Source organism: Oxyura jamaicensis, chromosome 1, assembly GCF_011077185.1.
Source record: "Oxyura jamaicensis isolate SHBP4307 breed ruddy duck chromosome 1, BPBGC_Ojam_1.0, whole genome shotgun sequence".
NCBI lineage: Eukaryota > Metazoa > Chordata > Aves > Anseriformes > Anatidae > Oxyura > Oxyura jamaicensis.
In genome coordinates this window covers 97276095-97348183 of record NC_048893.1, presented here as the reverse complement: position 1 = coordinate 97348183, position 72089 = coordinate 97276095, and the positions used below count along the sequence as shown (strand labels likewise).

The 72089-nt window shown below is 37.0% G+C and overlaps 1 long non-coding RNA gene across 1 annotated transcript; it reads right to left on the bottom strand.

The window, feature by feature from the left end:
* Nucleotides 1–13231: 13231 nt before the first annotated feature.
* LOC118179229 lies at nt 13232–50926 on the bottom strand. The gene is made up of 2 exons (XR_004756404.1): nt 50631–50926; nt 13232–13861 (listed from the first exon to the last, which is right to left on the bottom strand). It is a non-coding gene; the product is annotated as an uncharacterized LOC118179229 (long non-coding RNA).
* Nucleotides 50927–72089: the final 21163 nt, after the last annotated feature.

The window sequence follows — 72089 nt, the reverse complement described above, 5'->3', positions numbered from 1 at the left end:
GTATATTTTTGTTTTCATTCTCTTGTTTAAACTTAAAAGCCAGTAGGATTTATTTCCTCCATGGTTACAATTATTTTTTAATGCCACAGGTATGAACAACTCTGATCACGCCTTCCAGTTAGCATTTCCTTACATCTGTTAGGAACAAATTACATTACCCGTCCCACTGCCTATTCATCTAACCTTGTTATTTACTTCAGAATGTTTTCAGGCTTCATTATACTTGACTAGCCTCAATAATTTAGTGTCAACTATACATTTTACTTCTCTGAAGTCCTTTCTTCCATTTTTACATGCCATATAATTATCTGTAGAAAATCTGACACGGAAAATATCACAACAACTGTTAGCCTTTGGACAAACGAAAGATTTGATTTACACTCACATTGTCTGGCTTCTGCTTCTCATTCCTAATTTTTAATCATTACCATTAATTTACTTCTCACTCTTTGACAATCTTTCCCGAATAGTCTCATGTAAAATATTAACTCTGAAACAGTTTGAAAAACCAAATGAATTCTATTCTAAGACAAACACATGATTATACCAATAGATTTTAAAGAGTGTATCTATATCTAAAACACAAATAAAAGAGATTTTTGTTTTACTTTAATAAAAGCTACAGTCATCTCTTCAGAGCAGCTGCCTGTTCATGTATGTATGCTAGCGTATGCAATACACACAAACATTCAACTCTATACACTTAAGATCTCAAGATCACGTAGTATTCTTGTGCCTGGAAGATGAGGCATACAAGTCCCATCCCTTCCCCAACTTTTGGTTAAAGATGAACCAAATTCATAGAGACTACTTGACGAGAACACTTGACCATCCCCAAACTAATGTCATGTTTTACTTATCCATTACTTTATTACTTTATTCATATTGATGAAAATATGCCTGACCAGCAATAAACAAGACAGCTTTAATTACTATATGCATACGTTAGAGGGGAATGCATAAAATATGGATCTATACTACTCTCTACTATTCTATAATGTCCATATCTTCATCAAGAGAGATTATCAGCTCAGAATTGCATTGACCAGGAAGGAGTAAGAGGCCTCTCCTGTTTCTCTCAAAACTGGCTCTTGGCAAAAGAGAAAAGAACATGCCTTTTTACATGCCACACATAGATTACTAATAGTCCAGTTAATGTTTTAACAGTTTAAGAGTCTTAATAGTTCTAATTAATACAGGAGAGTGTCATTGATATGACAGGCAGAATTGCTGTATGAAAACTTAATAGTATCCACCCCTTTTCTCTGGTGTTAGGCTCACCCATCCCATGTGCTTCTAGCTCCTAAGAAAGCTTTCTTGATAAGACTGTGGGAGCTTGGAGAGCACACTAAGGCAGCAGCTACCATAGCACTCTGCCAGGAGGAGGAGGTGTGTACAGTGCCTCATTCTTCCTTATTTGATGTCAGTATGCTTAAGTCTATTTGGTAATAGGGTGCCTTCCCACCCCAGCCCGCTCCTTCCGCACTGCTCCGGGTCATGCCTGAAAGCTGTCCTGCACCCACTTTTTGTGTTCATGGGCAGATGTTTGTCACACAAGAGCTGCCTGGGGTTGTCAGGCACTTTCCCACAGTGGCACTCAGACACAGCCTCACACAGTCTGGACATAATCACTCAATTCCTAACAGCTGTTAAAACATGCTAAAAACAGCAGAGGTCACAGCAAGCCTGGGCGAGGCCTGAGATCCTGTGCTGTCAGGTCAGTACAAAGCTTACAGCCAGGTACCACTAAGTGGAAAAACCTCATTTGCTGGGCTATGTTCAAATAAGTTTGAATTAACCAATTCAAACCTTTGTAAATAAATCCTTATAACAGAGAAATCTAAAGGACATTTGCATCTGCTTACCTATTTGAAATATAAGGGATACATTTGATTAGAAGGAGTTCCAGATCTGAAGCAGAAGATACCTTTATCATACAAAGAAGAGTGGTTAGCCCTAGGAGATGCTCCTATCACCATGTTCCCATCACCAACAGCTGTACTTGAACCATGAATTTGTGACTGGTTTGCAGATGTAAAATAACGTGTTTAGCCTGCATATACCTTCTGACGCAACATCTGCACCTGCCACATATGTTCTCTTCCATTGGGTATCATAAATACCTATCTCAAAATGGCTGCTGTTACTTTCACCCACGGGGAAAGATACAACTCAGGCTGATTAATTAACTTCATTAGCAAGTGGGATTGATCTGTAAAAAGTACTTTTAGACAACGGAGAAAATGTCAAATGAACCAACGATGTTCCATCCAAGTCGCTTGTGACATCTGATTATTCTCTTGTAGATCCAGCCATTTAGTAATGACCCTTGGAAGTTCTGTAATCACCAAGACATTCAATCACATGCTGAGGCAAGGAAGGTAATTGAACTAGTCCTTTAGATGAATTATAACTAGTGTGGACTTTTCTGAAGATTCTTGCTGTCATGCAGAACCAAATGAAAGGGCCTTATATCAGAAGATCCTGAGCCAGTTCAAAATGAAAATATTTATTGTCTGAAAATTCGAATGAGAAACTGAAGTAAACATTTTCAGGATGACAGGAATTTGTTAGGGAGATGGGTGTTCAGTCCATTTCCTACAGGTGTTCTATGCCCGGTACTGGAAGAGTACCCCAAATCCTTCTGGCTGCAGGAGTTAGTCAGAAGAGCAGGATCCCTGCCTCATAGCGCTGCAGTGAGCAGGCTGCTTGGCATGCACCCCTGAAGTCACTCTTTACCACATGATTTAGTACCACTTCTATTCCTGTTTTCCTGTCCCAAGGCCTTTCTCTGTGGCACTCTCACCCCTCCAAACAAACTCACAACCCCAGCACTCTTCCCCTTGGCTTTTGCTGGCCAATCAAATCCCCTTGATTTTGCTGGCTTATTTGGTATTTGCAAAAAGGTTACCTCAGTAACTTATGCCATAGTTAGTAATTCTGTCAAGCTACTGCCCCCTTTTGCTATATATGTAATTTCCCATTTCTGCCATTTCTCATGCTCCTATCTCATCTTACCACCTGAGAGGTATCTCTTCCTTATCTTATGCAGTTGAGAATACTGATTCCAATATGTCAGCTAAGTTTACCCTTCTTAACAGTTTCATTTACTTTGGTCTAGTCTGTTTCAGTAATTATTATTTTTTCTTCATCCAGTGTGCCATAGCATGCCAAAATGTATTTTATGTGTCTCAGTATTTCCTATTCAAGTGTTCTTATAATGGAACTACAGTTTTTACTCAACACTTTAGTAGGTATTACTTATACAATGCTTCTGAAGAACTTATCTTTGGCAACTTGTCATTTTACCACTTTATATATATATTTATTCTTTATGCATTTTTGAACAAATCTTTATGCCTTCTCTGACAGATATGATAGGCTAACCCTTCCCAAATCTAAGGGTTTGTGGCTTTACACTTTTTATTGTGAAACCTATTTATTAGGGCTCTGTTGAAGGTTTTTAAGGTTAGAAATATTTACTTATTTTTCTTCTTGAACATCCAGTGTCACATTGCTAGGTTAGTTTTGCACACACACACACAAAAACACACACACAAAATATCCCCCAGGATGTTGAACTTAATTATATTGTGTCAGCCTCAACTGCCACAGGCTAGTGTTATGGGAACTTTCATCAGTATTTCTTTACAATATTTTATAATTTAGGTGGTTGTTTTCTTCCTGCATCACTTGATAAGAAAACATTAGACAATTTTCCTTTAATCTGGGCTTCCTATGAATGATAATGAAGTGACATTAGAAGTGTTTTTAAATATTTTTGCAAGTTCTGTTTTCATATCAGCCTGCATTTCTGATATACAAAGCTAGTAGCTCTAATTATCTTCAGTGTGGGATTTCTATACAGAGTTAAAGTTTATGATCTTCCTTCTTCTTTTGCTTTTTCCACTCAAATTGCTATACCTTGGGATCAAGAAAGCAGGATCCTATAGGGATACCTGGGACTCTACAAATTACAAATATAAGATCATTCTAGGAGGCAAACCTGTACATGCTGTTCATGAGAAGGAGAACTGCCTTTGGTCTGCTTCTTCCCCGGATTTCCTAGATCTGAATCCAGAATTCAGTGCAAGCAACGTGGAGCAAGCAGCCACCCAGACAGGATCCTCCTACTGCTTTCAAAACACTGAAAGGTACTGGATACACAGTATGCTGAAGGAAATGTTTGAGAGACAAAATTTCATAGAATCATAGAATATCCTGAGTTGGAAGGGACCCACAAGGATAATTGAGTCCAACTCCTGGTTCCACACGTCTACCCAAAAATTCAGACCATATGACTAAGAGCACAGTCCAAAAGCTTTATTTGACACACAGTGCTTTAGATCCAGGGGCTTTTTGTACATGTTCCAGAGTAGAATGGAAAAAACAAAACTCAAAACACCTATGTTTGTCTATACCCATTGTACATTGGCTAACAGGATGGCAAGCTTTTTTATCTGCATTTTCAATCATCTCAGGCCCAGAAGGGGGAAAAGTTGACTACTTTGACCAAATACATAGTATGGTCAAATTAGATTTGTTATTTGAATGTGAAGAGTAATGCAAGCCACCCTATACTTAGATCTTGACAAAAATGACTACACAGTTTCAGACATATAAAATTAAACTCTGATGGCTCTCTGAGGTCATCCAACAAAATATATACACAGAATTATATATACAGTTACAGTGTAAAATTTTTCACACAAAAAACATCTGTAGTATTTTTTTTCCATTACAAAAGGAAGTTCTTTGGACTGTTTTACTATGGCTGCATTAAGGGAGTGCTTCAGAGCCAATTTGAAAATAGCAGGGGTCACACTACATTAACAAAGATCAGCCCCATGAGGTTATTATATTTTTTGCACTGCAGCCTAACAAGACATGCATGAAGCTTAGATACTATTTCATAATGAAATAACAAGGTTGTGTTATTGCTTCTCAAAGGGAGCACTTTAAATGTGACCAAACTGCTAATTCTACTATAACTGTCCAAAGTGCCTTAAGGGCCATTTATTAAAAATAAAAAAATAAATTGCTTCTGCCACTGTATAAATCCCTAAATATACAAGGTCTTGAGGGCAGCATTTTGAAGGAGAAATATTTAAATATGTTAGAAGCAAAATTTGCTTAGTAGGAGACTTTGGTTTTTCATTTAGTTACAACAGAGCTACATGTGCCTGTCTCAAATTATGATAATATGCAGTTGAAGTCAAAACTGAATATCATAAAAGATAATGCCTAAACTACATCAAAACACAGTACATAGACACACTCCATTTGGAAATCACTTTATTTATTACAGTTAGCGATAATCCAAATTGCCAAAGGAGAAGAGAGGACGTTTTTTATGGAAAATTTTCAACCTTTTAGTTCCACACTGCATCTAAATCATCAGATAATAAGAATAATTCCTTGGAAGTCTAAACTATAAATTAAAGTTTGGTTTCTGTTGTTGTTTTTTAAATTGAAAGCTGAATACCTGCAAGGCCTGCTGGTGGCCATTCTACTGCTGTCAGCTGACTTTTTTATTATTATTATTGGTTACAGGCAACTGAGTGCAACAGCTTTGTGGGACAGATTCTGCTTTGATTTAAAGTGAATAATATATAATTATATAATGATATAATATATGATTTCAAGCACTTCCATTTAAAGTATTTAGCATGTGTAATTTTTGTGCTAAAAATGCAGAATTTGGCCTTTTAAATTAATTCTTGTCCTGCTTTAAAGTTAATGTCTATAAAGCATGCAGCATTTAAATAGTAAAAAGACAACCTGCTGGCAAACATCTTACAAGTGTCTTTAAAAAAGGCAGTAAATAAGAGGAACATTTTAAGTTTAGAACAGTTAATACTATTCAGATCTGAGTGCATATGAGTGTTCAGCCCTGTTTTTTAGCAGTGTCATACTTACCATAGGTTAGTATAATATTATAGTAGCACTTACTGTCAATTTCTGATGAAGGAGGCCCATTGTACTGTGTGCTGTAAATACACATATGGAGACAGCACCCACTCCAAAGCAATCTCATGTATTAATAGACAAAGTTGAAAAAATATTATCCACTGATCCCAAGTTCCAATCCACTACTTCAGCCAAAATATTTTCATTTGTATTTATTTGAGACTATTGTAATTAAGAAGATATTACTCTCAAATATGTTCTTTTATCAAACAAAAAGAAATGTGATTGCTACTGAAAAAAAAAAAAAAAAAGGTAGAAAGGAAAATAGTAGCAGATTAAAGCCTCTTTTTGCTGTGGCATGCCTAGAGTCTGTACACTGTATACTGAAGATTTCATAATTCAAAGAAAATGAAGCAATATCTTTTTATTTATCAGAGATTTCTATAACCAACCATACTTGGCTGTCTCTCAGCACCTTTCCCTTTACTGCTTCATCCTACAGCAGAAACATTATGCAGGATTTGTGACATAATTTTCATGACTGCAATGCCACACTTAGGATTATGACTTAACCAAAGGATCAAGCAGAAAATAAGCTGTGAGGATAGGCTGTAAGCTTTGCTGCTGGATTAAAGCATAAATCTTCAGCAGTAGCAAACAGAACATAGACATTGCTAACCAAGGACATTTCTTTTACTATAAATGTTCTCACATAGACTTGCTCCACTATGACAACTCATTTGATCATCATGACAGGCAAGCACACAAAGCCCAAAACACTGCAGACAGCCTGACTACACCAATAGGTAACATGGATCTTTTCTTGCTACAGTTTTTTGGCTGTTTTGTTTTATTGGCCCACGGGACAAAGGAAAGCGTTTCTTGCTTTACAGAAGAGGGAGAAGTGTTCACTCACTAGCAGTGCTTATTTTACCGTGATATTAACATTTAAGCTTTCCTTGTACTTCATCGCAGATTAAAATCTGGTCTTTAGCATTTGATAACTCATAAAGTATTCTTAATAAATCGCCTGGCTCTTTGCGTCATTTGTCAAACAGTCCCAGAAAGTTTATTATTCACCTCCAAGTTTTTCTCCAAGTTGTTTATTTATTTATTTATTTTAAAGAGAAAGTAAAGCTTTCAGTTGATGGTAAAAGCAAGAATACTGTGTTCACAAGAATGTTCTTGGCTATGTTTTGAATACCTACGCAAGTGGATAGATGGACTTTCCACACTTGTTATGCTCTTTCACAGGATCAAGAATCGAGGAGCTGTGGATCATTAACAATTTCCCAGGCTGCTACAAGCGAGAGCAGACGCTGATGTGCAAAAATGGTGCTTTACAAAGCACGGCACTCAGGTTTAGTGTGAGTTCCCGTAACCTAAGTTTTTAGAGACTTGAAAATTAAAAAATAATAATAAATAAATAAATAAAAAGACAGCACAATTTGACTTCTATTGGTATGATCCTTATATGCAAATGGTTAATTTCATATTAGGCTAAAGTCTGTGTACTCAACACACAAGAGGAGGTTCTCAGTGACACGCCAAGCATTTTTTGCCAAGTAGGATGCAGTGGGAGAGAGATAGGAAGCTGAACACGGTGACAAAAACAACAAAACAAAACAAAACAAAAACACAGAGAGAACAATTGAGGCAAAAGACATTGTTAGGCTTCATAACACATATCCTGGAGGTTCCACTGGATCCAGAACATTTCTGCAGAGTCAAATCAAGAACTGGAAAATATTTTTTTTTTCCATTAAATATAGAAGGGAATAATAAGGTCTAAGGTAATTGCATGAGCAACTCAGGTATGATCATCAGAATATGGCACAAAACTCTGTCTGATTTTCAGAGAACAGTGGTTAACTAGTGGAGAGGTTAATTTTGGCCAAAGCCACCATCACCATGCCTGACTTAAATACTATAAATTGACTGTATTGTCAGTTTTACATTTGGGATAAATTCAGATTTTAAGGTCACAATGACAGTTGGAGCTCAGTAAACTCTCTGAAACACTTTGAGGAAGAAAAGGGAGAGTATTTTTTACCCTTCAGCTAATATCAAAGAAAGTAAGATCCCCAAACAGATGTTCAGAAATCAGTGCTGTGAAATCAATCTCAATTTCGAGGAGGAAAGCCATTATCAGAGCTATTGTGGTTGCTCTGAGAAGCTTGGACTTGAAACTTGCCGCCAGTTCTGAAGGAGCTACTGGTAGAAACACTAGCCTGTACGTGGATAAACAGGCCTTGCTGAGGTCCTTAGCAAGGACCAGTCCCCTTCCCTGGGGACTGCTTGTAAGCTGAGGCTGTCAGGACTGACTCCAGACGAGCCACATTGCAGCTGTGTTGCAGCTTTGCTGTACCCACCATGTTGCCCCACCATGTCCCTGTTGATCTTGACTGTGCTCTGATCCTTGTTGGAGTCTCCAAAGCAATAGTCACTGCAGCATAGCTTCCCAGCTCTGCCAAGCCAGGTGTTCATTCCACTGGCTTCCACATTTCCCCTTCTCACCTCTAGCTCTCCCACACCAGTACCCTCCTCTGCAGGACTGCCTAGATGGAGTCAAGGACTTGGCCTTCTGCTTATGCGCAAATACTTGCATATTTGGAATTACGTATCTCAAGTAAAACCTTCCCTTCTCTACATGCTTTTTCAAGCCACATGAAATCTTGTCATGGAGCATTGTGCTCATCTCCTATTACATTGTTAGTCTGAAACTGCACCGAAATGGCATTGTGGAAATTGAAAAGAAGATTCTTGCAAAGACTTGAGATTTATTCCGTAGCATGGGGAAAGGTCTAATGTCCTAAAAGATTTGTCCCTGAAATCCCAATAGAAACATATCTGCCTCATTCAGCAGCTGGACTCCCAGGAAACCATTTTTCCAGATTCTTCAGCACAGAGAGAACACCACTGTCATAAAACTGTGATAAATCAGGATATTGGCCCTTTTTATACTGAGCCTAAATTGCAGACCTAATAAAAGCCACACAGATGTACCTGACAGGATGATAGTGAGTTAGTGCACCATTCTTCCACCTCCGGAAATTTCAGGGAATGGCACAGGTTTGAGCTGCAATTTAAATGAGGACAGTGGATTCATCCTCGTCAGATCTTACTCACAGGATGCATTTCTCTTTGTACAACCAGTTGAACTCATGTATCTCCATTGACTTCAATATATTTCCTGCAGAATCACAGTGAGGTAAGGATATCTAGCATGTAGAAGTTAATAGAAATGTCAATAGAAGTAGTTATAGTAGCTTGTATATTATGAAAAAGTTCCCAAGGACAGTCTTCAAAAGTGGGATGAAGTGGATGAATTCATTGTGGTGTAAGCGAGAGGTCATCCAACTAGCATAAGGGTTGACTTTGACTATAAGATTTAGAACCTCAATGAAAGAAGGAAGACATGCATTTGCTGAAAGGCATTGCTTATCCATCCTGAGAAACTAATGAGTTGTTATGAGCTTACTACAATTTAGCTGAGAGCAGAATTTGATCTGTAATTTTAATAGGTAATAATACTTATATGACAAACAACACCAGTGGTCATTATACAGCAATGTTTGTTTCCATCACTTGAATGCAACAATTCATTAAAGCCCATCAAATTAAAATAAGCAAATAAATGAATAACATCCAGGAGATCATCCCTTAACTCTAAAGCACTTAGCTTTAAATAGATTTGCAATTACATACAATAGGAGACAATGTAGACAGATTTCATGTGTTACTTTAAGATAACTCCACACAGAAGATCTTTCAGTCATGATAATGTACAATCTAAAAAACATTTTCTATAAGCTATAGTAAGGTGGGGTTGTGAAGCGTAGCATAGACATTTTTCTCCCAATTAACCTTTAATGTAGGTATTTAGTTGCAAAGCTGAATATATTAAATGAGGTTCTTGTCGGCAACAGATAAAATAAAATGGCAGCAACATATATTTATATTGTTAGAAATCAGTTAGAGTGAATTCTATGTCAAATCAGTTGAGGAAAGCGCTGCAATGCTTTTAGGGCTAATAAGATCGATTCAGGGGAATCATGTCTTGTGTTTCATTGTAGAATGAGTTGTTGTTCCATGCTGAATCGTGTGCTGTGTGAGGGATGCTGACACGATCGATAACCTGTTCCCTACAAAAAATATTTCAAAGATTCTATGCAAATTACATTATCCTATTTTCTCAAAATCCTTTCCAGCATCAAGTAGTATGACCACAGAAAGGGATTCCAGCTGATTTTTAACATAAAAAAAGATGATAAAGGTTCAGCAGACCAGCAGGAAGTAAAGAAATTATGCACTCTTTCCTGAAACTAACTTGATTAAAGTCAATGATCTCAGATAAAATTAAGATAACTAAACCTTAACTTATTAGCAATAATTCTTGTAGAGATCTTTTCCTCTAAAAGACCGAGTAACTGTTGTCACAACAGCTAAAATAAGGGGGAAGGTAGACTGTTTCTTTTTCCTGCTTTTATTATGTGTTGCTTTTTTTTTTCCGATAAAATAAATCTTTCTTTTGTTAGAGTTTTATTTCAGTTTTGCATGTTTTCTTATTTTTTAATTGTCGTACAGTGACTTTTGATTCTGAGGTTAAATGGTGCTTGCTGTAATATCCATGTGTAAATGTACATGGGCTTATTTTGCAAATATAAGTCAATATTTAGTCTAAGTCTTGATTTATGTTTCCTTTTGTGAATGTCTTTGCCATATTCATTACTAAAACTTAGTATATTTTTTCTCATGTTTTTTTTTATTTTCTCCTTCAAAAAGTGCATAAAGAATCATCCATAACAAGATTCTAAGTTACAGAAAATAAAGTTATTTTAGCGTAAAATCGGAAAGAAGGAAGAAGAATGAAATTTCTTCTTAAGAAATATTTTACACCTTTATTTTGAAATTAAAGGGTTCTTTTGGCCCCAAAATAAATTTTTAATTTCTTCAGTTCAGCAGGAACATAAAAACAGGCATAGAAATTATTTTTTTATATGTAGAGCTTCTAAATTCACACAGTGATGAGCATCAGTAACAAATGACAATTATGCATACAGCTCAAACAATTTCAATGTGCATGTGATGGACGGTATTTGGAAATTTCATTTTGTTCATAGCTACTCCTCATTATTTTTATGTGTTTCTAAATTGGTGACAAGACATCCTGGAGAGAGATGTCCACGGAGAGAAGATTTCAGAGAGTAAATGGTAAAGTAAGCAAGAGGGTCACATCAGGATGCTTATACCACCAAGGCCTTGAAGAGGATGTGAAGAGCTTCATAGGAATCAAAGGGAACTGGGAACAGTTTGCTGGAGCTTAAAAAGTCATTGATTTCCTGGAAGCAAGGATTAGTTGAGCAGGCAAAAGCTCAGTGATATCCATTATTACTCCTAATAAATGGGTGTTCTTTTTTAAAAAAGGTTAAATAGTCTGCCTAATTTTCTACCACATTTAAAAAAAAAAAAATATGTAGCAATCCTTTGATCTTCAGTAATTCATTTTGTAGTGAAATGTGGACAGAACTAGACACGTCTATCTCAAAGCTTTGGGCAAATTAGATTAAGTGATAATGGGAGTTGTTAACCGCTTAAAACAAAGAAAAACCTTATGAATGTTGCAGTATTCTCTTCAACCACATTGCAGGATCTACGAATGGATGCTTCCTGAGTGGATGAGATGTACTAGCACTAACATTTAAAAAGAAAAAAGAAACAGAACTAACACTACTTTCCATACCCAAGCTATAAAAGCTGTGTCACTTCACTTTCAGAAACAAAATTACACAAGACAGCTTGAGCCAATCTAACACCTTGTCACTGCTCCCTACTGCATGCTGTCTCTGTTTACCTTGCATTATCTGTAACATACATCAGGTCTCTCCATGAGGCAGTTTTAGATAGTTTTCTGCTGGGTTAGCGCAATCAATCTTTTTGGTGATGATCTTGAGTACAGCCTAAAAAGGGGCAGAACTACACCACAGGAGGGAGGAGCTGCTGCCATTGCTGCTGCTGTTACTGCCACTGCTGCTGCCTAAGAGGAAACCTCCCCACTTGGCAGTGGTCCCATAATTACACCCAGAGAGAGATCAGGTGATAATAAAGTTGACAAATTTAGTGCTTAGGATTTAACAAGCTTAACGGGGACTTAAATAGATTAATGGCAATTCTGAAGACTAAATATGTATAGGATATATCATTTTACAAGTTGGTCATTATGTAGAGAAAGACTGCAAGATAGATGTGTGGTTTGTTCTTAAAGTTCCAGGAACACACAAAGACTTCTGTTGGTTAGAAGTAATGTCACACTGCTGATAAAGCATGTCACGTCTATGATCTCAGAAGTATGAAAAGCTAATTGTTATGAGCCTGGCAAAAATGCATTGGCCACTCCATCTGCAACTCCTCAATGGCAAGAACCTCCTACATCTGGTGGACATAGCACTTTGTATTGGGTTCTTGCATTACTACAATGGACAACCTCTGTTGTCTCTGGCCTTATAAAGAGACCCAGTGGACATGGAACCACTGGAGAAATGAAAGGAAAAGCTGTATTAGCAGAAGTTAAATAAAATAAAATAAAATAAAATAAAATAAAGTAAAATAAAATAAAGATGTCAGGACCTACTAGCTGTGTAATTATGTCTAGATATGCTTTTATTTGTTAAACTGCCAACATTATTGTTGAAGATTATCTAGACTTTTTTAAAGTGAAAAATATAATAATTTTATAAAATGTTATTGAAATATTTTGATTATTATTAATGATGCTACAGTGTTACTAAAATTCTACTGGTACAAGAAAGGTGAGCCCACTAAATTAGTATGTCGTTATTTAAAAGGTCTTAAAAGATGCATGAAGTATTTCACAGTAATATACCTTAAGAATTTTAAAATACTCTTACAGTACAGAAAATCTGCAACAAACACGGATAGAAGATTATACCAAAATGGCTTTAATCAAAGAGATTAAATCGCAGCTTCCTATATTAATGTATTTATCTCATATCAGCAAAGTTAAGAATAAATATACCTCTTTAGATTATGTCAGGTCTCGAGTAAATACTGTCTCATAGTCCTCTGATCTAGTCCAGAGGACTAATGCAAAGTAGTCTTTGCAAAAGTGGTAAGCAAATGAATGCAAATATGTGTGGCCATAGAGTGGGATAAAGAAGGCCAGTAAGTGATGATGGGAAAAGTAATTGTAACTATGTTTTTGTTTTTTGTTTTGTTTTGTTTTGTTTTTCATTGCTGATGATTCCCTATTATCATGTTTGCATACATACAGGGAAGAAATAAGAATAAAGGTTGTCACTTCGAAAGAAATTCCATTTCTTTAATATGTCCTGGTTTTCTGTATTCCATTTTTACTGGGGAAAAAAAAAAAATAATAATCTAACCAGAAAACTGAAATCCCCAGCACTGAAATTTTGGAACAAGTTGTCATTTTCTCTGTGCACGATGGTCGTCTGAACTCATATGAACCAAACAGCAGTCCTAGGCATATGATGCAGAAAAATTTCAGAAGGAAGGTCACCTTTCGTGTGCAACTGTTAGGAATACACAAAAAAGAAGAATGGAGAAATCTTAGGATTCACTGTTTAATCATCTGTTCTTCTTTTATCTCCACAGGAATAATCATGTCCTAAAATCACCAGGTCTGTTTCAATCATCAGGTGGATGAAGCGGTTGCCAAAGGGAGAGTCAGTCAATCCCCTTTCCTTCCATTGAACTCCATAGCGTGCAGCACAGACTCCTGGCAAAATGCTGAAGAACATTCTGACATAGACATATTTGTAAAATGAAGCAAACACCACTCTCCAGCTGGGAAAAACAAATTCAACATTTTCAGAATTCTAAGAAGGCTTATTTTCTCATTTAAAGCTGTAAATAGCTAAGTACATATGCATCTTGGCAAGTGGAGGGGTTTGCATTTTTTTAACAACACCTGCAAAAAGAAAGAGAAGAATGACAAACTAAAGTATGTGTGGGATGATCACATATTAGAGGAATGGTTTTACATCCACTATATGATTTGTAAGAAATGAATTCATTTTGATTTAAAGTGATAAACACTTTTTTCAAAGAAAACTGTACAAAAAATCATTTTTTATTTTTCCTGTTCTAAAGCCATTTTAATACTGAACCCCTTCTGTGCAAAGTTACTGCACACAGCATTTTACAGCAACCTGAATAAAAATATTTATTATATGCAAGTGATAGTTTGTGACCTATTTCTATATAGGTCTTCACTTTGTTCACCTATCACTCTAAGCTCTATCAAGAAGCTCTTCCTTTTATCTTTTACGGAACATGCCATAAACCAAAAAGCACTTATATAAATCAGAATGATCAAGAATCATGTTTGAAGTTCAACATCTTTAGCATCTCCGGCATAGTTTATCCGTATTAATATTAAAATGAAATAATCTCAAAGACCTACGGTACAATTTATGGAATAATTTAACTCCATAAATATTTTAGCAAAAGCATTATTAGCTCCTGCAAGTATGTAGCTTATCTATTTGTGTGATCAAATTAACTCTCTAATGCACTGGAAAACTCTGCATCCGTCTTAATTGAATGATCAGTGCAGTTTAATGATACCGTATGTATTATAGAATTAAAATCACCCTGCTTGGTTTGTCCTTGAAAAACAAAGTAAAAAGTTATTGCTGATATGCAGATGCTTTGTTATGTCAGTAATCTAAGTTTGAAACATAATTTTTCCAGATGTTTAGCCCACAGTTGCTCTAAATCTGGAGAACTGAGTATTAAATGTTTGGTAGTTAATTTCTAACATATTGGACTGGGATGTGGTAAGTTCCATTTCTGCCCATTTCTACATCACCTAGGATGCTTTTATGTTTCTTCATGTTGTTTGTCTAAGTTGTCCTCAACACCTATATGATAAAGGTTGTGCTATCCCATCAGGAAGGAAATATGATTGATGCCAAGGTGGATTCCATATTCAGTCATTACACAAGCATCCCGTAAATTATGATAGTAATACTAATAGCAATAATAATTATTATTATTATTATAATAATATACAAATCAAGTGTGATATATGTTCAAAAATCCTTCAGTAAAGGAAACCTTGTGGTTGGGGTGTACAACAGGCTGCCTGATCAAGGGGAGCCTGTTGAGAAGGCCTCCCTCCTTCAGCTACAAGAAGCACTGTGCTCTCAGGCTGTCATCCTGATGGGGGACTTCAACCACCCAGATGTCTGCTGGAAAAGCTACACAGGAGGCTGTAAGCAATCCAGGAGGCTCCTGGAGTAAGTTGAGGATATCTTCCTGGTCCACATTTTAGACAAACCAACCAGAGGAGAAGCATTACTGGACGTGGTGCTCACCAATGTAGATGAACTTATTCAAGAGGTTAAGACTGGAGGCAGTCTGGGGTGCAGTGACCGTGCCCTGGTTGAGCTTGTGATCTTGAGGAGTATGGGTCTGGTGAAGAGCAAAGTCAGGACCCTGAACTTCTGAAGAGCAACATTTCAGCTGTTTAAAGACCTAGGGGATGAGACCCCCTGGGGCACTGTCCTTAGGGACAGATGAACTGATTAGAGATGGCAGCTCTTTAAAGACACTTAAAGTGCAAAAGGTCTCCATCCCTGTGTGCAGGAAAACAAGCAGGGAAGACAAGAAACTGGCATGGATGAGCAAGGACCTGCTGGTCAAACTGAGGCACAAGAAGGAAATGCACAGGCAGTGGAAGCTGGGGCATGTGGCCTGGAACAGAGATGTAGTCCAGACTGGACTGTAGTCCAGTACAGAGATGCAGTCCAGATATGTAGGGATGGGATCAGGAAAGCCAAGGCACAGATGGAACTGAGCTTGGCAAAGGATGCAAAGAATAACAAGATGGGATTCTATGGTTTGAGACCACCTGATGAAACTGAACGGGTAACAAGTCTATGGAGCCTGATGACATGCATCCCAGGGCCCTGGGGGAACTGGCTGATGGAGTTGGCAAGCCTCTCCATCACATTTGAAAAGTGCTGGCACTCAGGTGCAGTCCCTGCTGACTGAAAAAAAATGAAACATTACTCTCATTTTTAAAAAGGGTAGACAAGAGGAGCCGGGGAACTACAAACCAGTGAGCCTCACCTGTGAGCCTGGGAAGATCATGGAACAGATCCTCCTCGAAGCAATGTTAAGGCACATGCAAGACAAGGAGGTGATCCAAGACAGCCAGCATGGCTTCACTAAGGACAAATTCTGCCTGACCAGTCTGGTGGCCTTCTGTGATGGAGTGACAGCATCAGTAGAAATGGATGTCATCTACCTGGACTTCTGTAAGACCTTTGACACAGTCCCACATGATATCCTGGTCTTGAAATTGGAGAGAGAGAGATTTGAAGGATGGACTATTCCGTGGATAAGCAATTGGCTGCATGGCCGTAGACAAAGAGTTTCAGTCAACAGGCGGAGGCCAGTGTCCCTCAGGGATCTGTCTTGGGGCCAGTGCTGGTCAATATCTTTACCGATTTTATGATCTTCTGACATTATTATTATTATTATTATTATTATTATTTAATTAATTTTATATACCACCATTTAGAAGATCTGTTTCTTTTTTTTTCACTACATTCAGTCAACTGAAAGTGATGTTTCATTCATTTACTGGTCTGACATATGAACAAATAGCTGTTGAGATAATTACTAGTATGCTCCAAAGAAAGTTTGTGAATTCCAGAACAAAACAGCAGGATAAGAACTCTTATTAAGTGTCAGTCCTGCTTAATGTCCTTGGTAATAAAAAGAGCAGAAAACCTAACATAAAATTTGCATATATAATTTGTTGGTTTTGGTACAATGCTCTTAGTTTTGCTTATGTTCACACCTTCTCAAAAGCTGTCCTCAAATATTTAACCCTTAGATACACAATGATCCATTACCCACTTGCTATCCCATAATAGAATGTCTACTCAAAACTGGAAAACCTTAAGCACTGACAGCTTTCAGAAACATGTCGTCGGATGAAACTTCAAGGACAGAAGTAAAAGAGACAGTTGCATTGCTACCATTTTTTCAATCATCCTGGAGGATTCTGCTCACCTAATTTATACAGATGTTCCAAACCTCACTTGACTTATTTAGTTATTACTTTTATGGGGAGGTTTCTCAGGGGGTGTCTGATAAAGGTCAGTTTCTGCATCTGACAGCCAGCTGTTCAGCAGCAGATAACAAATGAGTTCTTAGCTGGCTCTTAAATGTGTTATCCTGGAAGTGGGCTGGAAGGGAAGCATCATGTCTTTATTTGTCATGGATAAACTCCTTCCTCCCCATCCAAACTGAGTGGTGTGAAAGGAGGGAGGGAAATGTCCCTTGAACAAGCCTCTGCTGCCCCTCCTGCAGGGCAGCACCAATTCTCTATATATCTATCTCTATTTCTATCTCTATCTCTTATCTTTATATCTGTATCTGTATCTATATCTATATTTGAGAAAGTTGTACGCCACTTTCTTTGCCCAGCTGAGCAGCACCTTAGCTCTTCTCGTGCTGCATTGCGGGTGGCATAGGGAATAATAAAGCTGCCCATCTCTCCTTCACACACCTGCTTACTTAACTTGGCCATCTCAATACCTCAAGATGGCTGTATATTACATCCAATTGCAGTGGCCTTCTTCAGAAGGTATTTTTTCAAGAAATGCTGGAGTCACTGCTGCATTGTTGCAACCATGTACCAAAGTGTACCAAAGAAAGGGCTTAGAAGCAGTCATCCTGGATCTGTGGTAGTGAGTTCTCCAAGATACTCATGACTGATACTTTCACTGACTACTTACCATGCAAAGCAGCTGGACAACATAGGCAAAAAATTGACCAAAAAGTACTCTTTGCTTCTGATCAGTCCTCATAGTTGTTTGCTTTTTGTACAGCAACTGATGGCTCACAGATCACCTAATTCTCTGTAGTCAAAAACAGTTCTGTGAATGGGATCTGTCTCAAAAGTCATGAGGAAAAATCTCAAATTAAAAGCCATTCTTCTTACTTAGCTTTAGTTTCAGTAAAGTTTTTTTCTCTGCATAGTATCTGCAGCACTTGTTACACAAACAGAAAGTGTCTGATTGATAAGACTTGACTTATTAATTGTGCAAAGGGACCAATTATAATATATTATTAGGATGTACCTTTGCCCCTTTGGATGTTGAGACTAGAATCACAGGAAGACAAATATTATGACAACTATTCTTTGGGGCTTGGATAAGGAGCTTGAAAGTTGTTGAAATAAAATATAAATGCAGAGATGCACATGTGATATAATTAAATGCATTAAAATAATGCAGGAGTTCCTAAACATGAATCATACTTCCGTGTCACAAACAAAGGAAAAGAAGAACTGCTGCTGCTAGAATGAACAGTTGACAAAGAAGCTGGAATACAAAAAGGATCAAAATAAATAGATAATCTTCTCAAACAAGAAAGCACACAGCTGGATTTTCGTATCAGAATATGACTCTATAATTTAACATACCAGGGATGCTCAGTGTGATATAGAATACTTTGCCTTGCATTTTGAAATCTTTGAAAGCATTTCAAAAGCAGAAGAGATGTTGATGAGATGAAAGAAGACTGTGTTCTAGATTATTGTAATACATCAGTTTGAAAAGCTCTAGATCATTACATGCCATAATTAAAAATGAAATAAATCCTACAGATCACCTGGAACATAGCAATTTGTTAAACTATTGGCTAATATAAAGTGGTTTCACTGCATAAAAATCTTAATTCTGTGGAACCATAAAACAATATGGTTCCAGAGGGCACGTCCATTCCAGATCAATGCTGTGCTACACTGTGATCATGTAACACTTGGTATAATGCAGAAGGCAATATATGGCATATTTAAAGGTGTATTCAGGTTACATGGAAAGGTTTTGGTAGCAGAGGTTCTGCAGGGGTGGTCTTTGTGAACAGAGCCCAGCAACTGCTTCATGTTAGATAAGGGCAAGCTCCAACTGGCTCCTAAAGGGATCTGCTGCTAGCCAGAGTTGAGTTTGGGAGCAACACTGGTTGGACCTCTAGGAGAGCAGAGTTAAGGAAGGGAAATACTGCTGAGACACAGTGGCTGGGAGAGAGGAGTGAGAAAATGAGAGCAGCAGCCCTGCAGCCCCCAAGGTGAGTGCAGCAGGAGGGCAGGAGGTGCTCCAGGCAGGGAGCAGCAGTTCCACTGCGGCCTGTGGAGAGGCCCCTGGTGGAGCAGGCTGTCCCCCTGCAGCCCATGGGTCCCACACGGAGCAGATCTCCATGCTGCTGCCCGTGGAGGAGCCCCCGGTGGAGCAGGTGGATGTGGCCTGGAGGAGGCTGCGGCCCATGGAGAGCCCCCGCAGGAGCAGGCCCCGGGCCGGAGCTGCAGCCCGTAGAGAGGAGCCCACGCAGGAGCAGGGGTCTGGGGGGAGCTGCCGCCCGTGGGGGACCCGTGCTGGAGCAGTTTGCTCCTGGGGGATGGACCCCGTGGTACAGAGCCGTGTGGGAGCAGTGCTTGGAGAGCTGCTGCCTGTGGGCAGCCCCCGCAGGCTCAGGTCAGAAGGACGGCATCCGTGGGAGGGACCCCGCGGGGAGCAGGGGCAGGGAGGGACCAAGAGGGAGCAGCGGGGATGAAGCACCAGGGACTGACCGCAGCCCCCATTCCGTGTTCCCCTGCCCCACTCGAGGGTGAGGAGGTGAGAGAGGGTGGATGGGGTGAAGGTGTTTTTACTTTGCTTTTGATTTCTCACTGCTCTAGACTGTTAGTAGTAGGCAACAATTTATATTAATCTGCTTGCATTAAGTCTGTTTTGCCCATGTTGATAACTGGGGAGCAATCTCATTGTCCTTATCTGAACCCTTGAGCGCTTTTCCATCATATTTCCTCCTGCTCTTCCTTTCAGGAGGGGGGAGGGAGAAAGTGGTTGTGGTGGAGTTCAGCTGCACATCAGGGTGAAACCACAACAGGACTGTGCTATTTTGACACAATGTGTGTTTTTATTTGCATTTTAATTCATGAAGTAATTTTAGTATGTAAAGCTTGACAATGCTTGTGTTTCAATAGCTCTATATGCATTTTTCTTCCTTTGTGGCTGCATTCCATTATCTCTATCTAGATGACATTTTAAGGACACACAATTCCAAAAGGCACAGATTTCTATCCATGAGTCTATGACAGAGTGGGGGGGAGGGAGGGGGCGGGGGGAATATCCTTAATATCCTTAAAGTAAAATAGCAAATTGAAGCTAGAAATATATAAAGACAGCTAGAATAAAGCATAAGTTTGTTGGACCTAGCCATGTAATTCCTATACCATCAATTTGACCATATTCTAATCTCATATATCCTACATAAAAGATCTAGTATCAGCATGTGTTTTTAACTGTTTTGCCCAATAGGTATAAAAATGCTTTTCTGAATAGGAATCTATGCATTTTTTTTTCTTATCTTTTTTTTTTTTTTTTTTTTTTGTCTTATTTCAAAACTTCTGAGAAGTGGGCTGTGTTCTGAGAATTACATTTATTTGGTATGTTGTAAAAATTATTTATAAAATGACAGGGAAGAGTCTGTGCTGATTAGTCCTTAAAAAGATTTTTGAATACTTTCTTAAGTACTTTCCCTTCATATTTTATGCTTGCTAACTGTAAGCTTTAGTGACCATAAATCATTCATATAAAGACCTTAAGGTTGCATATCCTTGGTTTTATTCTTCCTATAATTTGATCATAATTGAATTTGAGGATTTCTGAAGAAATTGTACTGATAAATATAGCACAATCTTTTATTAGAAAATGATAATAGATCTAATATAAGATTATCTCATTTGTCTAGGCATCCTTGTACCTTTTTTTTTTCTCTCATGAATGTAACGATTATCTTTTGTTATTATTTTTGTTATTGTGCTACAGTGAATAAGACAATAGAGGTCACCGCTGATGGTGTAAGCTGAGAGTTGGCCTGAGGTTCCCTTCTTCAGAAGACACTATCATCTGTCCTTTTCAGAAAAAAGGAAATGCTGACATTTTGTAAACAAAATCAACTGGCTAAGCTGACAGCACATAGAGTGTTCAGTATTCAAAGACGCTTAAAAGCTATTATCTGATCAACATTTGTGAAAAAATAAATATTACAATATGTAGCGTTATTTTACCATTTTAGTGAGGGTATTTGCATATGGAAAAGACAGGGAGGTTTGTACACAATGTGAAGCTGACATGTTGGCATCACTAAAAAGATGTGGACTAGTCACTTTTGAAAGGTCATTCTCCAAAGGAAATTATTTTTCTCTGTTATCTCACATACAATTGTTTAGTTTTCAAACTTTCTGAAGGCATTCAGATTTCAGTGTAATCGCAATGGTGCATTCCATTAACTATAAAAAAAGATTATGAATGACCTTTCATCAGGCAAAAGACATAGCAGAACTGGCAGCTTTATGTATTTGTTTTCAATTAGTTATAAAAATGCTGCATTGCTCCAATTTTCAACTACATTCTCCCACAAGACAGGCATTTCAGGCTATGCAGACACTAAGAAAGTTTGAATGTTAAATTAAAAATAAATCTATATGAAAAAAAAAATGACTATTTAAAGAAACAAATGAAAATTGAGGGTGGCATCGGTGAGATGATAGAGATGATAGCCTGTATAAACAAAGCAAAAAGCCAAACATCTCTTTATGGTCTTTTCTACAATACTTGTGCTTTTTCATCAAGATTTTTGCTTCTTCATACTATTTTTAGATACATGAAATATTCAAGCACGAAAACCCCAAATGGACCAACAGATACACTTTGTTAGTGTTCTATCAAAACATGGGCTTAATTAAAATTCATAGCATTTTCGATATAATCCATCAATGGCTCACAAACTACAGATTTGATAAGATTTGGGCTGTTTCCATCTCGCAGCCTTGGCCTGTGCTTGCACGTCAAAGTTTATTTCCAATACTTAGCTTAGTTTGCAAAGAGGGCAGAAGAACTGGTATGTACCCAGCTCACACAGGTGTCCAGTCACAGCTTTCAATTTCAAGGTATTTCTGCAGAGCAGTAGCTGTTCCTGCTCTGCTCCAAACTTCTCAGATATCCTGGGGAAGTACTTAGAGAATTAGCTGTGGTGGCATAGAGCTCCATGCGGGCAATAGTCAAAACTTCATTGATTTTTATTATATAAGCAGCTATCACTGCAGCAGAGACATGCTTTCAGAGTTCACTAATGAAATCACTTCTGGGTCCCATCAGATTCATCTCATTCAGTATGCAGTCTTATCTCCAATTCTCTGCTTTCTCTTCCTTATTAAAGGCTTCAGCCACAGGTAAGGTAGGGAGCTCTCTTGATTAAAATAATTTGTTAGGTTGCAGCTCCACACCGCTCTTGAAGAGGCAGTATATTTTTTTCAAAGAAAAAACAAAAACAAAAACATGTTACTATTAAATAAATGTCGGCGAGGCAGCTCTGAAAGTGAATCTTGGAGTACACAAGTCTCACATACTGTGATCCATGCAACAGGAACGACCCTGTACCTACTGAAGCCAATTGACCTAATACCTGCTGAAGGCAGTGGCCAACGCATAGAGCTCCACTCATTGTTGCTGGCCCTGGGTAAGCGCAAATAGTGATAAGTACGTTACATGTTGTGAAATGTCAGTTCAATACTAGTTGTCATTGCTTCTTGGGTTAATGTTGCCACACATCTAGATGTTCCTTGTGGCAGAATCATTCATCTGAAACAATCATTCCTCGTGAAATTCTAAAAAAATGTGGATTTTTTTTTTGAGTATTTTGCATTATTGTTATCATAATACTAGTTTGTGCAGAATTAAAGGATTGCAACTATATCAAAAGACAAGAATAATTCATCTTAGCTTGTGGGATTTGTTTTACAATAACTTTTCTGAGGGATACACAGTTGAGAGGAGTTCAAATACTTTTTAAAGGATCTCTGTCAAAATAAACTGATAAAAAGCAATACTGAATTAGCCCATCTCCTGCCTGACCTGACTTCTTCCTTTGTCAACTCTGCCTGCTTACAGAGCCATGGAAAGCAGTTCTGACACTGCAGCAGAGTTAGTATTGCTAGACACATGCAGAAAGATAAGCTTTCTTTTTCTAAGAACATCCTACCTCCAAGGAGCAGAGTTCAAGCAGTTTCTACAAGCCCTGATTCTGAATGTAATTTGGCCACTGGAGTATTATCCCCACTGTCAATGTCTTCATTATGCTATCACCCAGCACTTACACAAATTAATTATGATTATATCAGAGGAAAGCACAGATATCTGACTCCTATATCAGACTTCTGAAAATCTGCTTTTTGCATATAACTGCAGCAGGTAATTTTAGAATTCATACTCTAATAGTTTTTGCATAGTCATATGTAGTCAGTAGAAAAGAGTGGCACAAAAAGAACACTGACATCAATTAGTTTTCCAGTGTCACTATCCCAGCAGCAGCCAACTACCTTTCATGTAAAAGGAACAGCTGAAACATATACTGGGTTCCACAGCTTAGCTTTTCCCAGTTTGAACATAAGAACTTTACTTCAAGCAGGCTTTGGTTTGAAATGCTTAAATTTTAGTTTATTTAGTTGGTGGAGAAAGGGGAGAACGATCACTCAAAATTTGCAGGTTGAAATGAGTGACAGTGCTCACAGCAGCAAGGCCTTTTAGAAGAAGGTTTTGAGTTTGCTCCTGAAAGGAATCAGAGTGGATTCATGTAGGGTTTTGGCAGAGCGTGTTCCCTGGCAACCTCTCTTTGACTACAAATAAATGAAGAAAGTACAGCAAGAGCCTCCCTACTTTCAAATTTCAAATTCACTTTCAAATTATTATTATTATTTTTGTGGTATTAGTATGTTTTCCACCCTTGCATGCCATCAGTGGGTGTATTCGTTAGGCAGGATAAACAAAACAGAGCATTTGGTCAATTTTACAAGATCGTCAGAAAAGTTGTTTTGTTAAAGACACAGGTAATAATGAATGGCTTGTGGAGTCTCCTAGGGAGAATTTCCCAGCCTCATGCCAGGCCTTTTGTACTACCAGCTTGATATTTCCTCTAGTGGCACAAAGCTGGCAGGACTGGCATGCACTGGGTGGCCCACTGCCTTGCACTGTGCATTTTGGGGCAGTACAACCAGGACAGGCAGCATACAGCTCTGTTCTGTCGAGTCAGCCCTGTTACATTGCTAACGCTATCCACTGAGGATAGAAGCATCCTAGGAGCCACACCAATGTCGCTATAACATGTATGAAAATGTGGCAGAAATCAACTGTTACAGCCAGCTCTCTGCGTACCCTCCGGCACTTCCCAGCCAACAAGTTGCCTCATAACAAAGTTGCCTCATAACAAGTTGCCTCATAACAAAGCTCCCAGACTTCTCTGCCATGCACATAAGACACAAAGAGCACTCATTTCACTCTTCAGTAAGTTCTCCTCACTCCTTCCCCTCCCATCCAGCTTCCCTCTTCTCAGACGTGCCTTGATTGCTGGTGTCATGCATTTTAGTGTTCATATCTTCCAGGTAAGGCAAATACACTATTCCAAACAGAAAGACAGTCAAACGTTTTTGAGGTTAAGAAGCAAATCATAAAATGCTTTTACAGCAATGTCTAATTTGTGTGTGTGTGTTAAGGCATAAAGAGTCTGTCCCCAAACACTCACTTTTCTCCCATTTTATTTATTTTATATTCTCCCATTTTTATTTTATTTTATTTATTATTCATTGTTCTCCTATTTTTATTTTTCTTTTCCTTTTTTTTTTTTTTATTTCAACTTAGCTACATTTCTTCAACTTGTTCTACATTTACACAAACACACACACAAACGATTTAATTACCCATCCCCTTGCAGATAGCTTGCTTATTTGTGTAAAATATGTGCTACAACTGAGTGAATAGAAATTGCTTTTCATACAAATAGTCGCACACAAACAAAAGGAGAATCAACCCCAAATGTCTTAGGAAAACATTACCAAACACACACATCCCTTATCTAAACTGATATGAAAGGATGCATCAGAATTAGCCAGCTAACACATTCATAACCGTAAATCCTAGTCTAGACAAGGTCTTATAATTTAAAAGGAGATTTTCAAAATCATCTGAGAGCTACTAGCCCTCTAGGCCTCAAGATGGGATCACAGATGCATTAGTTTGGGTGAGAGTGAAACACAATGGAACAGTTTAAAAAGGTCAGTTAGAGAACAGACAAGACAGAGAAACTAGTAGCTTCATGTGAAACATTTGAAAATACAGAAACAATAATTTGGAGAATTTCAAATGTGGTTAGAATATCAGATTGGCAGAAAATCTGTGATGTGTGTAAAATCTTGCACCTTCGTTGAAGACATTAATTTATGATAACCAAACATTCTCAAAGGAGATTTAATTTCCTAAAAAAGGTTTAAGCAAAATGTCACCTGTATAAAGCAAATTAGGATTCAGGAAATTTTGAAAGATGTTTTTTTGTTGTTGTTGTTGTTTTGTTGTTTTTTTTTTTTTTTTTTTTTTTTTTTTTCCCCCTGTAAATAAGTTGCCAATGCCTGACAGCTTTTCTATTGATTTTTATTTTAAAAACTTTAACGATTGCTGAGTTACCCTCTAGCAGTCATAGACAGAGAGGTCTTATTCTCAGGATGTTTCCTAGATGCTTTTGGCTTCAGCACTACTTTAAAAAAAAAGACAAATATATTGAGGAAAGTAATTCCTATAGGCTGGTATCCATGGTTAAAAGAAAATCTACATTCATGCTAAAGTAATTCACTCCATCAGCGACCTCTATTTCCAGCATGACTAGCAGAGATAAAAATTGCTATATTTAAAAAAAAGAACACGCATTGAAAAACATTAGATGGACAAAAAAGTTGATCCAATCTACTCTTTACAAATACATCCCCAGGCACGTATGATTTAAAACTTACACACGATAAAAGAAAGTTTTCAAAACCTGTATTAACCATAATATTTTCTTCAGCACCCGAGCTAAAATTCTTCAGCACAAAAAAAATGGTAAGTTGCACAAAAAATGATAGTTTCTATACAAACTCAGGCAATAAGTACCGCTGGATACGTGTGGGTACAATACATAGAAAGAAGGAACTGAGGTAGAATGTAGCCAATGGCTAGCATCTTATCTTTTTGCTGTACACATGAAAAATGAGCTAAGACCACTTTTTTTTTTTTTTTTTTTTTTTTTTCGTTAGAAGATTCTTGCTGCCACCTTGCTTTATAAAAGTACATTTATTTAGTTAGGCAGCTGACCTCACAATAGAGAGGAAAGGCTTGTATAAATCACAGAGAGAAGTAAATGTTCTCTCCCTTATATTCCATAAAACATTTTTAACATAGCCTTAAATGAACATACTTCCGTTCAAATTGTGTTTTGGACAACACGCTAATAAGATCATAGTGCCCTTCACATTACCTGAGTTCTTCCTATGCTGAATACTAAAACATTAGGCGTAGGTCATTTATCCCAACAATTCTCATCTGAATATCAGTTGAAGATAATGTTATTTCTCTAACAATAGCAACAGGATAACACATCCAATTTCCTTTTCTTTTGACTCTTGAATGGTTGCACTGCACTGAAAGGATTAAACATTGCATAATAACTGCAATATCAACATAAATATGACTGCAGTAAAGTACTTAAATGCTATTTCAAGGCATACCCTCCCGTTTAATCTCTGTGTGGAGAATCAGATGCTCAGCTCCTATAAGAATGCACATGAAACTCAGAAAGTTTCTGGCACACTTGACAGAAAACATAAGCATACCATTAGCATGTAATAATGCTAATCTCCATAGTATATTATATGCTAATGATGGACATGCAAGCAGCCTGGAATTGATAGAAAGTGACATTTTAGGAATATATATATATATATATATTTGAAAAAAACAATCTAATTGGTTTGGGCACTTTGTTTAATTTGAACATCTGATAGCACATGGAGTATTCTGTGCAAATTTTTTGATCCGTCATCAGTCACTAGATGGGCATTAGCAAGATGAGAAGCTTAGGAGTCTAAAGAACCTGATTCACCAAGCACTTTACAGTTACTATCCTTTCTCACAAGAACAGGCCTTCGTATTTTGTTATTCAAACAAAACTACCTATGTGTCTGAGATTTTCAGGAAGGCCATTTGTTTTCCAACACCTTTACACCTACAAATGAAAATTTTATTGTGTTGGTCCAATAGTTATGTCATGCATTCTTGTAAATTTTGATTTAGGTGTTTTTGAGGATAGAAAAAAAAGTTTTGTTTTGTTTTGTTTTTACAGTGATAATATGCAAATACCAAACCAACAGTGAGAAACCTATTGAATTAGCATTTTTACATTTACATGGGAGACATCTGATTCAAATTTTATTTAATTAAAATTACTGAGATCTTTGGCTACTTAGTGAAGTTCAAGTTTTGAACCAAAGCAGAAAACACAACTTTAAGAGCTACAATTGTCAAATTAATGCAGCATTAAAGCGATAACATGAGCAATATGACAACCTTTTAAATTAACCATTTGTGTAATTCCAGGTTATTTTTTCATTACCGGTACTTAATATCCTGAATTAAAACTTTAAAAATTTGCCACTCATGAAACACTGCATAGGAATATTAAGGTGTAATAATTCTGAATTTTCTGCACGTTAGGTGTTTTACTTTAAGCATTACCGCACTCGGAAATACATATATATATATATTTCTATAAAGAGGGAGAATTCTTCAAGAGTTGCTGGACTTCTTGGATGTAAAAATACTAAGTTAGTATGAAACTGGGAATATAATAAAAACCAAAACAGTCCAATATTTTTTTTAGCTAGGAATTTTGGAAGTTAGATGGTCTTGCTAGGTCTTCACAAAGATTTTTTATTTCTAAAAAATATTAGACTCCTTTTCCTGCATGTTTGTAAGACAACAATGCTGAATCTTTTCATTTAAAAGATTTGTCAGTTGCTTCCAACATAGCCATAAGTTCTTTGTTTTTAATATTTTTGGAATATCACAAACTTTCAGAGTTAGTACTACATAGTCCTCAAGTATATTTCCAGGTATGTCAGCTTAGAAGACAAACTGACGATAGCCTGATGATGACAAAATCCTGCTCACCAGGCAACAATATCTGTATCCAGGACCAGCATATTCCTGATTTCCCCAACGGCATTGGAAAGGGTACTGCAGGGTTAAATGAGGCATGGATGAAGTCATAAAAAATAAAGAACATGCAGAATGGTTTTTATCTTCAAGGTTAGCAAGTCATTTACAGGAAGACTGATATTCCATAGCCCTGTGTCTGATCATTTCCTAAGAAAGAAATCAGAATATGAAAAACATGCCGTGTTGCCTATGACTGCTCTGATGGTGGTGAAAACACTTGTAAGGATGAAGTATTGCACATGAATTGTCAAGCTCCTTAGTTGTAACTGTGGATCCAAACTAAGAAGTGTCCTTTTGATATCTTAAGTATGTACATTTTCTCTCCGATGCCACTTCTTATTTGAGGGCTATTTGAGAGACAGGTACAGACTGGGAGAGGAGTGGCTGGAGAACAGCTTAGCAGGAAGGCATCTGGAGTGTCTGGTAGATGGGAGGCTCACCATGAGCCAGCAGGGTGCCCTGGCAGCCAAGAGGAAAGGTTGTGGGGTGCATTATAACATAATAATGTGATATACTTAATATCACATCATATGCATGATATTAATATAATTATGAATTATTAATATCATACTAATATAATGCATAAAAATATTAATATCACATATGTTTTGTGATATTAAATTTAATAGCAACAAGCAACAGAACAAGAGGAAGTTGCTTCAAGTTGCATCAGGGGAGGTTTAGGTTGGATATTAGGAAGAATTTCTTCACTGAAAGGGTTGTGAAGCATTGGAATAGGCTGCTCACGGAAGTGGTCGAGTCATCATCCCTGGAGGTATTCAAAAGATGCATGGATGAGGTGCTTAGGTATATGGTTCAGTGGTAGTATTGGCAGTGCCAGGTTGGACTTGATGATCTTTGAGGTCTTCTCCAACCTGAATGATTCTATGGTTCTATAATTATAAAACAGAGAATCTTCAACAGCACCTACAAAATAATGAGAGTAATCTGCTTATTTGTCTGTTTGTTTTAATTCTTACCAGTATTTAACCTGAAAATCTATAATCAGGTGTTTTTTGTTTGTTTTTTGAGCTTTATAGTTTTGGTGAGACAAAGGTTTATGAAACCAGGGTTTGGAGCCAATGACACAGCATTCCCCATCTAAAATTAGACACATAGATAAGTCTCCCTAGGGTGAAATCCATACAGAAAATCAGAAGTAAACTTCTTCTAAGAAGAAAACCTATCACAGGTTTAACAGATTTGAATTCAGGAAAAATAATGGAGTTTTAAAGTCTGTACAAGAGCAGCTACTGTGGATATGGACCACATATAGGTGGCTTCTCAGTGTGTTATTTAGATGTTACGTCTTTAGACAATGTAACAGATTTGGGTGAAACCCTGTAGAGGATCCCTGGAGAGTAACCCAGCTTGCTCTGAAAGAATATTTAGAAGGTTACGGTGTCCAGGACTGAAGGCATTCAGAGGAGAAAGCCTGAGCCTCATGCAGACAGACTGTTGTGAGGAGCCGAGTGCCAGCAGTCAGCCCCAGAAGGGACAGAGCTTCAGGAAGGCTCGGGATGGTTGGGCGGAGTTTGCAGCAATGCAGAAAGCAGCACCTCTGAAGGACTAAATCCAGGCCCAGGGCCCACATGCAGATGCAGTGGGCAGGAGGAGCAGTGCGGATGAGGACATTTTACTCTGATCTGGCTGGCATGAGATTTAAATGACAGACATCCCACTTCTTTATTCTGAGAACACCCAGTCTTTCTTGGGGATAAAGGAGGGTCTATTTACATTCAAAACAGTGGCAAATATACCATCTCATTAAACAGGTTCTTTCACAATCATTACTGTTTTCTTAATATAATATTTTAGCCTTACTTTCTATCTTTGTCACTGAGACTATTACCTTTGTAACAGAAATCCGAGAAGCAAAATTACACTTAAGCTATTTGCCAAAACTTTCAGCAAACTTTAATAATGGTGCAAGATGGTGCAGAGATACAATTCTGTTAAATCATTATCCGTGTGGTGGTGAGGTTACTAATATTTAAGATTTGAGAGCTCTGGCTAAGAAGTTTGTCCAACCTAAAAGAACGTCCCCTTTGACTAAAAGCTAACGGGCTGCAGAGGGGGAGATGATGTCCAAATGCTCTCTTCCGTGATCAGAGTTAACAAAGCTTCTGTTGGACCTGCTCTAAATTGTACGTGCGTTATTATGCACCTGAAGTCTCCAGACCTCTAACAACTGTAAAAGCCTTGGGAGAGGTGGGAAGAAGAGAAGGAATGTACTAATATAAAACTGTATCCATCTATGAAATTCAAACAAGAACACTGAATTTGGGTTAGACCTTTATTTGGTGTAATCAGCATAATTCTTTTGACTTCCCTTGAATTCAGGGAGCAAGTACAAGTCAATTGCTTGGCTCTCCTATTCATCATTACCTCTGTCAAGGACAGAATCTGACCACAGCCTCCACACTTTCCATACTGTGTTATTCCCTATGGTAGACTTAAGTATCAGGCCATGTGAACCTTTATGCTTTTATATCCATCAGTTTTGATGAGAAGTCACACAGCCATAAGGGTCCATCTGCTTAAATGTCTTTCTGGAGCTGAGAGATTGTTTGTTTATTTTTTATTTTTATTTTTTCAAAATAAATGCTTATCAAACTGTACAGATTGAGACTAGTTCATTTTTTTCAGAGCAGCCCTTGTCACATTCTTGAAAGTAACTGACTACTTCTTTACTCGTTCATTCATCTTTTTTTCTGTTTTCCAAACTTTTCTTTCCATTGTAGCAGTTGCAGTGGATCAGAGCCATATGGCTCTGACTTTTAACTGCTGCAACAAGCTGCTCTACCACCTGGCAAAGGACTGACAGAGACTCTGAAGCCCTGCTCCTTATTTCCAGACATTCACTATCTACTTTTCACAGTGCCCAGGCTTTTCACAAATTAGCGAAAGGAGAGAATGAATCTAAACCCACTTAACAGACAATATACAGATTGTTGTATTGATATTGACTGAATATATGTGCTTTAGAAGAATACAGTACAATAATGGATTTCTTTTTAATATCTGAAAAGTGCAAAAGTCGGGGAAATACCTAATGATGACCAGAATGTACTTCGTAGATTTTTCAATTAATCCTTCATCTAAGAGTAGGTAAGTAGATGTATTTGACCTTCAAATAACACATATTTCAAGAGGTCAATGACAATACAACCTCTTTCAAAAAAAAAAAAAATCTTTCTTTTTTGTTATATTTCTTAGGAAGATATAATAGAATCAATGCTTAACCCTTCACTTTAATCACTTTCTCTTATAATCTGCAACAGGTTTTCTATACGGTATTCTCAAAATATTCATAAAGGTTATTATAACGCTTATTTTCCCTTTAAGCTTGCTAAGTGAAATATCCATATCATTAGCAATCATATTGTAACTGAGGAGCAGAATAAAGGCTCAAATTAAAATATAATATATTATACAGGGCTACTTTAAAGGCATAGAAATAAAATATGCACTGAATATTCTTGCTAGAGGGTGGTTTTCCTGCATATACAGTAATGGTAGGTTTCACAAATAGGATAAAATATATAAAGTTTGTCTATGTGCATTGTATTCCCAAAGCTTCACATGCATCAACACCCACATTTTTTGGAGTTGTGTTTTCACCCTTAGAAAATCTGGTTGATTCGATTTGTTATTATACAGACTGCTTGTTGTTGTTGTTTTTTGGATGGGTTGATTTTTGTTTGTTTTGTGAATTTATTGGCCTAAAGAAACTGTGTGACAATGTTATTGATTGAAATGCAAGCCACATGAAGAGGAACTATTTGTTCTCTAAGATTCGTAAGACCTGTCTTTTCTTGCAAGTAAGAGAAGATGGGGTGAAGACAAATTGTGGAGTGAGGGGTAAAGGCTAGAATGGAATTGTTCCATAAAATACTTCTTCACATTAGACCATACACTACTAACTACATATGCTTTATAACAAGATATTTTTAAAAAGATGAAACTATGGAACAGAAGGGGTGTGAGGATAAATAAGAGAGGCAGGAAGGAAAGATTATGGTTTCAAGAAATGGAGTAAATTGGCTTGCCTGTCAGAAAGGGAATGGTTTACATACTACTGTCCTGGAGAATGAACAGAATAGAGACTGTGATATGAGCAGTTTTATATAATCATGCCAAAAAATGCAGTACAGTGTCTTCTAAGGAACTGGAGATGACAAAGAATACCTCACAAAATTGAAGGGGGGAAGCAGGGGAAGGTAAACTTCTAAGAAAATTAGAAGCCCCGATGACCCTGATTTAACAACTGATCTTTCATTAACACCTTGTCATGTGTTACTATAGTTTTTTTTAAATTCTAGCCCACTAGATTTCTGCCAAGTTATGGCATATTTTAAAGTGAACTCAAGAAATTTAAAATGTAAAACCCCCTTTAAGCTACAGAGGAGTTACATTACTTGCAACTGCACAGTGAACTTCATCAAGCTCAGCTCCTCATAATCTGTTGTCAAAGGACACAAGAACAGCTCAGAGTCCTTTTTTCTCTGGGAGCCAAGATAAAATCTAGTATCTTCATGACACTAAATAGAAATAATTCAGTAGCACTTTGGAAGTGAAGACTTTTATCTATTAGTCTGACACCTCCTGGTCATAAATAGCTTTGACTTTCAGTCCTCATTAATTTGATGGGCCTAGATCCTGTCCATTTCTACTCTGCCACGGGACAAGTTCTTTAGAATCATATTTTAGCCTATATCAATGCACAATACGTATTTTAATGATCTCCCAGTGGAATGGAGTAGGCATGATAAAAAATTTGCAAAAAATCTACCCATTAAATTATTAAGAGTGTTCACAAGAAACAGCGTTATCAATTACCCCGTGCAGCAGTTGTGATTGATTTCACACAAACAGCAAGTTGTAGTATCATATTCTTGATATGCGATGCATTTCATTGTTAAAGAGGATAACTCACATGACAAAGATCTTCCTCTTTTGCTCTTTTTCTGGCTTTCTTCATACTTCCCCACTCTCCTCTTTCCAAAAGCCTCAGATTCATGCAGTGTGCAAATGAAAACCACCAAAGGATGAAGAGAGCCCAGAAACAAGGACAAATACCTGACTCATTTACACTCACTCATTACCTATTTAATTGTTAATATAAGAACTGCTTAGCTTACTTCATTATTTATGATTTCTGTTGTGAACAAATTAGTGTCATGGTTACCATGCATTCAACACTATGAGCACCTCAATTTTTGACGATCTCTTGCCACATCTTGGAAGCAACAATGATACTAAAGGGTCAGAATCAGAATCCCCAAATACAGAAATGTTACTCTGATGAAGAAGATTATCTTCTAAAATCTGGTTGCTACCATGCCTGACATTTCCTGTAAACAAATTATGTATAACAGATGCTTTTTCAAAGCCATGGAACAGAATCCCCCAATTTTACAGGCCACAGAAACTTCTGAAAATAATGGGAAAACAGTGCCGTATGTCCAAATATCAGAAGAGGAGATCTTTAAATAAGTAAATAATAATAACAAACTACTTGTAATAAGAACAAGAAAGTTCTGCCACAATTGGAAAAAAAAAAAAAGAAAAAGAAAAAGAAAAAAAAGCAACAAAAATTAAGTCTGATGCACCGTTTTGATACAGTTATAGGAAGGAGCAAAAAGATGCTGTAACACAAGTTAAGGATACAAGGCCAACTGATTATTGAACTTAAATTGTGACCTCTCTCCTTTTTTTCCCTATTTTAGATGCATAGGTAGGTTCTCACTGCAAAGTATGATTATTGTTAAGAATGAAAGTTACAGAGTGCATATCTAAATTTGTTGATGCTGGCAAGCTACTAGGCATCCATACTTCTCTCTGCTAAAGAGTTTGGTTTTGATGTTAAGAACAGATTACTACAAGTATCTTAAAGGAGATATACATGATTTACTCTATTCATCTACAGCTTTAAATTGTAGAATGTGAAAGCCAAATGATTTTTTAACATCTCGTTGTCACTGTAGTACTGACTTATGATAGCAAGCTGACAGCTGAAAAATATACAAACTTGTCTCAGTCAGTGAAATAAGGATATGATAAATATCAAAGCTATTCTTTAACAACTTAACATCGACATGTGTAGATGAATCCTCAATCATGAGGGGGGAAAGGATGTAAAAGAAAACATTTGATTATTAGTATGATGTTCCTATAGCAAAATACATATATCCTATATTTTGAGCCATCAAGGCATGAAACTACAACACTTCAGAAACAGCTACAAAGGGAGCCTTATACTTGTGTGTCCTTGTGGTGGTTTTACCGTGCTAGGCAGTTGAACACCGCAACCGCTCTCTCACTCCCCCTCCTCAGATGAGGAGGGGAAGAAGTAAAGGAAAGAACAACTCATGGGCTGAGATAAGGATGATTTAATTAAAGAGGGAAAAATATATATATATATATATATATATAATTGAGAAAATATTGTTATTAATTAAACAATTCAACTAAAGGGAAAAAAAGGGAAAGGGGAAGAGGAAGAGGGAAAGGGAACAACAAAACAAAACAAGTAAAGGCTATGTGGAAGTGCAGAGGAAAGAAATTACTCTCTACTTCCCACAAATGAGCGATGCTTGACCACGTCCTTGAAGCAGGGCCTCAACACACGTAGCCGGTGTTCGGGAGGAGGACAGACGTTTTCGCAACGAGAGCCCACCCCTCCCCTCTTCTTCCTTTTTCCACCTTTTATTGCTGAGTGTGACATCATATGGTATGGAATATCCCTTTGGTTGGTTTAGGTCAGCTGCCCTGGTGATGTTCCTTTCTTACTTTTTTCCCACCCCCTAGGAGGGTTAGGGAGAGTCCTGATGCTGTGCCAGCACTTCTCAGCAGCAGACACAACACTGGTGTGATACCAGGGCTGTTCTAGCTACAAGTGCAGAGCATAGCACTGTATGGGCTGCTGCAGGGAAAGTTAACATCCCAGCCAGACCCAGTACAGTCCTATAAGAGCAGATGCAATAAAATTAAAAAATATAACCATGTGTTCTTGCATGAACATCATAATCAAGTGGCTTAAGGGATTTTGAGGGTTTTTGACCAGCAAAAAAGAAATACATTGGTTACTTTGGTTCCTTGCTGATCAGCAATTTCCCGTCTGTTGTCAGCAGCCTGTATGTTTTAATTTCCCTTTCTCAATACTTAGTTTATGCTACCAACTAAAATGAGAAGCTTTCTCTTACTGTGATGTTTTTATTTGTTCGTGAATCCCACCTTCACATTTTAGTGAAATGAAAACCTTGACCTTCTTTTTCTACAGATACCCCTCTATTCCTTCCTGAGCAGTAAAGCCAGGTTAAGACACCATTTATTTGCCCTCTCCCATCCCTTCTCAGAAAGTGGGAATTTTCTTCAGTGCAGCTTGTGTTTCTCCTTTCTGTCTGAATTTCAGGATTTTCCTGGATTCTCCCTCATATTATATTATGCCTGAATTTTGGTTTGTTTTTCTAGCCAGTGTTCTCATAGCAATGGAGTAATGATCTGGAACTCTGGGCAAGCTAATCTCATGAGAATAAGCCTGCCTTCTCAGGTAACTTCTATCGCTTATGCTCAGGTTCACAAAGCTGCTATCACTCCTTTACAGTATGGTTGCAGTCTCAATCTTCTCTCTTCTCTCAAATTTTCATAGTGTTTTGAACTCTGTTCTTTCCAAGTTCCTTCCTTAGTTACCTCTCAGAAATTCTGGGGAAGATTTTTTATTAAAGCAGTGACCATCCAACTATGTCAACAGCATTGTACTTCCTGAAAGCCTTGTTTTGAGTCTAGTGATTCCTCAGGAACTGCAAGTTCCAAAACATCTTGATTTTTGAGAAACCAAGACCTGTCACACAACATGAGACAAGCTTCTATAGTAAGATCCAGCCTGACAAAATTCTGCTTTTGGAAAGAGTAGAAGAAAGACCTGAGCACTACATTGAGCACTACCTCATATTTCTCTTAAAGGTGGGTGATGGGAATCTGGTCTGCTTTATACCGTGTAACATGGTATAAATTGTCTGAATGACAATTTTAATGAGGAAATCATATCAACATCATACCAAAGCAAAAAATGTTAACCCAAGATTCTGTTTAAATTTCTCCACAGAAAATTTGTAGTTTGAAGATACATTTTTATCCAAAAATAATTCCACACTACCTTTGGAACTGATGATGGACCAATGTTTTGGAGATAAATTGAGAAAAAGCTTATTCTACCAAACCAAGGATGCTCATATTTTCATAAAGGAATAGACACCAATTGCTCAAATAACATCTCCATAAAAATTGCTTGTGGAGTTAGAACAGACAAGAGGATTGGAAAGCTTAGCACAGTGTCAGGACACAACTGATATGAAATTAATTAATGAGACAACTATATTTCCTTTCAGTATTGGAAATTCTACTTTCAGTTTCTCTGATTTAAATTCAAATTCCCTCTCTGTTTTTGGGTGTGCATATTTTGTATCTCAGTAGAATTGTATTCTCCTACCACCAGCAAAGAATCTGATATGAAGAGATGAATGGTTCTTCTTCCTTTTTTGATGAGCATTCAATGAAAAGACCAAGGTGCCACCATGCGTGGCTAGCTCCTGTCTCAACAATCTCCCACCTAGGACTAGGAAAGGGAGGTAATTACAGCAGAGATGGGTGGGATAGCAAGGATGATCCTGCTTTGGAGCCATATAATCATGTTTTTCTCACAAGCAAAAGACCTATTAAATGTGAAATACACAGTACTACAGCTCTAATGAGCATTGTAATGGAGCTGAAGGCCAGTGTACAAGAATTTCTGCAGTAATCTATTATAGCATTACACACGAATGTAGTTAACTCTGCAGCCTTTCTCAGATTACTTGTCCTTCATTAAAGTAGCTCCTCAATAACTTGATATATACTGCCACTTGAATATTATCCCTATCAATCTTAGGTACTTACAAATGTTCCTGTGATATCTAAATGCTGTGTTCTGCAAAAAACAGAAGATGAAATACTGTTTAAACAAGCACAGGCCTGTTTTTGAAGAATTCCCACATCAGTGCTTCTCCCCATGCTCTTAATTGCAAGAGCCTTTACATAATAAATCACTGAATCATGTGATCAACTTATGGCCTGCATCAATGATACATCCTAAATGCATTCAATAACATCTTACTCTGCCTTGTGTGTCAAGGCTTTTCTTTTAAGAAGGTAAACCCTCACCAGTGTTGGAACATCTGCTTTTCTTTCCTTGTTTTCTTTACTTCAATGGGACCTTTTTCCAACTATATTTTTTTTCCTTCAGAACAGTGGTACTTCTCCTCCCTCTTCTCCTTACCCTAAACATGAGCAGTATGAAGCAGAGCTGGAACATAAGTGTAGGTTTAAGGACAGTTTTGAGTTACAGCACCTCCAAATTAACATTGTTAAAAGTGGATAAATTATACTAAACTCACTCCATGCTGAAAGTAATAAGAAGACACTTTTTCTTCCAGTCAAAAAGGATATCTTAAAAATCTGTTTAGGAAACCTCACAAACCATGCTAAGCTTCCAAAACAGGTATATAAGACACTAAACACACATACACAAATCCTAATCTATATTTGTTTCTTGGCAATAATCATGCTAAAGAACACTTTGTGTAAACCATCTAGTTAGGTGCCCGACTCCTAGTCAATACTACCAGATAGAACACTCCTCTTAAGATACATGGTGGAGTAATCATTTGTCCCAAACAAATTAATGGGAATTAGAGGTCTTAGAAATCAGTAGGAATTAGTGTTCTTACCATTACTGTTTTGTTTCCTTCAGGTGTTGTATGTTCAGAGGAAAAGTGGATTTATTTGTTGGCCTATAGCATCGGGAATCCTCCGTCTGTTGAATGACTAATGGCAGATTGATTGTAGTTAGATAAACAGACTCATAGCAGAGGGATATTTGAAGGACATGATGAAAAAAGCTAGTGAGAACAATGAGTAAAGCCAGAGAAAGAAAGAAGTTAACAGAATTAACCCAATCAATATAATTATACAGACACAAAAAGTGGAGTATCACTAATGCAGAAGTTATGTTTATGCAATGACTGCCTCCTTTAGACACAAGTTAATCCCTAATTTCCAACTAACCATAGAGCTCATTGGTACCAGCTGAGTCTGTAAAAGTACAGGTGTTTCTGCTTTGCTGAACAGAGGTGTAGAGTCCTAATACTGAAATCTCCTACGAGCAAGATGAGTAGTTTCAATAAGTATAAAAGATGTAAAGTATCCCTTCAGTCTCCTGTCTCTAACAAATTTTGTGTGAGATATTTTCTGCCAGTGAGATAGAGGCACAGCATCTTGCTACAGTGAGCAGCAGAGAGCTATGTCCTTCCATTTCCCTCCTTTCCTTGGGAAACAGTCTAAACTATTGTTTAGTGAGTCAATCTTTAACACCCCATCTCCTGCATAGCCCTTCTGTCTATATTGCTATTCATTTCTAATGTTCCTTGTATTCCTGAAGCATTCACAGCTCTTCTTTGCTTGACAGTGCAACAGTGACTGCATGCCCAAGGGGCTAACCCCATCCTGCTGACAGCCTGGCAATATTCAAAGGTCAAGGGCACAGTTAAAACCCAATAAAGACAGGAACAGTGCAAGTTTTGAGAAGGGATATGTCAAAGTCATTGAGTCTGTCATCGGTATTTCCAGTCTCATCCACTCCTCTTGGGTGACAGTGCTGGAAAGCTACACAGCTCCATGCAGTTCCTTGTAGAGCTTACAAAGGAAGAAGTCTTTGTTGTGTAATCTCTTTGTTTGGTGGGAAAGGGTTACACGCAGACATATTTTTTCATAAAGGGATATCAGTGTTTCTCACAAACTTTTTAGTGATATGCATATTCTTTATTCCTCTTCCCTAGAAATAATTGTAGGATTTTTTTTCATGATTTCTTTTCCCAGCAATGAACTACATAAAGTTGCTACAGTGAAAGATGTGTGAAAGTTACTGTTGAATATGCACATTCATTATTCCACTGAACACGTAAATAGCATGCATGGAACTGCATACAACCTAGCATTCAGATATACAAAATTGCTACTGATAATTACTTTTAGGCTAGAAAATGAAACTGTCTGTGAATACATGGCAATAAAACCCACAGAGGTTAGAATACAGTACCATGTATTCTGTTGCATATGCAAGGAGAAAAATCAAAGCATTTAGTCGCACTTGAATGAGATTAAGAAAAACAGTTTAATGTTTATAATTATTATCAAAACCATGGTTTATAAAACATAGAATGCTTAATTTATTAAAGAATCTCATGTTGGATCAAGAAATAATCAGAAATTCAATTTTACAACTCATTCACAAAGGTGACGCTCCTAAACTACTTTCATGCTCATGAGACTTAGGTCAAGTAACACTAACAGAAGAAGAAAATGTGCATCTACTGGACTACCCTTATACTTCCCAGTGTGACAAGATTTTAATGGGATTTTTCTCCTTTTAATAGTAAGCAATCACTGAGATACTGCTGGAGTGATCAGGGGAATAAAAAACAGACTGATCTTTAAAAGAATGAAGAAAAAAAAAGGTGGGCTTGTTTAAACCTATCAAAGAGATTCTGCAGAATATGCACATCATTACAGAAAACCTAAGCAGTACCAGAAAGATGGAATAGGAAGAAGGGTACAAATAAGAATAAACCAGCATCTTAAATAAATGAATTGCACTAAGCTTCAAGAGATGATGACCAGAAAACCATGAGAAGAGAATTTTAAAAAGTCAAGTTTTACATTTCTTCCATGTTCTCCTGTCTCTTTATCATTGTGTAAAAACAAAAAAAAAAGTACCAAGGGCACCATACAATTATTTTCCCTACTTAGCACAGTTAATTATTTAGGTCCAATGCCCATTGCCTTATTGATTAACGCTTTATTCTGGGAGTAGCACCTTGAAATCATAGAACCTCTCATGCACAGGGTCTCTCTCAGTAAGAGTATGGGTGTTAAAACAGTCCTTAATTAATCAACATTGCATTATTAAAGGTTTATTCTGTATTGAAGCTTACCAATTCTACAATCAGGAGAATAGACAATGAAGGAAGGGGAACTTGGTGTCTCAGAACAAAATAGCATTTGTCATGGCCAATTTTTCAAAAAGGATAATAAATGCAAGCTTTGGCTGTCTGTCATTAAGCTTGCATAAAACTAAGGATTTATGAACTGGAAACCCCAGTGTAAACACTTTGCAGCTATGCAGATAAAACATAGATCACCACTAAATGAATCTTACAATGAAGGAGCATTTGTTTATTTATGATGTGTGGTCTTTCTTGCAAATATATGAATTTGTTTCTCTTTTTTTTTTTTTTTTTTTTTTTTTTTCACTAAAATATTTGAAAAGCTTTGCGTATTATGGCTTATGGCTGCCTCTACCATTCAGGGACTTGCACTTGATAATACAGAAGATTCCCTTCTGTCATAAATTTCTAGGTAAAATATAGAATCTATGCCTCCATTTTGTCTATTATGATTGTCTATTTAATACAGTAGCATAAAAATTACTGTAACCTTTTAAAGAACTGGAGGAGACCAAGGGTCGCTGACTGACCTTTATTTACACATTTTGAAAAGCTAATTATAGTCAATATTAAAACTACCTCATATTTTCCATAGGGAAGTAGAATGGTACAAAACTTTAAATCTTCTACAATTGATATGATTGTCATGTGTTCAATCATTTGCAAAATAATAGCCTTCTTTGTCCTTCTCCCTGTCCCATCACAAAGCACCCCCAAACTGAGGAAGTCTTTGCTAATATGCACTAGAAAAATGATTTGACAATGGGAGTAACAGGGCCAAATTTTGCCATACCCACAAAGGTCGGCCCAAATTTTGTGAAATTCTGAAACTGCATCTGTATAAGAGTGTGTACAAGAAAAACAAAGTTCTAAAAACAAAGTTCTGGCAATGTCACTAAAAATTGTTGAAGCTTGTAATAAATGGCTTTCTATTCACTATTTTTCTATCTTTAGTTTTAGTCAGAGACAACGTGAATAGTGCTAAGAGTGTGAATCATACAGGAGTCTGAGATTCCTGAAAGACCAAAATCAAGGCTTATTAGGGGAAAATAAAAACAAAACAAAACAACAACAAAAAGTATTTTTTTTTCCTAAACTCAAAATGTTAATGGTTTATGGGTAGCAATAAACTCTTTCCCCTCCAGTCCAGCCCCTAGAAAGTTTTTCTTTTTGTTGTTGGAGGAGCCTGACTTTGTGTCCATCCCCCTCTTCTCAACTGTCTTTGAGGTCCTTGCTGTGCTGTAGACTGCCAGGTCCTTTCTGGAGCTACTCTTCATCACCTCCTCATCTCCTTCCACCATTGCAGACTTCCTCTCCCTGAGCATACTATATCCATCTATACCATCCATACTATCCATCCTGCTTATCATGATAGCACTTACTCTTGCATAATGATGTGGTCGATGCCTTATCTTGATCAAAAGGAGCATGACATGATTTATTGTTTTCCTTTGTTGCAGTTATATTCATTTGACTGGTGTTTCTGTCAGTCTTGTTATGTTTAAAATATATATTAAAAGTTAAATTTGTGACTTGGCTCCACGCAAATCCTCAGTTCAGGTAAACCATTTTAAGTTAAGTGCACTCCCTCACCGCCCCCCATAATAATATGGGAGTAAAGCTCAGCAACTGTAAATGTGCAGGACACAACTTCTTCCAAAGGCTGAATCAAATCAGAGCCCTTAGAAAAATACCTGTTTGCACTCTGTAGATATCAAGCAATTGTGAGCCGTTGTTTTCTGCAGTGAAGCCATTCAAGCACTCAGCTGTGTGCTACCAAGAATTCTTGTGAGCTCATATTGAGGCAATCCAGAATTACTTATTTACTTGTCGATGAATTATTGATGTTTGTGAGTTAGATAGACTCTTACTTCCTGTTCAAATAAGTTTCTCAGGTGCATTACCTTCCATTTGGTTGGATTAAAGAGCTTTTTGTTGGATTTGATCCTCTGTCCAGGTGGTTCAGATTTCCCTGGTTTTGTACTGTATCTTACCACAAATGCCTATGTTATCTCTAAGCTTGACCAGCAGGGTTGTGCAGTGTCCTTTGGATCAGTGATACAAATACCAAATGGCAAACAAGCTCTGAGCTCTATGAACCCTACTAGATCTGGTCCTATACGCTCTTCTCAATAGCTACATCATGAGATCTATCAACGTGCAAGTCACTGATCTCTCTAATCAATTCCTTACATATATAACCAAACATTTGAACCATAATGCCATATTGCATCAAGCCAAGTCAAATGTCTGGAAAAAGCCAATATTCTAGATCAACACATTTATTTTCATTGGTCAAACTCGTAATTTTGGTAGAAAACATATCAAACCATTCCAGCTAACATTAATTATAATCTAGCCACTATTTACTTTGTTTACAGAATCCATAAATGACCTATTTTATGTGTTAGGTCTTCTTGGTTGTCTACATTCTCTTTATGTACTTAACAGTACCTAATCATTTCTCTAATTTTCCAAAAGTAGTTCAAGAAGCTATTGACTGAGACCCTACTAGAGCTGGTTCTTTTATGACGTTTATGTGAGCCCATTCTGGCTGATTATTTATCTTCATGGCATTTATGTGAGCCCATTCATTTGGATTTTTTATGTTTTAGTTCAAATCAAAACAGTTATTAGGAAAATCTTCTATTTAATTCAAGACTTTTTTTTTTTTTAAGTATCCCTTCTAAAAAAAATGTTCAGTTTTCGTAAACTGGAATAGAAGCAGAAAGCTTCATTTCTGGTGACAGATAAACATATTCTGAAGGGTTTGGAGACAGCATGAAGCTAGGTTTGAAAACTCCCTTTGAGAGTAAGGAACCTAGTGGTGCCTCCATCAGTAACATACAGCATTTCTAGGGCTAATAAGCCTCTGAGAAATTACATCTGAACTTGTGTTATGGCAATACGGCTTTCAGGAGCCCTGCCAACATGTTTGAGCTGCATTGCACTGTGTGCTCCGTACACACGCCCAAAGGTTAGCCCCTGACCATTCCAGTGTCAGAATGTATTTACATGAGCCTGAAAGGAAAATGAATGCATTGCTCCCTATTGAGCATCAAACCTTTTACACAGTAAATGGAGAGGGTTAGAAAATTCAGGATGAGATTACCAATAATATGAATAGTAACAAAGTGTGCCCTAGAATAAAAAAAGGGTGAAATAAAAATGAGGTTTTATGCCACCATCTCCTCTCCTCATCAACCCCATCTGAGATTCAAGCATTTAATTCTAAGCTTCAAGGAGAAGAATATCTCCACTTCAGATCTATATCTCAATTGCTACAATATGAGTTTTTAAGAAATTTCTATTAAAAATAATAACAATTTGCATCTTCCTTCTTATAACAGGACAAGGGAGGAGGAAGTGGTATCATTCCCTACCCATTTTAAACCGGCAAATATTTGGAATATATTCATAATTAAGTAATGGTAAAAGTGTTGCTCCCTGGCTCAGCTCTGGCTGGTGGCAGGTCCCTTTTGGAGCCGGCTGGAGCTGGCTCTGGTGTGACATGGGGCAGCTGCTGGGCTCTGCTCACGAAGGCCACCCCTGTAGCCCCCTGCTACCTTACATGGCTACCTTGCCATGTAAGCCCAATTAAAAAAAATCCAATCCTAAAAATGAGGAAAAAATTCATCTCAGGTATAAAAGCATATACAATAAATATATTCAGTTTGACATGTTCTGCCTTAATAGTTAAAACTTTTCAAAGAATGACTATGCTGTCTTCCATATTCCCAAAGAAAATCATTGTTTTGGGAGCAGGGGGTAGATTGCTTCCACATGGAAAAAATTGGTAAAACCTCTTAAAATTACAGATTCACAAATTGTAGTGATTGAAAGCTAATCTCAATTATATACTAAGGTGTATTGTTGCACAGTGTGATAATGGTATTTTCTGCCTCAAGTGGACTTTGATTCAAACAACAGGTCTGAATAAAGAAAAGAGAAAAAGAATCAGCCATTTACTATATGCTCACTGTCAACCTTGTAGACTTTTTTTTTTAAATAGCAAGAAGAATTTCTGTACAAAGAGCAGGAACATTTTCTTTTTCTTTTTTCTTTTTTTCTTTTTTTTTTTTTTCCAAGATTTTTACTTCTTTTCTAACAAGCAATTATAAACATCTCTAAGAAGGACATGTACGATCTGGGCAGGAGATAACAGATTTTGATGGTTTTCACTAACATTGTGCTGCTGCCATACTAATTTGTAACCTGTTCATAGTCCTATAAAATCAATGTAACACTGGGAATGCTTTAGTACAATTATTTAAGTAAACATTGGAAGGAATCTATGGACATCTTGTCTGTTGTTTTGGGGGTGGGAAAAGTAAGAATGAAAACAAGCCCGTGTCCTAAGCTAAACGTACTTTCAAGCTGTAACAAATAAGGTTTGAAAACTCAGAATTCTCAAGAGCACTTCAGGAACATTTCCTTGCAAAATCAATTTTAAAATAAACAAATTAATATTGAAAAGGCACATCCTGGAAATAATGTTGAAATCCCAGATGTGCTGTCAAGTTACTAGAATAGGAAATATCAGGAACATTGCTTCATTCTAGATACAGTACCTGATCTACATATCATTGGAGCCTGCTGAGAAAGTATCTGAATAACCTACAACGAAGTATAAGCATTCAACTGTTACCAGTCTTCTAGAATCTTTCTTTTGTAGAGTATCTCAGAGAAATAACACAATTCTTGACATATCTTTGGTTAAAACAGTTACTCCATAGTCAGGAATATTTGAACTTGAATGTGTATCAATGGTAAACTTGCTTTTTGCCTCTCAGTCATTCAGAGTACATTATACCATTCATCTTCAGCATTCCTGCAGAACCTACTCCTGTCTTTCAAAGCACCCCTTTCTTTTCACCTGCTGACTGGGTTTTTCCTTCTCTCAAACAGTTATTTTCTACCGCCCTCTTACATCTAGTCCCAGATAATGACAAGATAGCTTGCTTAGACCCACAGTGTCTCTGCAAAAACCATCAGTGCTCTAATCCATTAGTAGGCTTTAAATGAGGATCACACTGTAAATACATTAATCAAAATTTCAAGACATGTTGATCTGGTTTCAAAAGAGCAAGCAGCTTACAAAACACAATCTCATTTTCTCTAGGAATGTGAGTTAAATGAGAGAATGGAAAAAGAACATTTTCAACCAGATTAATTTTGCTGAAAACTGAAGTAGCTCCCTTGCATCAAGCAAGGCTTCTTTTCACCATGTGATGTCCCATCCACACGAATAAGACATTGAAGCTAATTTAAATATTACAAGCAGGAGAATAAATTTGCACAGGACAGAAAGGCAAATCCTAGTGTGGAGAGAGAATTGAGACAGCTGTTTGAATTCCTGTAAAGGAGGCTTGTTATCCAGAACAAGAAGCTTGTCATAAATAGTGGTGGTCATAAACATGGAAACTCTCTGACTGATAAACTCTTTAGAATGGAAATGTATTTAGAGAACTAGATGCAATTTTAAACAGACCTATTTAGTTGGAAAAAAAAAATGCTGCTTATAGGAAAATAAAATGCTAGGAAGTCTAGCCCTAATTTATTCTTTTTTCTTTTCTTTTCTTTTTTTTTAATACCATTGTTCTGTTTTCAGGGAAAGCAAACAAGAGAGCTTCTCAACTCAGTTACCCTTAATAGTGAAGCATAGAAAATTGATATTCCTCTCTGTATTGAACATCTTCTGGCTGATTAGCACTTCCAGGCTGAAATTTACATGATCGTGCATATATGTTACCCCAACACCTCCCCAAAAATTGCAGATAAAAAAATCCCATCTTATAATTTATTTAAATAACAAAACACAAACATCAAAGACGGATGGCCTACTAAACATTAGGTGTATACTGATACAGTGTCCATTCACCCTACTTTCTAAATATGCAATACTGTATGTAAGCAAGTCACATTCAGTAGTTAAGTGTCAACACAGACAAGGACAGGGACTTAGTATTTTTAGGCTGAAAGTCAGGCCAGTGAAATCATTATGAGGAGCCCTGCTTTTTACATAATTATCACTAAAACAGGGCAGGAGGAGGCTGTATTTACATAATTCCTGAATTGTAGGATGAGACTGGCACAGCCCATTTTCTTGACCAAGATGATATTTGGCTACTGGCTGGAGGGGCAATATGCCCCTTTTGAATATTCAGCTGTGCACAGACTATATAGGAAGCCCAGCGGAGATTGGCAGTGTTTTGTCTGAATCTGGCAGTTACCAAAGCTTTTGGTATTGGAGCAGCTTCAGTGGTGATAGAGCGCTCAAAAAGATTTTATCAGGTCTGACTATGGTCTACTGAGCATATGCAAATTCGGATTTTCAGAGGCTTATGCCCCAGACAAATAAAGATGGATTTTCTAAGAGATGGCAAAAGTTACTTCCTTTAACCCAGTGATTATTCTCTTGCCATATTTTGGGTTTCTACTGCAAAGCCAAAGAACCATGTTTCAAAGAAGTGATTTTACAGAAATCTGATACTGGCCAAGTGGTCTGGATGGCTTAAGCTTTCTTTTTTTTTTTTTCTCTCTTTTACATAGCTGACTTGTTCTGTCCTGAAAATGAGCAAACAAAATAATGCCTTCAAGAAAAATAAAAACACATATATAAAAGGTATCACAGAAATTCATGCAGAATTCTGTCACATTATACAATTGTGAACTATAATGACTAGAGGTGGGCAAATATTTTTACATCAGTTAATTAATTCACTGAGAGTGGAAAGTGCTAAGGAGCCAAATCATCTTTCTGTTCAGTTTTGCAGAAAAAGAAGATGGGGAGGAAAAAATGAAACTTCAGCAATTTTGGAATATTTCTTTTTCCTTTAAAGAAGGGATCCCTAAAGAAGGGATTTTGATTTTGAACATTTTGAAAATATGGTTTATATTTGACCTCAATATTTAAAAATAGTTAGAATATTAAATAAAATAATAAAAAGCACAAAAAAATCCCAACTAAATTAATAATAATTTAAACTAACTTTTTAAATAAAAATAAAACGTTTCATCTCAGCCTCTGCTATGTGTTTTCTCAGTTACTCAGATTAGCAACCTAGCTTAAAATCCACTTTTCATACACCTTTACTAATGCCTAAGGTCAAAGACTTGGTACATAATTTCATCAGATCCAGCAAAGTACCACGTTTCAAAACTTCTGAAAAGTTGCAATTCTTTCCCTGTTTCCAGGCACACTCATCATTTAACTTATGCTGGCTCTGACATTTGCTGCATTGCTCCACAAGTCATTTCAACTCACTAAAAATGGCATAAAATGGGGGGGTAATGGGTTTTTAATTCCAGATAAAATTCTATTTTGCCAGAAAATACATTCAGATCTACCAAAAAAAAACAAAAACACAAAAAAAAAATAAATACAGGTTATACATTACTGTAAATTAAAGCTCCTAAGAAACATTTATATTTCTCACATTCCTGTTACTGAATTTTTGTGAACTAAAGTGTGGCAGGCCCCCTTCCTTCACTAGGGCTTAATTTCAGAAGATTTCTTCAGAGTGGTGGAGCTGAAGAATTTGAATTCGACACAAATATCAGTCCTGAAACTGGATCCAAACAATACTAGCAGTCACTGTGTTCAGAATTTACCAGCCCCTGCAGTATCACATGAAAGATCTCTCTTTGTGTTGAACTTGAGATTATATACTGTAAGAAGCACTATGGATGATGGATGCTTAAGTGATCACTTGCTGTTGGTCTCAGACTGGGAAACTGCAAGAAACACTGATATGAACAAAGCTAATGCAATTTCTGCTACTTTAAGATCATACAACTCTCTATTGATGTGAGCAGAGATTTGATGGACGAAACAATCTCTGGCTACTCGCTCCCAAGAGACACATAAGCTTTAGTAGCAGTTCTTTATTGTCCTAAATTTTTAATCTGAGAATAGTGGAATAGTCCAAAAATCCCTTGGAGAACGGTGATTGAAAACAATAACAACAACAAAAAATAGAACAAGTTTATTAATTGTTCAGCAGAGCTGCAGCAGTTTTTGCTATAACTGTTTTCTTACATCAAGAGTTTCCAATTAGTAGAAAAGTGATAAATGTTTGCAGGAGCTGAACAACACTTCTTGCAAGAGTTTAAAATGAAAGAATTTGTCATAAAGTTGTTCCCCCTTGAAGCATAGCAGCATGCTGTACGTGCCTAGTCGTTGCTCATAATCCTAGCAGCTAGAGGTTGAAGGGCAGGAGGATTAGCCCGCTGCCCAAGTCTTAAGGGAGTACATTCCTTTCAGAGGCATTACAGAAGAGAAGGAAGTCCAAATTCTAATTGTATTTAGGACCACAGCATCCTTAACTCCTTTCTGAGGAAGGCATAGTTCTCTTAGGCTCCCACAGGTGGGCCACTATCAGTAGTCCCAAAGACAGTACTCATCAGACTGCAGAACATAATCTATGTTGCAAAATATCTAAAGAGAGAAATCACTCAAGCTATCCTTTCTGGAAGGTAGATCTAAGGACCTGAGACTGTCACAGCTCAAGCAACAGCTGAGGCTGTCTTTTCCCTTTTTATATTCTCCCAACAGTCTTCATTTATTCTAAAAATGACTACTGAAAGTGCAGAAATTTATTAGCCTCTGTATGATTGAAAAGTGTACATATGCCATTAGAAATACTCAGAAAAAATATTGAAATATGTTCAGTTGCTGTTTCATAGGTGACTAGGTACGTCTCTGCTGTCTGTGAAATGTGACTGTGCAATTGATAATTATATGATTTGGTTTCAGCACTTTCCCCCACTAAAAACCTGCCTGTCTAGGAGTGCAGTAAGTTCTGAGTTTTGTATTTCTGTTTATTTATTTATTTTTGGTTGGTTAATTTGTTTTGCATAGTTTAATTGTTGTTCATGAATTATAGGTGTGTTCTATGGACTGACATAATCATAAGACAAGGATGTATTTTCATAAATGGTGAGGTTTACTGGTGCACAGTGAGTTTTCATGTAATTATAACACAGTCCAAATGTTCTAGGGATTCCATAAGGGTTTCTCTTGTGTGTTGTTTTTTATTCAGCCAAACTCTAACCACAGAGCTTCTCTGTGGATCCTGCTTGTATTATCTCACTTTTTTCATTTCTTTCTTAATCATATGGGTGACATTGAAACTGGAGGGAAAGACGACACACATGAAGACACGATAAACTGCAAAGTGACCTAAACACTTTAGAGAGACAGCATCTGCAGAGAATGAGAAATCTGGTCCTAATAAGTGTAAAACAATACTGAGAGAAAATAATTTGCAGAGATACTGAATGAGAGGATATGAACAAGCTGCAGGACTGAGTGGATTTTCTTTATTTTCTTCATTCTGTTCTAGTAATGCTTTTTCATGTCACCAGATGCTACAGGCTAGAGGCAAAAGTGTTTGGTGTTCATAAGATTTGTTTTGTTTTCTGTAAGAGGCTGTCAATAGTATGGGAATAAGTTCCCAGCTTTTAATAGTGGCTGAGATCTTGAATTTAGTTCTTAATGATGAGATATTACTTGTAAGAAGTAGAAAGTACACAGAACATTTGTAAGTGTATCATTAAATATATATAGTGTTTGTGAATATACTGGATTTCAACATACAGTCTGAAGAAGTACAGAAAAGCAGGATAGCCTTTTTCAACATTTTTCCATCCCAGCTCAGCAGGAAACATGTCCAGTACCGAAGTTCATTAATTTTGTGTCTATTAAATTCTTGACAACTTCTCTGAGATTTCTTAATTGTCAGGAAAAACATACTTCACTAAGGGAATATCTTTATTCCAAATTTATTTACTTTATGTAGGCTGGTGAACAGCCATCTGATGTCAGCAACATTTTTTCCAGTATTGGACTTGTAAAAGAGGTTAACAATTTACAGATAAGTCAATGGTATTACTCCAGCAAATACTATGTCCATAGTGCTTATAAGTGAGCTTTGTGAAGTCTGAACTGGTACCTTTTCCTGGTCTTTCTAGTATGAGCTTTATGCCACAGATGCCTTTCTTAGATGTTCTTACTTACACTCCCTTAGTTATTTAAGCTAAGGATTGTAATCCCTGGGAGTCCGGGAGTAAAGACCCTAAGAAGCCTGATAGTGGCTTCTCTTAATGCCACTTGACACCATTTTAATAGCAAAAGGGCCATAAAAATAATGTAAATATAAATTACTGCCATTTTAATGCCTCTTTATGTTACCAGAGTGATGTGAAGTGTCCTTCCAATAAATGAGAATGAGGCCTCAGGAGTCTAAATTGATGTTATTCATATGCTGATGGACCAAATGATATGAACAAAGCAACCAAAACATAAATCTATGCATTTACTTCAGAGCCGTTTGATATATACCTTTTCCTACTTCCCCTTCCCACTTTCACATGCATACATCAGTTTCTGAAGAGGACAAGGAGTAAGGTTATGTGGACCTGAGGCCTTCACTCAGGGTCATGGCTTTAAAATTTCAGACAACACACCTCCTCCTCCATATCCAGAGTCCATTACCCCAAATAGCAAAGGTGAAAAATGAGAAAGCGCACTTACTTCTGCTCTTGCAGCACACATCATAGCCCAGATCACTCTCCTCTGGCATTGGCTGAGGGCATGGATGTGGTGGTGCTGGCATGCCTGAGACAAAGACACTTCCCTGGCATTTACTACAGAGACAGAGATTAAATACAAGACAAATTAATGTCTGGGGGAGGTCAACCTCCTCAACCTAACACAATAACAGACACCACAGTAGTAACTACCACAGTATCAGGCAGCATTTGTTTGTCAAAACACTACATTATTTGTGAATGAAAGAGAAATTACCTCAAAATTCAGTATTATTTGACACTTGGCCTACTACACATTTCGTAAGAACCTAAAATTTATGCATCTCATCCACTCTAGAGGACATAAATGCTACTGTTTTATATAACCCTGATATTTGCTTAAGAGATGCATTCACTTTTTTTTTTTTTGTTTCCTCCCCCTGTTTACCCATATAGGAGGCAATCTATGGGTTTCTAATTCAAGGCAGAGTTTCAGAGCAGATTAGTACACCTCTACAATCTGAATAGGCCAGCCTCTCCACAGTCCAGCCCCTGCCTGCCCTAGGCCCCACTGGGCCAGCCACAGGCCCAATCCCATCCTCATCCCAGGGGCTGCCCTCACCATCAGGCCTGGGCCTGTCTGTAGTGCCTAAGGATGTCTGGACTGTGGCTGACCCTGGTCACCATTCTCAGCCTAGACCAGCTCACTTTGCAGGGGCTTCCCCACTTGGCCAGGGAGGGAGGACAGGTCCTCTACCTGCATAATGCTGTCCTGACAGCAGCAGCTCCTCCTAGTCAGTCATGCCTGGGCCACCTCACAAAGAAAGCTCCAAGGTGCTGATATTTAACTCACCTGGCATCCTAAGACCTGGGCAGGTCCACCTAATACACACAGCAATTCATTAGGCAGCAGAACAGCTGTACCAAATCTGCTTGCTACCCCAGAGTCTAATGAAACAAAAGGAGTCTCTTACAGCAAAAGGAGTAAGGCCTGCGTCATCACAGCCTTGACTCATCCCCTAATGGAGAGTCACCTTTTTGAACCTACGCTACTACTTTTACTGAGAGGAAAATATATTTTTGGCACTACTAACAGTGAGAATGTGAATCTGTATGTTACAATATGCATTTTACTAATTAATATTCACTCTTTGAGTTTGCTTCTTGCTTAAATATTATAAACAGATTGGATACAATATCTTTGGTCAACAGTGCCCAATAACAACATCAAAGGATGCCTGAATGACTACCAAGATATAAGTGGAAAAGCTAATCCAAGTATTTTTTTATTTTTTTTTTCCACATGTAAATCTTTCTATTAGAAGTACAATTTGCTGTTAAATGTTTATGAAAGTCAAACAGGAACTCTTGGGAAAACAGCAAATTTTGACATTTCAACAAGTAGTGAAACATTTTATTTCAAATTTCACAAATTTCAAAAGCATGATACTTACATGTGTTGATGCACTATCAACATGTATTTTGATTATCAAATCCACTTGTGTGGTGTAACTATACATAATTTATTTTATATTAATATTAGTCATCATCATAATCCCATAAGAGATGAAAGCCCAGATAAATCAAGTATGGCAAAGTAATGAACAGATACCACTGCTTTTTCCGTTCAAATAGAATATATAATGGTATCTAGTCAATCTAATTCTAGATAAATTTTGCTACTGCTGAAATAGTCTGTTAAAGTTGTTCTTCAAGACTCTAATTATTTCCTAGTAACCAGGCGTGGTGTCAGCTTAATCTTCCTGGCATGTAGAGAACACCTCTGAAGAACAATTCTGTGCTTTCACTACATTCTACAGCCATTACACAACAATTCCAATATTGCAATTTAAGTATTGCCTGTTTAAACTTTGTAACTGAAGAATTTATTTTTGCACACATACATAATTGTTACCTTACCACTCCTGTGTCAAGCAGTCACAAATCAAGGGGCAAGTATCCCAAAACATTTCATTAAATTTTGGAAAATAAGAGTTCCGATCTAAACACTGTTGTTCTCAGTTCAATACATTCAAACCTGTTTTGATAAGTGAAAATTTATATTGTATGAAAACTATATAATGCTTTTTATAGACATTACTGCATGTTAACATATTTTTTCTTATGAAATTCTGCTGGTGGCTGCAGTTCGGTTCTATCAAACAAAGCATGCTGAAATTAAATGGAGTCAGAGCTCCTAAAAGTAGGTGTGTGTTTAATTAATCAGGACCTAAGATATAATGCTGTTGTTCATGATGTTGAAGAGTGTGCCTTACAGGTGAGTTAGGAATGCACTGTTCACCCTACTTGACTATTTAGGCAAAATGCAAGTCTGACTACATTTCCCAATATTACCAACAGTATCTTATGAGTATCAGATTCATGTTATAGGAATGGGATTATTTTATTTGCACAGACAAAAATGATGGCAGACTCAGGGCAGTCTTATTTCCAGAATTCAGAACGTGTGTCCCATAATGTATTATAGGTCTAAAAAAAATGTAAAATATGCTTATATTTTTTCTGTTATCATAGAATCAGAATGATTTGGGTTGGAAGCGACTGTGAAGACCACCAAATTCCAACCCCCCTGCCATGGATGGGAACACCTCTCACTAGACTAGGTTGCTCAAAGCCCCATCCAGCCTGGCCTTAAACACTTAACAGGGATGGGGCATCCACAGCTTCATTAGGCAACCTGTCGCAGTGCCTCACCACCCTCACAGTGAAGAATTTCTTCCTAATACCTAATCTAAATATACTCTTTTCTAGTTTTTAAATCCATTACTCTTTTTCCTGACACTACACTCCCTGATTAAGAGTTGCTACTAGATTTCTTGTAGGCACCCTTTAGGTACTGGAAGGCCTCTCTAACATCTTGTTGGAACCTTCTCTTCTCCAGGCTGAAAAACCCCAATTCCCTCAGCATGTCTTCACAGGAGAGGTGCTCCAGCCCTCTGATCATCCTCATGGCTCTCCGTTGAACCTGGTCCAACAGGCCTTTCATGTCCTTCTTATACTGGGGGCCCCAGAGCTGAACACAGCACTCCACGTGGGGTCTCACGAGACTGGAGTAGAGGGGGAGAACCACCTGCCTTGACCTGCTGGTCATGCTTCTTTGGATGCAGCACAGGATATGGTTGGCTTTCTGGGCTCTGAACACACATTGCTAGCTCATGTCAAGCTTCTTGTCAACCAACACCACCAGGTCCATCTCTTCAGGGCTGTTCTCAATCCATTCTTCACCTAGCCTGTGTCCGTGCTTGGGATTGCCCTAACCCAGATGCAGGATCTTGCACTTTGCCCTGTAGAATTTCATGATGTTTGGCCCACTTCTCAAGCCTGTCCAGGTCCCTCTGACTGGCATCCCATCCTTCCAGTGCGTTGACCACACCACACAATACAGTGTCATCAGCAAAGTTGCTGAGGGTGCACTCAATCCCACCTCCATGTTTCTGACAAAGATATTAAACATCACCAGTGCCCTGAGGAACTGACCCCTGAGGAACACCACTTGTTACTGATCTCCACTTGGACATTAAGCACTGGCCACAACTCTTTGAGTGTGATCATCCAGCCAATTCCTTACCCAGTGAGTAGTCCATCTGTCAAATCAATGTCTCTCCAATTTAGAGACATCCATAGGAATATTTTTCAAGTTACATTGAAGATCTGAAAAGAAAGCACAGATCTCTATTCTGTGACTTTTGGCTCTTCACTTCTGAACCAGGGATAGTGATAAATGTGATGCATTTTTGGACCACCATAAGAGCTACTCCTAAAAGTTTTTTTTAACTGAGTCCAAAGTCTGATAGAATATGTGTCAAACATATTCTTAGATTCTAAATTGTCTGTGTCTCTAAAATGCCTTGAGTATGAAATGCCTCACCCTCAGTTTTAAGATACTGTGTAAAATATTTACAATGTAAATGAAGACTAATTCTGGTTACTAATTCTAATATATAACCAATTTACTAGCTGATGTCAGTTTTTAGTTAATGCCTATATTCATGATATCGTAACAACAGAAGTGCGTCAAACTGAGACAGCTGAGCTGAAGAGGGCATAAAAAGTATTACCCTTCTTTAACTCATCTACATTAATCAACTAAGTCTATTTTTTGGCTCACCTACAGTTAAACTAAGTACAATGGACTTTGGTGTACTTCGGATCAAGGATTTCAGGCCTGAGGTCTGGGTGACACAACTACATCTATTAGCAATTCAAATATCTTTGACATTAAGGCCAACTGGAACAGAGAAGACCCAGCTGCACTTTTAAAGACTCTCAAACTCCAGAACAGTGTGGCTGCACCCAAAGGGCATTTGAGAACACTCCCTGAACTAGGCTGACTTCTGAGCTGTCTGGAGGTCACTCAGGAAGATGCTGGATGGACTGGACCAAAACCATGCTAGGGACATGTTACAAATAGCATAGTCAGCTCAGATCCCAGAGCTCAGGAAAGTTCTCTGGCACTTTTTAATTTCCCTGTATAAATAGTCCATTATGGCAACAGCTTTTCTGAAAGCCTAGGAAAGAACAAAAAAGGTACATTATATATAACTGTGTATGAATAAATAAAGCAGAGATCTCATTGTCAATGGAACACATTCCCAGCGTGTCCTATGAATCTGAAATGCCCTACATTTTCAATTATTAAGTTGTTTAATAAAATTGTCATTTACCTTCTATTTCATAAAATATATAAACTGTGTTCCTTGGTTCTTTCATTGTAAGACATATCTTCTATCTTCTTTAATCATTGTCTTTGGACTTTGAAATTTCTTCAGGCTACTAACATTGTCAGGTGTTTTTTTTGTTTGTTTGTTTGTTTTTTAAACTAAAATCAATGAGAAATTAACATAGTATGCCTAAAGCAATTACTTCAATACAAAATAAATAAATAAACAATAATAATAAAGTCAAGATGGCTTTAATGCAAATTGGTCTATCTTTCAGAATACATCGTAAGACTGGGATCTCCCAGTGTTGTACTGGGAACTTGTGTTCAACGCTTACACTTACAGCCATTTTTCTAACAATAAAATCTTGTTATTTTTACTGCATATTATTTCTCTAATCCTTATGTCACCCACCAATGTTATCAATAGTGATACTTTCTTCTAATATAGTTGCAAAAATACTAAATAGTATAAAGCAATGAACAAATCCCTCCAAGTCTTCAGTAGAAACATGCCAAATAAATTAACAGAAATATTAGAAAACCTGGGGTGTAACTGAGCTCTTCTGGATACTGCACAGACACTGTAAAGAAGTGTTTATCTCCTTGCAATAGAAACTATTCACTTAAGACAGAAAAGTTTTAAAATTATGTGTAAAACCTCTCTATCTTCAATTTTGCATCTTGAGGGAACAGCATTGATATCAGCTAGAAGGTACTTAGTGAAGAAATTGTGGGTTATAGTTAGTAAGGAGAAATTTCAAGCTTGTATTCAACCTGATTTCCATAAGCAGGAAAAAAAAAAAAAAAAAAAAAAAAGGAAAATGACATTTTTCAGATTACTTTCAAACAGGAAAAACAGAAAATCTATGCTGAAATCTGATCTTTATTCTAATAGCATATTGCAAAGAAAATTACCTGTTGGTATTATTTTTATGGCATATTATGGGGGAAAAATCTATTTAGATATTTTGTGTAAACTGTAATGTAAAACTGGGAAAAACACATTTTCTGAATGTGTAAATAAAGGCTACAATTTCCCTGTACCTGCCATGCCAGCTGCTCCATAAAGGAAGGCTAGCCAGGAGGCTGGTGTGACAGGAAGGCAGGCACAGGACAGGGATCTAACCAGCAAGCGTGCCATCCAGTAACATCCAAAAAAGAGAAGCAGAGTGGGTTTGGTGCCAGTGGCCAGGGTCAGCCAACAGCTCAGGGCTCACCAGGCAAGGCCACGCTAATGAGACAGGCCCCAGGTGAAGGCTGGACATCAAGATATAGCTCTGGCAGAGCACAAGGCTGGGGACCTGAACTTCAGTATGGTCCCCAAGGGAAGGGGGAAGTGGGGAGGCACGACTCTTTCTCACAGTACTCTGAAACAAGGCTGTACTACTGCAGGCCAACACTGATGCTGAGCATAGGCAGCTAAGGCCTAGCAGAGGGGAGTTAGTATTCAGGATCCTGGAAGGCAATATAGATGAGACAACCCTATTTTACCTTACCTTTACCTTTACCTCAGCCCTATAGATGAGACAACCCTATTTCGTTGGATGGGGTATGGTGAATGGGGGGAAGGCTTTTAGTTTAGTTCTGTTTTGTTTTTCCTTTGTTTCTCACTTCTCTAGCTTGTTAGTAATAGGCAATAAATTTTGCTGTCTCCCTACTCTGAGTCTGTTTTGCCCATCTCAGTGATTGTTGAGTGATCTTCCCATCCTTATCTCAAACCTTTATTTTCTCCCCCTTCCCTTTTGAGGAGGGCAAGAGAGAGGGTGTTTATGGTGGAGCTCAGCTGCCCACCTGAGTAAAAAGTATCTTTCCAGGTATTTGCTAAAAGATCACTTCTTTCATCAGTATACAGAAAACCTACATTATCCACTCAGCAGATTTAATGGTAGCACAAAACCAGGAGAAAAGCCGGGGAAAAATAAAAAATAAAAAATAAAAAAAAAGGATGGGTCAATCACTCAATCACTTAGTGGAGTACTTGCACTTTGCTCTGTTGGTGTTTTTTAAAGAAGAGATGCCTTCTAAACTGGGTGCCTTGTCATCCTGGTGCACATTACTGCACTGTTCATTTAGCATATACTTGGCAGCTTCCCTAAGGTGAAAATAGATATTTCAAGATCTCAGACACCCCAGGAAATGGATGTGTTGACAATGAGGAGATGGTGAAAGGTACAATACCTTTTTATACTTCCACAATCTGTGATTTGTGTGTTTTTGTCTCTGTTCTTGATGGTCATTGCCATGTACCACATTGAGCAACAAGTTCAGCAAAGAGCAAGCACTCATGGTTTTCATCAGCATATATCTGCAATTTGTCAGTGTTAGCATTTCATGACTAATCTTTCTTCTCAGGTAATCTGATCAGATTATGTGTCAACGCTTTTGTAAATCAGCTTCCTGTAACACAGTCCAGCCAAGGAAGCGTCCATTCCTGCAAAGCACACTTATCTTCCAAAGTTGCATGGCTTGATCATTGTTACCAACCCAGTTTTGTGGTCCCTTAGATAAAAAGTCAGTAATTTGCTCAAGGAAGCAGCAAATGACAGCACATAAAACTTGCCATTTTTCTCATTACTGCTGTCATGGAAGACAGTTTCAGCTTTAGACAAAACATGGAACAGTTTTGAGCACACAGTTCTGTATAATTTTTCCCTGATCTTTATTTCTTTGCTTGCTGCCATATTCAAATTGCAGCTGCTATATAACTGTTGTGATGAGTACTGAGCAAACCAAGTGAACTTTGTAGCAGCCAGTTGGAATCGCAGCAGTGATTTAACATCACACGAGTAGATAATAATAATGCTGTTAATATGGGCTTTCCTGACCCACCTCTTTTACGTTTGGTTGTTGAAACATGGTGCTGTTGATTGACAGATCACAGCTCATATGTGAGATTATGAAGCAGATATCACTACTATCAGCACAATCTGTTCTATATCTGCTCAACACATACTGAAGACAGTAGGCCCTATCCCCATATGCCCACTGAAATCTACCAGAATAAGAAACCCATCAGATTTGAAGACATTCAGCTCCTGTTATACAGACTTTTTCTTTTCTCTTCCAGGCCTAACATAGAGCAGAAATTATGCTAAAATTGAAGAAGCGTCTTGCAAAATAAAAGATTATATGCATTCAATGATGATTTATTTCTCTCCATATTTTTTAGAGTTTATAATTTTGTCTAGTAATTTATTTTATTCCTTATTGCAAATCTAGACACAGAAATACTATGTTCTTTAAAAGTGAATACCCCTGCAACAATTGCATGCTTCTTCAGCAAGTTAATTTTCAATCAGTACAGTAATGTTTACTGCATTCAAATCTCACTGTCTGCCAAGGAGATATGGAGATACAGCTGGCTTTAATCTATTCATTACTACTCAGGCATTCCAAATAATGACAGCAACTTCCTCCAGTCACCTTTGCAACGTCTTATGTTTGTTTAAGATGATCTCCTTATGTATATAGAGCCTCATCCCTTTACTCCAGTCTTCCAATCTTTTTTTTTTTTTTTTTTTTTTCATTTAACTCTTAATGGGGTTCATTAAATCCTTAAATTACATAAAGGAGAAATAACTCTTTGTAGAATTACTTCGTTTCATGATGAAAAAAAAATGTGATACATATAGATAAATTATGAAATCTCTTTATCAGATACAATAGAATTCTGGAGAAATAAAAAAGTTGCCTCATTAATTGTTAGTGAAGAATTGCTAAATATATACCAAATTACCAAACAAGGAACTAATTGCTTTGCTGCATTAACTATTATATAAATGTACATGTCATTTTTATTCCCAGTATGGGGCTAATCTCGTTCTCATTCAGATCAATAGTAATTTTTCAGTGGAGCTCAACAGGTGTTAGATAAGCTTTTCTGGGAAAAGTGTCTTCCCCCAAGCCGATTAAACACAAAGAGACTTTCCATATAAAAAGACTTCTGTATGATGATCCCCTGTTAAAGTAACAATGCCATTGATATTTGCAGATTAAGCTACAGGTCACAGTTCTAAGAGTCTGCACCCAAAGTAGCACCATCCTGCCGAGAAGCATTCTATGCTTTTTGCAAGGCTGTCTTCTTACACTCTCTTGGTCTGAAAATACACAAATGTTCTCCAAATATGGAAAATTTAGCAGCAGGAGTCATTGTCCTAGAAATGTCGGGAATACGTTGTAGGTTTTTTATGGCAAAGTACCACTTTGCTTTTCACTGAAAAAGACACTTCAGTATATTTCATTATTAATTTTAAAATTGTTTTAGATCAAGACCTCTTTTCTGAAGGACTGTTAGTTGAAGCTATAAATTGCAGGCTGGTTACATCTGTTAAAAAGATATAACATCACTTTCATCCCTTTCATCTTTCATAAAGCGTTTTTTTAAACATTAAAAATGAGAAGTTATCTCTATGTACCAGTCATCTCTCACCATCATACCTAGCATGTGAGATCATACAGGCAGCATTTACTTGTGCTTTTTCCTAATCCTGTTAACATTTAGTTTAAAATTTACATCGCTGCTCCTCCACACCACAGTATACAAAATACCTCACAAAAGCCTTGCCATCGCCTGGGCCCGCTAAACAATCTGAAATGTAGGTGGAAAAAAAAAAGGCAAGTAAAATTTAAATTGTTCTCAATCTCTAAAGTTTAGTGGTTGATCTGTTAAAGTATAATTAACATTATAAGTCAATCACTTTCTAAAATTATTCTTCTCTACCTCATTTGGAAGATTTGAAATAAATGTACTAATATGACCCTCAGGGGTCTGTCCTTGGACCGGTACTGTTTACTATCTGTATCAATGACATAGGCAGTGGGATTGAGTGCACCCTCAGCAAGTTTGCAGATGACACCAAGCTGAGTGGTGTAGTTGATACAACAGAAAGAAGGGATGCCATCCAAAGGGACCTGGGCAAGCTTGAGAAGTGGGCCCATGTGACCCTAACGAAGTTCAACAAATCCAAGTGTAAGGTGCTGCACTTGGATCAGGGCATTCCCAGACATGAGCACAGACTGGAAGGAGGATCTCACTGAGAGCAGCTCTGCAGGGAAGGACTTGGGGGTTCTGGTGGACAGAAAGCTTGGCATGAGCCAGCAGTGAGTGCATGCAGCCCAGAAGTCCAACTGCATCCTGGGCTGCATCAACAGAGGAGTGGCCAGCAGCTCAAGGGAGGCGACTGTGCTCCTCTGCTCTGCCCTTGTGAGGCCCCACTTGGAGGTCTGCATCCAGGTCTGGGGCCCCCAGCACAAGAAGGATGTGGATTTGTTAGAATGGGTCCAGAGGAGAGCCACTAAGAAGATCAAAGGGCTGGAGCACCTCTCCTATGAAGAAATGCTGAGAGAGCTGGGGCTGTTCAGAAGAGAAGGCTCCGGGGTGACCTCATTTAAGCTTTTCAGTACTTAAAATGGGCTTATAAGAAAGAAGAAGAGCAACTCTTTGGTTCTATGATTTCTAGCACATTTTGTGCTGCTAAACTCTTTGATAGCTATATCGCTTCATAAGTAACAATACATTGCTGATCTGATACCTGCTTAGATTACCTGCTTCTGCGTTGTCACATTTACTTAAACACTCTGAAATACGTGAGTTCTTCCATCCACCTTGATAACATGCAAATATCAAACCACTGATCCTCTCTGAGATTATTAGCTGATTATCACTAACTTGTTGAATACAAAAGTCTTTTGTAAGGTTACCCTTAAATTAATGTGTAAGACAAACATCAAGAGACAAATTCTTTGTAACACTTGCACAACAATCATTTGTAGTTGGACTGAGCCAAAACATGACTACAGTCTCTGAAATGTTAGCCTCTGAAAGTCATTGTTACCCAATACCAGGTTGGTGATCTGCTAGTGTTTCTTGTGATTTAAAAACTAAACCACTTCAGTATTGGAGTTCCCTTTTTCTGAGCAGCTTCAATATTGGACTATATTGTGCTATATTTATATACTTTTTTTGTCATTACTGTCTTTATGTTCAATCCTTTGAAATATGTAAATGTATTCAAATTTTCTTCTTTAAAATTTCTCCTTTAAACTTGGAAGGAATTGGGGGACAGCCTTCCTAAACTCACCTAGGCCCCCAACATACTTCAGAGCTCACCCTACGCTGAGTCACAAGACTGAGCAAATTTATTCTTGGCATATTGTACCAGTTTATATCTAAACTGAGGAAGGGGTACAGTTTTCTCTTAGTGACTGATAGAGCATTTTCAGCGTGATTCAGTAACACTGAAGCTTCTGTTCGATTTTCTTATTAGCAGCCTGATTCACTGGGGCGGGAGAGGTGTTAGTTCTGGAAATTGTGAAACCAAGGATTATAGTTTTGTTTATGGATTAAGTACACCTATGTTTTGGATGACATGAAAAAGGCCTTTGTGAAGTTAATGACTCATCCAGTGATTTCTGAATCAAAGAATACCCTAGATAAGAACCAAGCAACGACAGTTCCGAAGAATGATACAGTATTCATTTTGTAATACTGCACAGTAGAGTGCAGTTTGGAGGTTTATGTAGTGAGATTTCTGTTGATACTGCGTTTTCAGTGCAGAAATTCAGCTTCATAATATATGGCTTCTTCCTTGGAGAAGTATCCTTTATTTGGCATTCTAGTTTTGCGTTCAATTAACAGGCTGTTTCATCTGGCAGCCAGACAAAGCTACAGTATTCTCTCTGGAACCTGAAGGTTTGATGTGATATATTTGATCTGACCTCCATTCCCCATGCAGCATTATCCCTCTAAGAGAAAGCAATTCAAAGTTATATGCATGTCAGACAGACGTTTCTCTGTTACAATAAAGCGCATATCTTAAAGCTTGCTGAGATAATATTTTGGCATTGTGGGGAAAAACAAAACAAAACAAAAAAACCACCACCACCACCAACAAAACAACAGTAGGCATCTCAAAGAAAAAAGGGACATTGAAGAGAAAACTGCCTACAAAATCAATGCGACATAAAGATAAACACTACTGAAGCTCTGAACGTTCAGTGTGTCTTAGACAATTCTTCTAACATAAACAGAGAAACTGACACTTGAATTAACTGAGCAATTAGATAATTCTGACTTCAAAGGAGAAGATTGAACAGAAAGATGAAGTCAGCTACAAAGGATGTTCTTCATAAGTATATGTTGAACTGAAGATTGAGGACCCTGCAACAGATCACTGATGACCAGAACAACTCAGTTTCTTAGGAGTTTTCTGATTCTGTAAGTGCCCTAGTATTATACTTAATAGTTTAAAATGTTGCTTTTTTTCCTCATAAATTATGACTGATTCTTGCACAGTTGACCGTTCTCGTCTAGTTCTACTGTAACCTCATTTCCTTAATTTTCCAGAAAACTTCAGTGCCTAGCAGGTATCCACCATGAGACTGAGTTACTGAACCTAGCTTTCTTTACTTTTCCCTGGAACAAGAAAAGAGTCTTGAAATGTGTGAAAGTAACTCAGTGAGCTGCTAACATTATCAGAATAATTACAAGAAACATCAGCATAAGAATCAAATTTATTCTACATGTGGCAGAAGTAAGAAAAACTTAAATTCTCTGAGACATTTTACTTGCTGCAGCTGTAATGATTCTTTGGTAGAAAAAGATACATGATTTTTATATTTGATAACTACTCAGAAAACAGTAACACAACTTCCTTTAAAAAAAAAAATTGGATATTGGACTTTTAAAGTAGGCAAGAGTAGAAGCTGTGGGAAAAAAAAAAAAAAAAAAAAAAAAAAAGATAAGAAGTTTCTCTTTATTCTGACTTGTGGGTTTATTGATTTTACTTTTATCTAAACATGTATTTTCTGTGGAAGCTAGAAAATCTTAACTTCCACGCAATCTTAGGAACTGATGCAGTGATTTAAAAACTATTTTATTTTAACACAAAACAAAACACTTGTACCTTAATTCTTGGGAATGTTTGTAGTTTTTGTTTGTATGTTTTTAATTTTATTTTCAAGCATCATAGCAAGCATAGAAAATGTTTTTCATCTGGCGCCTGCTGTGTATGCATCGCACCTATGCATCTTTGTGATGTGTGATCTTTCTCCTCCTTGTCACAGGTAAATAAAGGACCTGGCCACAAATTTAACCTTACTATTAAGTATTTGTGCCAAAAATCTGAGCTCTGTTTTCCAAGCACTGGAGCTAGTTGGCAAAATACAGATATCTTGAAAAGCAAAGTTTATCCTTCCCAAGCTGCACAGTGTTGATGCTGTTTGCCTTCCTGACATTAAAGAGTGGTTAATGTTTCCCCTACTTTTGCTAAAAATCAGTGTGATCATAAGAAGGTAAAGAGATTTATTCTAAATTATTTCTTAAGTATTTTTAGGGCATATTATGTGTGCATATATGCCCTGGAATATATGCCATTTGCGAAGCTAGAGCTCCTATGCTGAACCCAGGTTCTATAGCTGGCAATGACATTTTACATAAGGAATACAGAAAATGAGGAGATCAGTTTTAATGAGATGATAAAAGATATGCAAAAATCACTGGGAAATAATTTGTCAAGGAAAGGGAATGAAGCAGAGGAGAGAAAAAATCAAAACAGATACACAATAAACCAAGTAATGCATTGCCTCTGAAAGCCTTCAGAAATGAGAATTTGAAATCTTGGATCATCTATGGGACGCAGGAGGCTGCCTGCAGGTTTTTCTCAACAGAAAACAGTTGGAGGGGATTTGATATCTCTTCTTATAAGAAAGGATTACTACTTGGGGTGGAGTTGGGCCACTAGAGAGGAAGAATGCAGTGCTTAAGAAGCCTGATCAGAAACAGATTTATCTGTTACACTAAGAATTATTTTCAGCTGTTTTTACAAAAAGTATCTAAGAAGCAAGCTGTTAGATTTGAGATGCATAAGTTACCTAATGAAAACAATACATATAATAATAATTCAGGCTTTTTAAACCTTTGATTTCTCATAAAATAGATGAGAACATTTCTATCTTTGACACTGAGCAGTTTTACCAACAACAAGAATACAAACAGTTTTGCATTTTTGCTGTGTTGACCTTCTGTCAAGTCAAAACAACACTGGTGCATCACCAGGCCTAATGTGTCCAGTGAAATTAACATACTATACTTACTCACAGCAGGTCTGAATTTGGTACATTAACTTTAATTAGAAAATAAAATGTGAAGACAGTTGCTTCCTGATGTAAAATAAACTGACCACAGTAATTAAGAACTGACAGCTTATGCCCCACGTACAAGTCACAGAGGATCACAAAGAGAAATCCTCCTAAAAATAAAACTAATAAAAGACAGTGCTGGAGAATATAAGAAAGATCTAAGAAACAATGAAAGAGCACTGTGCATCCTTCCCAACAGGAAGAAGACGGTTCCTGCAGATCTCCCATTACATCTCAAAACATAATTCTTCAAGAAGAAACATGCTTTGAAGATTCCACAGAGGATGTTTCTGGCAGAAAGAATATCTAAGATCAAAGTTTTGTCATCATAACTGAGCCTAAGGACACAGATAAAAATCTGCTGGTAGCACACACAATTAGAAACAACCCTGAAGGTACAGCAAGACACTGTATTTTGTTACAGGTGTTGCTCTAGCCATTCATGCCTGGAAAAAGGAACTGGAATGCTCAGTAAGTATTTGTAGATGACAGTCACAGTTTCCTGTGTTGTTTCTGGTCATTCTGAAAGTCTTACTGTTTTGAAAACAGCTAAAACTTCTGGATCCATGTAGTATAAAACAGATTTCTGGAAAGTAAAAATAATAATAATAATAATAATAATACAAAAATCTAGATGGATTGCTCTTAGAATTAGCAATAACTGGGCATTGACTTCAATGACAATAGAAAATTACATACAATTGATGTTGCCAGCATAACTAGGTTCAATGTTATAACACCAGAAAAGGCAGTATTATTAAATTAATTATATAGTCCCTACATGTGGCTCCCACAACCCTGAAAGCTACTGCAAGTTCCATACACTAGATAAGAACGTTTTCTGTTTAAGACTGAAAAAGCAACATTTTTTCACCTACTTGATGACTTATGCTTTGCCTTGACCCAAATTTGAATATTTTCATGAGGTACAGTTGAATGTTTTTTTTCTGCATGGCATGTGTTTAGAGTTAAGAGGAAAAAAAAAATAATAATAAAAAAATTGAAGGGAAGACAATGGCAAGTTTATTAATTTATGTTATTAGCTGAGTCATTGTAAAAGATTATAGAACCATAGAATTGTTTAGGTTCGAAAAGACCTCTGAGATCATCAAATCCAAACATTATGACCCTAGGGAAAATGTTGCCATTTTTCAAATTAAAATTTCCACAGAAAAATGTATTGTATCAAACATATCAAAATTCAGACTTTTGCATGGGAGAAAACTACTTCAGATTTTTTTTTTTTTCCTGTCTTCCAAGAGATAATTCAAAATTGTTTCCCCTTGTTATATCAGAACTGGACTTTTAATACACTTTGTACAGTGTATTATTGTGTTTCTTGTATGGAAAAAAATCATTTTTTAGACTTTAAATTTTGATCCTGAAGGGACTAAGTGGAAGGCAGCTATGTGGAGAGTAATCATTAAGTCTAAGACTTCCTGAGACATTTAAAGAAGCTATGCAAGTATCTCCAAATGAAGTTAGAATTTGGAAGCTTTGAAGCTGACACCTTATAAAGAGCCTGAGTCCAAAAGGGAATCAGCAAACATGAAACTCCTTTCTTAAATTGTATTAATTTAAATACAGAAGCATCTCCGGAGAAGAGCAAATACTTCAAACTAATTTTATAGAGCTGTAGCAAAGAAGGCTACTTTCAGATAGATTAATTTAGGGATGTAATATCACCAGAAACACTATTGGTAAATCAGTGATACTGGCAATTAGGCTCTCTTGGCTGTTTTCACAGTTCACTACCTTTAGAAAATCTGTAATACGTGACTCTCCTCACCAGAATGACTTTCACTGTTGTGCATATTACTGACCAGAATAATACCAATGGTAGGATGAAACAGTGCCTAAGGAGATATAAATGAGAGATTGCAGAGAAACAGAAAAAGATGTTGCTATAGCTCTGTTACTAAACAAATGACATTAGCATGCAGAGTAAGAGCATTATAATCTTTTGTTTTTCAAGCTTATGCTACATGAAGGTTTCTTACTATGCTGATGTTATGCATCTACAGGATTTAAGCCTAATGCAGACTTGCAAGATCTTAAGAAAAAATTGCTTTAGCTTTATGCTCTCACTGTGGTAGGAAAAAAATTTTTTACTCAGTTAAGTAGATATATCTTACATACCCAACCAGATCCCAACATGGGTACAAGATGGTCTTCTTGTCTGTTTTGTTTATATGTTTCTTTGTTTCAGTACTGAGTCCAATTTCAATTTACATACTGTCTTAACACCACTGAAATGAATGTTTGCAATAACAGACACAATTATACCAGTGTATGAAGAGGAGAATGTTGTTTCAGAGCAAAAGTCACTGCTTCTTGACTATGTCTGGCTGACTGCTGGTTGCTGGATTGAGCTTTTATTGATACCTCCCTTGAATGGATCTCACCTTAGCATTGGATTTTAAAAGAGGGCAATCTCTGACAAAAGCAACAAAATAATACGACAGTTTACTTATTAATGAAATAAATATTTACAGTCCAGAAAGGATTTCATCAGTTGCTTATTTGTTCCAAAGAGCTGGTATTTCCAAAATATCTGAAGACACGGTACATTTCAAGCTGTTTCACAGAACTGATACAAGCAAAGAGAACAATACAGCTTGTATGTGCCATGTATCCTACTTTTTATCATTAGACCTTTCCTGTTGAAAGTCCATAACTGTAGCAAATTAAAGTATCTTGGAAACATTTCCTTCAAAACAAAGAACCCTCTGTTCACTCAAAGATTCACGTAATGTGAAGGAAAGAATAAAAACTTTCATACATGCTTCTTTTTCTTATCTGTAGTTAATACATTCTTACCAACTTCTGAAGTTCAATTGCTTTCATGACTGGTTTGGTGCAAAAACCTAATAATTCCAGTTTTGTACTTCTAGCTGACCAAATCCTCGCTAAACAGCATGTATCAAGAGATTTTATTTGAAACATCTGCCTATTTCACAGAAACGTGATTGCTATTTCAAAATATTTCAACAAATTTTTGACCATGACAGTTGGGCTAAAGTTAAAAATAGTAGGAAAAGGTGAAAAACTTCTTCAAAAATAAGTACTTCATAAATAATCAAACATTTTAACCAGTCAAATAGTCAAATAATAATAACAATGCTTGCTATTTTATCTCTTTTAAAACTCATACTGAATAACTAGTGGTAGAGTGGCTCCAGCTGTTGAGTCATTCATGTGTTTTAAAACTTCTTTGTCCAAATCATAGGTACAAGAACTACTGTAATAAATAACGTGTTTGGGTGAAATACATTGTGCCTGTTGCTGCTGTTTTATTTATATTTGCTTTTCTTATAGTTCAAAAAGCCCAATAAAATTTGAGTTCTTTCATGTGAAGAAATGAATTCAACACATTGGGCCTTGATAACAAGTAGCACAGAATAAGGTAATGGTGATTATTGCCTGTCAGATGAAAATGCCACAAGCCGCCTGCAGCTAGAATAGTAAACGGTTGAACAGCCCAAGCCTCCATTAAATAAATAACCAGAAAAAAAGTGCTAGCACAGGTAAGAAAACTTTTGTTCTCACATAAAAGAGTACAGCAAAATAAAGATCAGTAGATAGGTATGCAACATTGTTTTCCTGATATTTCCAAAACTGTTGGTAAAAATATATGTTGAAATACAAGAGTAGTGTAGAAGAAGATATATACATATATATATAATATTCAGATGCATTCAGTAGTAAAAATGAAATTTTGGAAAAAAAAAATGAAAGGGGAAGGGAAATGCATCTTTTGTCCAATTATTGAACACTTGCTAGGAGAAAATATAATAACTGTGCTAACTATGGTTTATTTTTAACTTCAAGTCTGTGAAAGGGGGAGAAGATCCTACTGTGTGATAAAACTGTGCACTAAGAAAAAAGTTAACAATCAATCTGCAATAATAGTTTTCATGGACTACAACTGAGAAACTGCCGTCTGATTTGCAGAACGTGCTAAAAATCTCTTGGTGCCCTTTAAACAGGATACAGAATTTAAAAAGCAGTATTGAAAACTTTGAGCATTTTGAGAAATGGGCAGAAGGAGGAATGCCATATGGATGGATTGATGGAAAGATAGGTCTTTCATTTTGGTCCTTCATGTGTATTCCATGTCAAGTATATACTTTCATTACAAATTGTACTTCAGTGTTCAGCCTTTCTATCCAGTACGTAGGTCATGAGTAGATGGCATCCATTTTACGGAAGAGTAAACAAATGAGTAACGACAGAGGTAAGCTATGAATTTGGATTGATGAAGGACAGTGGTCATTTAAAGATAAGTAATTTGCATGAGATGTATCTTGAGTTGCTCTGAGCATCTTGATGTTCTATAACTATGGAAAAAGCATATGGGATGTTGTTTTTTTTCTTTTTGAATTACCTACCTGGATGATGACAAGCCAATTCCTACAGATTTGGGTTCTTTTTGTGGAAACCATAGTGTTTTTCAAGGCAACTGTTAAATACTTGTTGAGGGCAACATAAAATGTTTATCATAATTTTAAGAATAAAGGAAGAGCAAAATAAACTAGAACTGAAATACACAATGAAAGATTATACAATAACCAGGCATTATTCATTTAAAAGCCTACAATGACATTATTTAGATCATGTTTCTTCTTGTGTTATTAAAGAAAGTGGTTTGAACACTTCATAGAAAAATAAAATGTCATACCTCCTTCAAGACCACACCAGCTCTTATAATGATTTTTTTTCTGGCCATCTACATTTCACTGTTTATGCCTCTCTGGGGTGCTGCTTCAAGGTCAAAGTACTGCAGATTCATACTCAATTCACTGCCAGTTTTACTCTTCCAAGCAGCTTCAGAGTAAGCTCCAGTTCTATTTACAATTTGTCTCTTGTGGGAAGGATGTTGGTTGTCATTTTTTTCAGCACTGTGATGTGGAATAGATATGTGCTGTCATGCTTCCTAGAGATTTGAGGAAAGCAAGCAACTGATTTCCAAACCAGACTTGGGCATTTTTTACGTAGCAATAAAAAAAATAAAGAAAACATTGTAAATTACAAGATATCCCATATTTTGTATATTGTCCTTCAAAAATGTTGGAAATTCAATGCACTTTTCATGAAGAACTGTTTTCCAGCAAATTAATCTGCATTAGCATTAAGGATTCCTTCCTTGTTTTATTTAGTATATATTTGGGGCAGACACTTTTTTGCTTATCTGTTTGTTCATTCTTTGAATAACGGTTTCTCAGAGCATTTTTCATTTATTAGCTGCTTTAAACTTTGGATCCATAAGTAGCCCTAAACATAGAGTGGTCAGACTTTCTCTTCTGCTTATATATCCCCTACTTTCTGACAAAACAGATTCTACAGGTTCCATTAGCGTAGGATTTTGCTCTTAAATGACCTGTTCCTGTCTTATCCGGAGATGACATAAAAAAAGATTTCAACAAATGTTGTCCAAATATTCATTCAAACAGATAGAAAAATCATTATTCTCTGAGGATAACAGCTGTCTTTTGTCTTCTCTGTCACATAATTAAATGACTCCAGAAAAAAAACAGCATCAATAAGAAAGCTCAAGAAAACTCATGGGATGTACGGGGACAAATAGTGAGCCGTTTCTTTTCTACAGATTCATTTTCATAGTGCAGCTTTTTTTTTTTTTTTTTTTTTTTTAACTGTTCTGGACAGAATTTAACTACAAATCATAGCACACATACAAAGAAAATAAAGGATTAAAAACACTTTGAAGTCTTGGTGTGCAGCAAGCTTAACATGAACCAGCAGCATACCCTGGCAGCAAAAAAAGGCCTACAGCACCCTAAGCTGCATTAACAGGAGCATAGCCAGTAGAGTGCCATGTAAAAGAAAACATTTATTATATTTGGAAAAAGAGGAACATTGTCAAGAGAACAAAACAGTGAGTCTTAGCAGTGTTTTCTCAAAAAGCTTACCAAAACTAAATTGCTCTTGTCATGTAAAGTAATCTTTCCCATGTATCAAGTCCTGGAACCCTACTTTGCTTCTTTTATATGGTGCAACTTCTATGGTAGTTGATGACATTTTAGTTCTTTAGAAGTCATATTTACACAACTATTCTCATGCATGTCCTTTAACCAACTGATCATGAACAAGAGCCTTTATTATAAAAAAAGTGCAGCCATTTCTCCTGATAGCATACAATGGGCAACATAAAATGTTCAGAGTATTACATCAAAATGATTTTTGAATTAACTAGAAGAGTTTCGATTTAACTAGAACAGAAATTTTGAATAGGTAGAAGGTAGGAATTTGTTAGTTATTTTTCAAAAGACCTATCATTTACTTATTTTTCAACAATACCATTACATAAAAATACCATGAACTGATAACAGAAAGAAAGATTTTACCATAAGATTAAAGATTCAGTTAGCAATACTACCTTACTCTGTTTTTTATCTTTCTATTTTTCAGATAGAAAAAATGACAGAGACAAAAAGTCTCTACACAGGCCAATGGTGAGCTCAAGAGCCATAATCTAATCTGTTAAACAAATATTAAAATGCTAACAATGAAGAGTTCTTATCTAAAAGCTATTTTAGATCTTATGTTAAATTCAACCTAAGAACTCCAAGGAATAAATGAGAACCACCCTTCAATCCCTAGCAGTAGTCATTTCTGGCCATTTGGCTCATCATGATGATAGCACAGCAAAACTCCTGCTCCTTCAGTCAAGTATAAAACTCTCAGTACTTTACAAACATACTTTTTCAGAAAGAAAAGGAAGTAGAGCTAGCAATCTCTGCCCTTGAAATGAAAAATGAAATACAGCAAAAAATAATCTGGCCATTATGAAACATCATGACAGTGAAGATATCTGAAATGTTGTGTATGAAGGCATATGATTAAATATGTTTGGGATACATACAGTTAAAAAACACTACTGTAATTTTAATTTCAGGAATGCAAGTATAAATTATTTTTCTTTTCCATGTTGCCGGTGTAGAAATTCCTCAACATGCTTTTCTTTCTAGTCTTGTTTTGGAAGTCCGAATCTAACCATAGTGACAATCACTTTTTTTTTTTTTTTTTTTTTTTTTTGAGAAAAGTATGCTAAGCAAATGCTTAGCTTGAAAAATATTAGGAAGTGTGTCTCATACTGGGAAATGGTTTTAAGGATTACATTCCAGACTGACTTGTGCCTCCCAGTATGTACATACAGAATGATTTCAATCACAAATACCAGATTTGCAGACATGCACACAACTGCATCCGTGTATGCAGCTCAGATCAGTCTCCTGTTTTTGAAAAATCATCATTGTAAGTTTTGCAGCTGATTGTACCTTTCCTATTTCTGCTATGCAGTACCTCATTCCAGAAGCAGTTTTCATAGACCCGTATATATTGAACAGGTGCAGCAATGATGTAACTGCTTCTGCTTACTTAAATTTCTTTTTTAACAATAGAGATTATTTCATGGGAGCAATGAAATATTTTGCTCACTTGAGCAACTGATACCATGAACTAACCCCTTATTCTGAGAGTGTATGAAGGAGTATTATTCCTGGAATCAGCTGTCAGCAACTTATGGCCCAGGGGATTCAAAGGAGGCTCCAGAAAGACTACTCACAAGCTATTATTTTACAGTGGTATAAGAAGATAGCTTCCAATCTCCACCATTGCAAC